Source organism: Haemaphysalis longicornis, unplaced genomic scaffold (genome assembly GCF_048455015.1).
Source record: "Haemaphysalis longicornis isolate Haplotype H1 unplaced genomic scaffold, Haemaphysalis longicornis Haplotype H1 scaffold_9, whole genome shotgun sequence".
Classification (NCBI taxonomy): Eukaryota; Metazoa; Arthropoda; class Arachnida; order Ixodida; family Ixodidae; genus Haemaphysalis; species Haemaphysalis longicornis.
Window position 1 is genome coordinate 117,425,886 of NW_027526460.1, and position 72,089 is coordinate 117,497,974.

Genomic DNA, 72,089 nt, shown 5'->3' on the forward strand with positions numbered 1-72,089 from the left:
ATTTCCGGTAGCTGTAGTCCGGCTGGAGTCCGACGACCGCATCTCGGCTGTCCTCCGGCGGACGTACTTCGGCCGTACACGGGTGGTTTTGGAATGGCCGGAGCCATACGGCTGGAATCTGGCCGTATGACCGTAAGCCGGTCGACTGGCCGACGGACACTGGCCGTTGGACAGCCATGGGAGTACGGCCGTATACGGCCAAAAGGCCCACATTTGGACATGGGCCGAACATGGCTGCCGGAAAACGGCCGGACAGAAAATCACCGGCCAAAGTAAACCGGCCTGTTTTAGGCCGAACAGTCCTGTGCTACCTGGGATTAGGTTACAAACATTTCGCGACTTCACAACAGTTACGCCACATCTCAGCACATAAGCGAGCCAAATAAGGTGGCATGTGCAGCCAAAACCATTACAGAAGCTCGGTAAAGGCCATGTGCGTGAATCCGTAAGTGACAAATGAGGCAAGTACTTTCCCTGGTCACGGATCCCATGTAGATGCATACGCAGCTGTAAAGGGTCATGATGGCTCCGAGAGTGAACGCTATAAAAACAAAAGAACGTGTTTTGTAAAACCGCACAGAAATATGTTCCGAATGATCTCGGTAAGCAGTGCGAAAGTGTGTCACAGTAGCCTAGCACTTGCAAATAAAATCCAGATTACCCATTCTAACAAACCATCATTGATCGAACCGAAACAAAATAAATAAACACAGAGAAATTCGCTGATGGTCCACTTTTGGTTAAATTGAGCATGCTGCTTAATTTGCTGCCAAATGGAGCATGCTGCATGTATACGTTTTTACGCTGGGATATTTATTTTTCTTCTATATCCAAAACAGTAAAAGATCAGATTTTGCGTTGAGGAATGAAGACACCGACTACAGCAATAAATTCCCTTGGTGCGTATCTATTGTTTTCATACCACCATGTTTGCAATTGAATGAGCAATCGTTTCTACAGTTCTTATTCCTCGCTACAAGGTTCACATAAACGTTTATGCATCTGTCCTCAACAAAAAATAGCACAAACTGTAACACGTCTCAACCAACAAATGTTCATTTGGAGTATGTGGTTTCGCTATAGGTCCAAAAAAAATTACACCATTAGAATGAGGTAACAATCCGCACGCTGCTTCTTCACTCCAAACGCCAGATACGCCTTTGGGACTTCATTTTGCGCTCTTTCGCAGCACTTCAGCAGACTAGCAACCCGGAGCAGCATATGCAAAAGTGTACGGGCCAGTTTGCGTTTAGAGAAATAACCTTAATAATTTCCTTTTCAAATCCAAATGAAAATATCTTTGTCAGCCAATTCGTGCGCCGGCCATAGCGAGAATTTGCAATTTATCTATTCCTTTTCACTTCAGCGTAAGTGAATGTACCGCCGTGTTCATAAAACGAGGACACTAAAAACTTAATTTTTTTGTGCTTAACAGAACAGTATCCTTCTTTAAAGCTGTTGTTCCCGATTTTGTTCTTCAGCAAGTTATGATATTTATCAGAAACAGCAAGAAAGTTGCCAACAATCTGTCCTGTTTCTCGTTCATTTTGTCGTGCCGCAAATCATCACGTCACACAGTGTGAAGAACTATCCATTGTCAGCTGGAGGCATTTCCAGCCAGGGAGGTGTAGGTGCCTAGAAAAGGAAGTAGACACAAATCATGCAATTTACCTGGGCGATGGCTGATGGCTGGTGCCGTCATTTAGTTTGCACAATTTGTTAAAATTTTCATCTCTAGTTTACGCAATATAAACGAAGATAAGCAGAAAATTGGGCAACAGCTCATACCTTCACACCAACAACCCCTGAACCGAATGTGCAACTGCAACGAATACTGCCGGCAGCTGTATTAAAAACCTGCTAGTATTGTTGGAGTTACACTTCGTGCCTTAATATCCCGTGTGCTGAGCCAAAGTTTTGCATACAATCGCTTGAGACGTACTTATACCTGTCGAAGTGTTTCAGAGAACTCTTAGGCAGATTTCCCACCCCTGCAGCGTGTATACGTTGTGTCACGTGGTGTCACGAAATGTACGTCGGAAAATTGAACAGAAGAAGTGATTCTTGTTTTCACCCTTTCGAATTTTATAGTGTAGCGGCGTAAGTACTAGGACAATCCCCCTCCGTGAGAATTTACGAGAATCCTGCGCCCGTGCCTAATGCTAGAGATAGTCAGCCATTTTCTTGTTTTTTTCTCGCCTGTGGCCGCTTCTCGCTAGCTAGAAAACTGCTTTCGAAGGACCCAATTGAGTGTTTGGCGTTGACTTTATCGGTTCCAATAATATTAATAATTGGCGCAACAAATTTGTGGTATGCAAAAGGGGATATATATACACAATTGCATTCAATATTGTCTTTTTGCATCAGGTCGTTTGAATTGCTTATGGGTACTAATTAATGGGTCATTCGGGTTTTAATCATAACGACATTTTATTTTGCGGCCCCGTTCTTTTCGATAATAAATTAGTATTTCGAGGGTCCTCACGAATTTCAACGAGTGGGTTAGCCCTTGCCAATCCCCCTTGTGGGTACCTCTCAAAACCTTTTAGGGCGTCATGATAATCATCATCAAATTCAACATCATCATCATCTTATTCTTTATCTTCTCGCCATACGTACACCCTTGCTACCTGGCCTTTACTAGTTAAGTGCTGCGCCAAATAAATAGGTGCATCGCCACACCGCTGTCTACATCTGCGTCTACAAGGACGTAACACTGATGGAAGAGCCTGGCTTTTCTGATGCGTGTACCCCTGTTCGGCGGTAGCACAGAAATGCCGTGTCCCATCGACACCCCGGTCCACCGGAGCAGTCGGCGTCGGCCTCAGTCTCTCTCCTGAATTACCAGCCTTCTTCCCAACCTTCAAGCCCATCAGGTCCCCCAAGTTCCCGTTATGGCTACAGCGCAGGGGACAATTCACCAGCCTCGCGAACCCAATAAATTCCATCGTGATGTCTTCGAGGATGTTCAACATTAGATTGCGGACTTCGAGCGCGTTGCCACTTTTAATGAATGCGACCAAACGCTGAAATTGAAGAAGGTTTTCTTATCGTTGGAAGACAGTGCTCCTACTTGGTACGACAATCATGAGGGCACTTTGACAACCTGGACCGAATTTTGCCAACAGTTGCGGTAAACGTTTCCCAGCACGGATCGTCGTGACCAAGGACTCTGTTTACGAGAGTCTCCCCAACGAAATGTGAACATGTTTGCCGATGACATGGCGCGCCTTTTTTGCCGCGCTGATCCTGCCATGTCTGAAGCAAAGAAACTCTGTTACCTGACGCACCATGCCAAGGAGCAGCTGTTTGCCGGTCTTGTACGAAATCTACCACACACCGTGCAAGAGTTTATTCAGAAGGCCACGACTCCAAAGAGGCTCGCAGGAGCGAAGCCGCCAGTATTGTCGGATGTCCACCAATGCTACCGGAAACGCTGCCAGCTTGACGAGCGACGACTGCACTTTGAGAGAATGGTCAAGTCGGTTTTGCGCGAACAGCTATACAAGTTTGGAATTGCAACTCCACATCCGGTGCCGTCTCTGGCCAGGGTTGTGCGTTAGGTGCTGCACCAAGAATTTTCGCCTCTTGCTCCTTAGCCGCCAGCCCAAGAGGTGCCGGCAAGCTACACAACAACATTGCGTGAGCAGTTCGCAAGTTGGCCGACTGTCTTATCTCGACAGCCAACCCCACCAGTGCAGCCGCGTCCTATGCCAGAATCGGCAGTACCACCTGCACCGGTTCGAAAAACGGATGTGTGGCACACAGCTGACCGGCGGTAACTGTGCTATCACTGCGGTGAACCTGACCACATTCACAGACGCTGCCCATACCACGCTATTGGGCTCCGTGGATTCCCTTCAGGCTGCTCCTTCCTCCAGCCTGTCTTGGCCAGCGGCCTTTTGAAATCGCCGACTACTTCGCCGCACGCAACACGATGTCGCACATTCGTCGATCGCGTTCACCTTCTCCTCTACCGCACTTCTCGCCGACCCGTCGTGAACACCGATATGGGCCCGAAGTCCGGTTTTCCGGCCCACTACGGGGACGCCAGCCAAAGCAACCTCGGGGGCAAGGTTGCTGACAGTGGAAGACCCGAAGACGTTCACGACCGCCGACACAAGGCCACAATGTATCGAAGAGGACCCGATGGGAATAAGGAACCGACAGAGTACGGTCGCAGTCTGTACGCGCAACAACGACGACCTTCAAAGCTGACGAAGTCGCTAGTGCAGAGTTTGGTGTAGCTATCGACGGGCATGACGAGACTGGTTCACTGGACACCGGCGCGGATTACTCCTTCATCAGCCAACAATTTGCCGACCGCACGCCCAAAGTAAAGACATCGTGGGGCAGCCCGCAATTTTGATCATCTGGAGGTCACCTCATGACAGCGGTAGGGAAGTGCACGGCCAGGATTCGGTTAAGGTGCTCTGACTTTGTTTGCACTTTTGTCATTCTTCCACTGTGCTGCAAAGACATAATCTTGGGGATGGACTTTCAGTGTTAATATCAGGCCGTTTTAAAAATTGGTGAGAGTTCGGTTAGCCTATCGGCTAACATGCCTATGGAAGAGCTTGCCGAGCAGTGATGTGTGCCTCTAAGAATCGGCGAAGACGACGTAAGCGTGCCACCGCGGTCCTTCGAGTTTGTCACGATAGCATGCGACGACTCTTGCACAGCCAGTGGTGTTGCTGAGCTGCATGCTCCGCGGCTTGTACACGATGGCTTTGCCATCACAAGAGGCCTCGCGTGCTTATCCTGCACCCGCTGCAATCTTCTGCTAAAGAATTTCAGTTATAAGTGCAGCCACATAGCTGAAGGAACTATGGTAGTTTTCGTTGAAGCTACAGCGAAGCACATAGCGGTTTCCTGCTGCATACTCGCACTGCAACACCGGCAAGCTTCAAACTCATGATAGGTGTCAACCCCAGCCTGTCCTCTGGAAAGTCACGAACGCTCCTTGACGTGCTGGAAGACTACAAATAATGCTTTTTGTAAATGACATGTGTTCACCAGACGCCGCTTAGGAAACACTGGATAATTACAGAAGACGTGACGAGGCCCATTCATGAGAACGCGTGCCATGTGCCCCCCAAGCAGCGCGATGTTATACAACGGAAGGTCCAGAAGCTACTGTAAGACGACGTCATCTTAACCTCCCAGAGCCCCTGGTGTCTACGATCGTTCTCGTCAAAAAGGACGGCACATAACGTTTCTCTGTTGATTACTGCAAGCTAATCAAGGTGACAAAAAAGGACGTCTACCCGTTGCCTCGGGTTGACGACTGTCTGGACAGACGGCGACACGCCCGCTACTTTTCATCTATGAACCTCAAAAGCGGCAATTGGCAGATAGAGTTCGATGAATGCAATCGCGAGGAAACAGCTTTTGTGACACCGTATGGGCTCTATGAATTCAAGCTTTTGCCCTTCGGGTCGTGCTCTGCCCCAGCCACTTTTCAACGACTCATAGACACCGTGCTCTCGGGCCTAAAGTAGCAAACCTGCTTGGTCTACCTGGACGACGTGATCGTATTTTCCACCACGTTAGAAGAACTCGTCGAACAACTCACGTAGGTCCTGGAGGCAATACGATCTTCCGGACTCACGCTGAAACCCAAAAAGTGTCATGATGTGTACAAGCAACTGCTCTTCCTTGGACACGCGGTCAGGAGTGCCGGCGTACGTCCGGATTCCCGCAAGTCTGAACCAGTTGCCGCGTTCCCCACGCCTTTCGACAAGAAAGCTTTCAGATGAGTTTTAGGCTATGCTCCCATGAACGGGGATTAATTGGGAACTCCGCCAACATAGCAGCCCATCTTACTCGGCTTACGCGAGATGATGATGCGTTCCTCTAGAATAAAAAAAACAGGAGGATTTCAACCAGGCACGGCAGCGGCTGCAAGCACCACTAGTCCTAACTCACTTCGACTAAAATGCGGCCACCACACTCCACAACGACACCAGCAACGTTGAACTCGGAGCGCTTCTCCTGCGATGGCAACACGGTGTTGAAAGGGTTATAGCTTACGCCAACCGAACGCTAGCAGCTTCCGAAGATAAATACTCGGTGACCAAAAAGGAGTGGCTGGCCGTCATGTGGGCAGTACTAAAATTTCGACTGCATGTATATGGTCGTTCACTTACAATGGCCAGTGAGCATCACTGACTTTCGTGGCTGATGAGCCTGAAGGACTCGTCTGGACGACTAGCTTGAGGTGCCCATGGCTTGAAGAATGCGACATCACCGTCGTGTACAAGTCTGGCCGAGAGCATGTGGACGCCGACTGTCTCTCACGAGCGCCCGAACTCCCAGAGTCGGCGAATGACTACGACGATGACGACGCATTTCTTGGCGTGCTCGGCGTATTGTCTGTTTCAGGGCGGCAGCAAGCAGACCCGCAGCTGCGGCCAATGGTTGACTTCCTAAAAGAATAAACTACCGCCGTGCCGAGACTGTTCCCAAAAGGAATTTTATCGTTTTGCCTACGTAGTGGCATCCCCTATAAAACGAACTTTTTCTCCTGTGGCAGAAGCTACCTGCTCGTAGTTCCCACAGAACTTCGAAACGAAATTTTGTAGGCTTGTCATGACGGGCCAATTGTCGGTCACCTCGTCTACACACGTTCTCCGGCTAGGATTCAGCAGTCCGAAACTACTGGCCGAAACTCTCTGCGGCCATGCGATAATACGTGCGGGCGTGTCATGAATGCCAACGCCGCTGTTGCGTACGGGAAGGCCGACCCGAGCCGAGCTCCGTCGCCTCCGACATAAGTTTGGTAGCGTGGTTTGAAGCAAGCGGCCAGCCGCTGTTGCAGCCGTGAAGAAGTCCAGAAGCCGTAGGCTAACTTAACTGTTTACTTCATAGCGAGAGGTGAGCCGAAGCCAAAGAACAATGCCCCGACGGGCGAGGTAAGAGTACAAGAGTCGAGCAGTGACAGCAATGATTCACTGCTGAAACAGGAATGGGGTATAGCGCTTGCGGGGGTCGTATTTATACCCAAAAGCGTGAACGGTCAAAACACCGTTCCCTCTAGATTGTGTACACGCCACGAACGTCACAGACACACACAACTCTCTTTCCAGAGTTCGTGACCAGTCGGTAGTAGCGGCGCACGCTGAGTCCGAGAGGGGAGAGAGGAGGTCTCTCCAGGTGGACGCGGGGCTTCTGTGTCCTTGGGGCAGGCCTGGGCCTGGAGGCTTCGCCGCCCAGCCGAGGAGTATTGAAACAAAGCCCAACGACAGGCTCAATTGTAACAGCGCAAAACACCACCACTCCGGCCTGCGGGTCTTCTTCAGCCAGTTAAGATTTCCGAAAAACCCTTTGACGAGGTCGGTGGGAACCTTTTGGGGCCATTTTCGACGTTATCTACCAGAAACAAGTGGAGAATAGTTGCCACTGACTACCTCGCTCGGTGTGCGGAAACGAAAGCACTCCAGTGGGGAACAGCGACCGAGATGCAGTTTTGTAACGTGAGCTACACTGGCCAAGTTTGAGCAGTTTCGCGTGGTTCCTGGAGAGCCGTGCTGCGCAGGCGCGGCACGTGGTGGCCCGGTTCACTTGATGAACATGTGAGGGGTGGCCGGGGGTGGAACCGATGGCTCGTGCGTAGCTGCAACACCTGCGTGCGCCTAAAACCTTCAAAACAGTGGGGTGCTTATTCGTGGAAGAAACCGACTGAGAAATGAGGGAACCAAATAGGGAAAAGGGGACGTCGGGGTCTCGCGGGGTAAAACGGGCGAAACGCAAATACGCTTTGTCAGTGAGGAAGTCCTTACCTCAGTAACTGCACCAGTGGCGATTATTTATGTACAGAGAATGAAAACAGTCAACCATCACTTACCCAGTCCGCGTGTTATCAAACGCACATGGTTACTTAGATTTTTGGAATGCTGGGTTACCACATCAACGTAGAGTGCCGCAGCTTCGGAGTTGATTATTGAAGAAATTGTGCTGCAAAGATGACGCAATAAGAAAAGAAAAACTAGGATGAGGACAAAGCTCTCGACATCGTGTGGTGCACAGCGTGGAATCATTGAGGATACCTCCAGTAAACGCCTGATGGGGAACGTTCTAACAGTATGTACTCCATAAACCGCCGAAAGTGAAGCAACCGCAAGAGCCACGGAGTAGTTATAGGTAGATTGTTGGTGCCTCCTCCTACCTTTGCCATTTCTTCATGATTGGAACAGTGTTGTGAAATGGACCTTAAAAGTAGCTATGCTTGGACCCACGAGCAGTGTATGTTTGTCGTCTATGAGTTCGAAATAGGGCTTCGGTGATTAAGATATAGCGTCTTTCAATGCAGACATACGTAACCGTCGAGCCACCATTTGCGTCAGCTCTCCGCCGTACAACTAATGGGATCTTGTTTCAGGTCTTGACGCGTGTGACGACTGGCGCAAGGAAACTAGTGATAGTCACCGTACTGGTGTTTGTGTCACGTGCAAATTGAGGTGCGTGCGTGTCACGGCACACAACGGCATTCCATTCAGTCGCTCTCCTTGTGGACGCAAAACGTGATCAATGTATGGTCACAAAGGACCGCAATTGTGACCGTTAAACACGCAAAAAGGAACATTTGCAGAAAGAACACTTTTCAGCTCGAAAAGCAGTATGCCTTTGGGGCTAAAACAGATTTCTGCTTGATTTGCTTGGTCGTAACTGTAAATCAGTTTTGACGACAGGGAATATATTTACCTGGTAGCCGCGCTTACGACAGCAGCGAGGAACAGCCCGCTGAAGCCGAGGAACCCAACCAGGTGTTTTTTTACGTAAAAAGGCAAGATCTGCAGAAGAAAAGTTTTACATCAATTGCATTACGCGCCGGTTTTGTTGTTTAAATCCCGCATCAAATCACACATAGCAAACAGTATTCATCGAGAGTTTGGGCAGTTTCGAGTTATCGCAAGTGCCACGGACTTTTATTAAAAACTGGCTTCTGTGAAAGACATTCACTACGGTCAACCTTATACTCCCCTATTGTAATTAGATGAGTGTAATAAGACTACTGGCAATGGCGAGATTTGCAGTGAGGGATGTGTAGCATCAGGTTAAAAAATACAGAATAATAGAGTTTTCTAGAGTTTTCTAGGGTTAATGTGGTGCGTTAAAGAATGGATATAAATCTATATGGCGTTAAGCATGTAAATAACAGCGAGGCTGACAGAAAGCAACACCGGGTGTGAATATCAAAAGGTTCAGCTGTGACTTCTGCATTTGGGCAGAGACAAGGGAATAAACTAGGGAGGTTGTAGTAAATAAGCGTTGCAAAACAATAGAAGGTCCGAAACGCCACTACTGTGATCGAGAACCAAACGTCGGAGCTTAGATCTAGTAAAAAAAATTGTTTACCCATACGACAGTGTAGATTTTCATTGCGACTACACCAATCGAAGCAACACAGAGTCTTTTGTAGTGGAATAAGCCGGACACTTAAGTTCCAAATTCAGCGCGCAACCGAGCATGCTAGGAGGTAAAGAGAGCATTGTTTCATTGAAGCTGCTCAGTTGGCTGGAAGCTGCGAAAGTCGGATCTAGTTTTCAGGGGCAACTTACATTTATCTAAATTCTAGGTTGCCCAACAGGATGTTTTTGAAACAGAGTTACACAGAGGGAAATGTTTTATTAAATGAAAATATGCCCATTGCTTTCCCTATAGTTGTAATGCAGCTTCCTTCAAAAGGAAAAAAAGTCGAGTTTTTTGCGTTGCTCTCAAGACAGGTTCGGTTGAAAAGCATCTCCGTCGCACGATATAGCCTTGCCCACCTTGCACTTTTAAAATGAAACCGTCCCAATTTCTACGAATTCATATTACTGACCAAAACAGGGACACAATCATCACAGGCACTACGAAAATCCAGAAATGACCAATAAAATTCGACATAATCCCAAAATAAAATAACAGTAAACATAGACCCTATGCAACAGGCTTTATTTCTGCAATTTCAAAAATGTAACGAAACGACAACTAGCCTGGTCATGTCTTTTGATGGCTCCGGACAGTAGCGGGTCACATCCACGATACCAAAATACCAAAGCGAGTATCATCCCAAGTTCGACGCAGTAGACGGCGACAAGAAGCAGGGAACCTGATAACACCGTTCTGAAATTAAAAGGCAGAATTCAGATATTCATTATGTTATTTCTGCTTCAATCTTCCATATTCCAACTGCAAATTCCAGTTTATTGCTCACATCGGCAGATTTCTCAAAGCTCTTTTTTATGCCACATAATGGAGATAACGCAGTTTAAAATAAAGAAAGAAGTTTATTTCACGTGAGTGTCCAATATGGGATGTTTTTTATGTCTCTTTGCTCGCTTTTAGCAAATGTTTTTGAGGGAACTCTTCTGTTTTGACTGATCTTTTGAGCAGTAACAAACATAAAGCATTTTATGGTTTGTATTCAATACATACCATGTCATTTTACGGGTGTTTAGACTAAAGCCTCCATAATATTTTTAGAGCTTAGTTACAAAAACAAAATCGGTGTTGAAGGAAAATATAAAAAATGGCGTTATCTCAGCGTCATGCTTATTATAAAGAACATAATAAGAATTTGAAGCTATAGAAAGCCTAAATAGATGTTGTTATGACCTATACCAAAAGTTCTCCCACCTCCCCTCGTGGGAATACCTGTGTAGATGGGACGCATAGGGGGTTTCGTTGTTGTTTCCGTTAGGTTGATTCTCCCATCGCGTGAAACGTGCTGTGAACCCCCTGCAGCGGCTATGACGCAACGTGGAGCGGCTATGACGCAACACAATCCAACACAATCCACTTTATTCCAATCCAATCCAATCAAAGCCAAGCCAAGCCAATCCAATCGAATCCGATCCAATGCCCCTCGCGAGAGAGTGTTCGCTATCGGAGAGGAGAGGGGGTGAGCGGCGGTAGAGCGCAGCTCGCGCGGGGAGGAGAATGGGGGGGGGGGGTGTGGACGGACAACAACGCCGTATGGAGGGGTGGTGGTGGTAACACGCATTTATTTTATGTACAAGGGATACAAAGACGCCATGTTACACTTTAGCGACTTTTGGTGTCTAGGGGAGAGGGATTAGGTAATGGGAGTTGGGGAAAAAGTAGGATACATCAAATGGTACATCCGATTGGGTGTGGAATTAAAGGAAATGGTGAATACCAGAATCCTCGACGAAGTTTCGTAGAGCGACGAGCAGGCGCCGTTCTTCGCTCTGATTGGAACTGCCTGGATAAAGCCAATAATTAAGGCTCGGTGGGATTGCCAATCCTACGGTTTTGAAGGCTTGTTCTCGACAATCGGCAAAACGAGGACAGTCCCACAGGATGTGTTCAATGTCATTATTGGCTGAGCACCGCGAACACTCGGGTTCATCTAGGCTGCCGAATCTTGTGGCTCGAAAGTGTGGGGTTCTCGCCGATCCAGTTCTAATCCTGTGAACGATCGTGTGCCATTTCATGGGCCAATGCTGAGGTATGACTGGACGCTTCACTCCTAGAGACGCTCGTAGTTGCAACTTCCTTTCCACTTTGCGGCGGGTGCAAAAATTCCGAGCTCGAAGTAGGTGAAGGTTCCTCCGCTGTGTTTTCACAGTTCTCATCCGTCTATTCATCCTCAGATGCAGGTGATGGCACTATGGCCGAAGGAAGCTCAGGAGAATGTCCATGCTCGGAAGAGACGGGGTAAGCCTGGGTGATGCCGCTTTTCCCAGTTGATGTGTCCCTTGCGGCTTGTTGCGCAAGTGCGTGAGCCTTGCCATTGCCTGAGATTCCCGCGTGAGACGCTATCCAGAAAAAGGTCACAAGACGTCCGCGGGTCCGCAGCGTGCTGACGCGTTGCCGGCTATTTAAGATGACCTCGGAGGTTTCATCCGGTCGTTTTAGACGGCGTAGGACATTGATCGCGTCTGTAAGAATCACCGATTCTTTGAAACCTTCTTGCGTTTCTAGCCACTGAACAGCTTTCTGAATGGCTATTAGCTCGGCCATCTCAGGTGTCGTGTTGTCGAAAAGGTGTAGCTTACGCTTTTCATAGCATTCTGGACACACGAAGGCAGCACCCGCACGCCCAGTGACTGGGTCAACTGAGCCGTCGGTGAAAATTCTGAGAGCGGTGGTATACTCCTCGTCTAGCCGTTTAAGTGCCAAGGATGCTCGGGTCAGTTTCCGTTGTTCGGCCCTCGAGCCATGGATGCCGGTGTGGTGTCCAGGGATTGGAGCACATGCGGGCACATCTGCTGTCCACGGTACTTGCGGAAACTGCCTTCTGGGCCCTTGCGGTTGCAGTTTGAGATGTTGCTTAATGATGCAACGACCGGCTGGTGTCATAGCTAGGCGATGCTGCTGTGCTAGATGCCTGTCGGAGGTGAGGTCGGCAAGAGTGTTCATGCCAGCCTCCGTGCAGAGGTGCAAGCTAGGAGTCTGGGCTGGAAGGCCAAGGGCTATTTTTATGCCCCGCCTGTTGAAAAGCTCGAGCTTATTAGCTTGGGTCTTGGTAGGGTAGAGGTGCGTTAGGACGTATAGTATCCTAGATTTAAGGAGACCTTGGTGTAGGCGAAGGAGCGTCTTGGTAGAACAACCCCACTCATAACCTGCGCACCGTTTGAGTATGTCGAGAAGTCGTAGGCAAATATCTCTTAGTGCGCTAACTTTACTTTGGTTGCGTAGGTTGGCGTCAACTATGAGGCCCAGAATGCGGGCTGTAAAAACTCTGTGCACACCTTGACCATGAAGGTGGAGTATGATGCACGGGGGTCTCCGCATACGTGTACATACAATGTAAGTTGTTTTTTTCTGATGAAAGTTCAAGACCACGATTTCGAAGAAATTCCACTGTGACGTCAATGCCTTGCTGGATGGTTCGTTGGTGTGTTGCGATATCACCTTTTGTCGTCCAGAGCGTCACGTCATCGGCATAAATGGTAATTCGTAGCCACGGAACCTTGCGAAGCACCTTGGGAAGATCAGCCATCAAGATGTTGAACAGTATAGGGCTTAAGATGGCGCCCTGGGGGACACCTCGCTCGAGCACTCAAGGGCTAGAGAACTCTTCTCCCACCCATACCTTATAGGAAAGTTCCAGCAGAAAGCCCTCCAGAAACCTATTTAGCCTACCACCAAGCCCCCTTTCCCTCAAGAGACGTATTATTGTGGCTGGTGGGGCATTTTCGAACGCTTTTTTAACGTCCATAAGGAGCAAAATGCCGAGACCACCTGGTTGCTTTGCAGCTTCAAGGTCATGGGTGATCATCAACAGGCTGTCGGAAGTTGGTAGGTGTGTCCGAAAACCTGTTTTGACAGGAGGGAATACATAATCCTTCTCTAGTTGCCAATTCAGGCGGCAGGCAACCATGTGCTCGAAAGTTTTTGCTAAAGTGGATGTCAGCGATATAGGGCGAAGGGCCGCAGGACCATTTAGTAATTTGCCGGGCTTGGGAATTGGTTTAACCCATGCTTCTTTCCATGTCAGTGGGACGTCTCCTGTAACCCATATGGGCCGCAGGACCATTTAGTAATTTGCCGGGCTTGGGAATTGGTTTAGCCCTTGCTTCCTTCCATGTCAGTGGGACGTCCCCTGTAGCCCATATGTCACTGTAGTAGTCCAGCAGAGCTTCCTTGCCGTTATGGGGAAGGTTCTTAATGGCGCTGTAGGGTATCCCGTCTGGGCCTGGCGCACTTTTGGCGTTGCAAAGGCGCAGGGCGTCATCTAACTCCGCCAGGGTAAATAGGTTGTCGAGGGGACCTTGATCATCGGGCGGCGTTGGCGGGTAGGGTTCTGCGTGCCTCGTTTTTGAAAAAAAGCTGTCAACTAAAATTTCCCCACGTTCTTGAGCCCATACGTTCATGCTAATTATGAGGGATTGCAAAGCAGTGCGAGAGGGCTTGGCACTAGCCCTTGTATTAATAACATTCCACACTTTTGTGGTAGGGATGGCACGCTTCAGCGTAGTACAGAACTCATGCCATTGCTCCCGTTTCAGGCCTTTTGAATAACGCTGAAATTTCGCGCGAAGCCAGTTGTGCTCTGCTCCCCTAGCCGGGTCTGTAGGATTTGATTTCAATCATTGTTGAGCTCGAAGACAAGCAGCTCGCAGGTTGAGATATCGTAGGTAGGGAACGGGATCTTTAGGACGTAGTTTGATAGCCTTCGTAGCTTTGGCTTTCGCCTCTAGGACCCTATCTGTCACTGTTCCTTGCGGCGATGTGAAGAATTCACGAAATTTGTCCCAATTAGTTACTCTTCGAACAACTTTGTACGTGTTAGTGTAATTCTCTAGAGAAATTATAATGGGATGATGATCACTTTCCATAAGGTTTGGTCCCATAGTCAATGAAGCAGTGGTATCCACGGAAGCCCAGGTGAGATCAGGTGCGGTTTTCTGGTTTCGCTGCGGAACACACCTCGTCGGCGTTCCATCATTCAGCAAAATGAGGTTTGCCCGGTCAGTTACTTCGACAAGATTATTTCCACGTAGCGAAGAATCTGCATAACCCCACTTTGTATGCCTCGCATTAAAGTCACCTCCTATCAGCAACGGGCAAGGTAGAACATCACGGAGAGCTTCAATCCAGTCCATATTGGCGGCTGCACGGAGAGCTTCAATCCAGTCCATATTGGCGGCTGCATCAGAGTCCAATAGAAGCCTCCCCTGTGGCCGTATATAGACTGACACCACAGTGAGGCGCCGTTTTCCAAAGACCACGGTGACAGCAACAACTTCGCGGTCGGGGGAAGCCAGATGAGGCGTGTCCAGTTTGGAAGCGGGCAGTTGTTTTTTAACGAAAACAACGGCTGACCCTTTTGACGAATTGTGCAGTGATGGGCTTGAAAACGAGTTGAATCCTGACAAAGTGCGCTGCTGCTGAAGGTTCGTTTCCTGCGTAAGAAGCACTGAGGCAGAAATTTTACGAAGCCACAAGCTGATCTCAGGAAGTTTCTGCGTTAGTCCACGACTGTTCCACTGGATAATCCTAAGAGGAGAATCCATGTCTGCTTGAGCCATGGGTTAGCGTGGACGCTCGTGCAGACTCTACGATCTGGGGTAGTAAGTCGAAAATGATTGCGCAGAGCGCCTTGATAACGGGGTACTCCTGCAGGATGTCGGTATTGGCCTCGAAGGCGATGCGTGCCTCGTAGAAAGTTCTTGAGCATAGGTTAGACTCGGATGCGTTCTGACTGTGCGAGGTGTCATTGGTCGGTTTGAAGTTGCTTTGTTTTGGTGTTTGCTTGCCCATATTAATGTATTTTACATCTTTAGCAGCGTTGTGGCTTGTGCTACGAAGGTGCTCAGTCTGCTTAGATGTCTGCGACTGTTCCAATGTTGCATGGTTCCCACTTTCACGCATGCAGATGCATACGTTTTCTGAGTAGCCTCCTTAGCTTCTTCTCGGCTAGCGTTGGTATGCGTAGCCCGAAATCTGGCCATGTCGGTTTCACGTCTGCGTGCTGAACAGTGAGGATCCTTGGCCCCGTGGGACCTCTTGCAATTAACGCACCGAGGTTCTTCATGGCAATGTCTGGAGTTGTGTTCACCGCCACAACGTTCGCAACGTTCTCCTCGGCGACAAAGATCCGCCGTGTGGCCAAATGTACGGCACTGACGACACTGTATAGCCCGCGGCTTGTATTCGTGCACCTTGTGGCGCATCGATCCGATCTTTACATCTTCGGGAAGCGATGTTTCTTCGAACACAACTCTCACAGTTTCTGACGAGCGACGTAACCTGCGAGCTGTTGGAACCCGGGCACATTTCGCTCGAAGAGCGTTGACGAGTTCCTCACCTGCTATGTCAGTGTCTACGTATCTCAGCACTCCAACGCAATTATTTTCGTGGTGAGGACGCCGACTGTAGACGGGTACTTATGGAGGGACAAGGCGAGTAAATGAAATGGAGTCGCATCTAAAATATAGTTATCTAAATGTGGTTTTATCTGTCATACCCGAATTTAAAATGTGTGGCGGCCACGTTAGTGTATGGGCGACATGACCGCTGGTACTATTTTTCTTTTTGTCATCGAGAGTATTTGCTATATAGTGTGTTCAATTTAGTAAATATTGATCTGCTTTTATTTGAACTCCTAACAGGTGTGCCACAATACCCGTTTTTTATTTCACTTTATTAAGTGTAATTACTAAATCTCCATGGATCAGTTTCGAGCCCGTACATACGGCTAGGAGTGGCGTTGTGAGCGTCCACCGCCTAGGCGTGAGGTGGCCGCGAGCGTGCCAATGTCACCTCCGCTGTTTCAGTAGTTTTCACGGGCGTGAAAATGTCTTCTTTTATCGGCGTTCTTTTTGTCGTTGCGATTTCTTAGCGTGACGTCGGGATATCCGCGTTTTCACGGAAGTGTGCCAAGCAAAGCTTTATGGTCGGTGACGAGTATTAGATTTGGTGTTATCCTTATCGCAGTACAGAAATAATTGAATATCGGAGGAAAGCGCAGATAATTGTTCTTATGTTTGTGCATCATTAATAAATACCCTCAATTGGCTCAAAAGAAAAATGACCGTACCTTATTTTAAGCCGACCAAGACGCATTACTTTAATAATTACAATGACCGTATTATAGAGATTTGCCGCTAACCTAACCGTAGAAGTGACTCTTTGTGGGGTGCTAAAATCTCTACAACACTTTCAGGATATCTGCTGGATGCTTTGACATAACATTGAAATTTTTCAACTTAGAGGTGGCGGAGGATGTCATTTATCATAGATGTCCTTCTTGCTACCAGTGCTGATTTTAATTTTAGGAACACTTTAGGTGCAGTTTCATGTAAAAAAACTTCAACCCAGACTGGCCTGAGGCCACGAACTTATCTCGCGAAAATTTTAAAAAGTTGGGTCAATAATTTCTACGTTGCGGACGAGACCCAGTAAAAAGGCGAAAGAACTGAAAAGCCGAGCACAATGTAATCTCTCGGATCTCGACAACTCGATTTATCTTCATGCAGATGTAGGTGATTTGTGTAAATTCTTTAAAAAAACATACCTCTGTGCCTCGCCAAGCGTTCGTGATGCCAGGAACCTCTGAGTCACTACTTGGTCCAAAGCGACTCTGTACATGGAAAACGTCGCCGATCCTATTAAAGCCGACCAGATGTTCTCGTCGTGCGTAAGGTCAAAATTGGTGCTTGAAGTAAAAAACAGAAACCTTTTTTTATTAATCATAGAAGTAAGGGCGATACATTTCTTTGGCTTAGTTGACTAAAGTTCAATAACACCTGAGAGCAAGAAACAGACAGTCCTCAGAACGCCACATGTTGACACAAGTTTTCGATGTTTCTTGAGCTCCCAAAGGCCATGTGTTTGGTTTGTCATCGAAATTTAAAAATATATTTGTGATTGCGATGGACGTGCACCTAAAGATAAAGTTAATGTGTAAAAGAAAACCCGATCTCCATGAATGAACTTAACGAAGCGAAATTAAGCAAGCATGGGGCGCCTATTTTTCAAAAATCTCTGAATTAAAAGTTTTAATAAAAATGTTTACATCATTACACAAATCGTTTAGTCAACAGGGCATAAATACGCCGTACTTGAAGTTTTGTCTATGGAAGGGGCAATCGGAACTCGGATCTAAAGCACGGCCCCTGGCTATCAGTTCAACGTCATTGAACTAACCCCCCAAGAAACAGAAGAAGGTGTACGCGTTAATTTAAAAACACACCTCCTGAATCTTCTGGGGCGCTATAGTCTCCTTAAGTGCTTTGAAGGAAAATGCCTAGCAATGTTAAAAAAAAAGATTTTTACACTTCTATCAGTATTGCGTCTTTTTCGTCCAATTTTTTGCGAAGTGGTCATTTGTTGCCTCTTGACAAGATGCAGTTTCTTTCTTTGGTTTCTTTTCTTTATCTTTTGGCGCGACCTGTTTCAACAAATAGGCCAATAACATATGCGCTACAGCTTCCTCAGAGTCAGAGGTCGGGGGGGGGGGGGTAGACGCCTCATTCTACTCACGTGCCGTCATGTTTACGTGTGACGCTGCACGACATGCAGTATAGGCTGTCTAATTCAAAATTAAATTATTCTGTAGTGAAAACGACAGGACATTCCCCAATAACGCCATCGCCATGCACCATGCGGATCATCATCACTGCCATGCTTTAGGGATCCCGCCATTTATCATCATCAGGAGCATCTTTTAATGAAGTGGTTCGGCTGGCTCGGCATCACCCCTAATCGCTTCCTCAGTTTTTAGCTCTCATGAGCACTAATAATCCCCTTTACAATTCGGTGGTGGTGCGGGGTAACGGCGATGTTGGGAATGTCCTGTCGTCTTCGCTACAATTCTAATTTATGGATAATTTGAACTGTACGATTTGGTCTGGCCGAGCTCCAATAGAAGTGTATGTACAATAAAGCCCGTTAATTCAAACGCGAGTAGGTTCCACCCCGGATAATTCAATCTACGCGACACAGCGGCGGCATTTCGTGTTTAAAATTAATTTAGTGGGGTGGTGACGCGTTCGCCTCATACTCTGGGAGTCTCGGGGAGTAAAGTACTATACCAAGTAAACTTTGTTTTTATTTGCTCTTTTTAGAGGGAAAGTTTTCAGCACCGGGAAAACTAGAACAACGTCAATTTTTTGCAGAACGGGGCACTTTAAGCGTTCACATTTAAAAGTAACTTACTTGGCGATGTATAGACTTGTTTCAAAGTCCGTGATGGGTTGCATAGTGCTGTTGGCACTGTTCGAGTCAAGGATGACTTTCGTTATGATACTTGCTGGAGCCAGTAAAATAAAGATAAGCTGCATGCAGTCAGTCCACACGACGCCTCTGAGCCCTCCCTTGTTTTTTTGGGGGGGGGAAAGTAAACAAGATGAACATGCGAATTTCATTTTGAAAGAGTGTCTGGCGTATCACTTTATGACATCCTAAAAGTGAAAAATCGGTTTTCTTTCAATTTTATGGAGGTGTATCCTAAGGAGAAACGCCTTTTCTTTAAATACTGGCGTAGGTAGCTTACAAAATGCGTTGCCTGCACTTGATGCTGGTGTAGGCTGTTTTGTAAGAGGGCTTCACGTGCAGCTTCAACTTTATTTCAGATATCTAGCACGCCATCGCTGAGATGAAGGGGAGAAAAGCCGCAGTACAGCGGCTTGAGGGCGTTCGCTTCCCCTGAACGAGATCAACAGCAAGGGTAACAAGGAGCAAGTAGGAAGAAACAAATCACTAATGCAGTTTCCAGTGTAAAAAAAACAGTTGAATACTTCGACGCCATCCAGCCCAGCGAAAGTGGATGTCCAGTGATGCTGTTGTAAACCACTACACATGCTGATGGGGCAGTGATGCTGTTGTAAACCACTACACATGCTGATGGGGAGGTTATGAAATGCTCGTTGTTATCTCGGAGGGTTTGCCGCTTGAACTCTGCTTCTCTGGCGGGACATTTTGGGTACTGACTTATGCGCTCGGCGTCTTGGGCGAGAATTGCTTGGTCCTGACTAGCCTGACGCATGCACTAGCCCTCAAATGACGTCAACTCCCACCCCCGCCCCTTCGAGATCACCTGCAAACCTAATAATTACCAGAACACACGAGTGCCGGCGCCTTATCATCCATCACGCGGTTATGGCGATTGTTTTTTTTTAACACAAATACTGAGCTCGATGCTGCATGCTTTATTAGCCTGACACATGCGCAGGGTGTCTTGGACGAAAACTCCTGGGTCCTGCCTGGGACTTGTTGCGACAAGATTTTCCAACCAACCAGAGGCTAGCAGCTCTGCTGTAAAACAATTCTCGCATAATACCGCAATTCATCACAAAGGATACTATTGGCAGTACGAGCGGCGAGTTACACTCGAAATAGTATAGACATAAGCCGTGTTCATATTTTAAATCACATGATTAGATAACGCACTAGACAGCATTAAGTAATAGTGCAGTGATAGTATAGTCCTAAAACATTCGAGTTTACGTTAGTTAGTAAATACTACACTACTTTCGCTAATACCGTACCTACTTCCTGTAAGTACTGGGACGTCGAGCTCTTCTCTGGCTTATAATTTAGTGAAAGTATTGAGTACTCACCAGGGCAGCGTAAAACGTTCCGCAAAATCCTATCAGTATATTGCACCATAAAAGGGGAAGGTCAAATGCTACAACAAGAGCGGAAAGAAAATGCGGCTGTCCATAACAGCAGAAAAACACGCCATTTCGCCCTATATTTAAACAAGAAGCGCGCACACACTTAAACACCAAAGTTACTCTCAAATCATTCGCCCTAGCGTAGACTTCTACTGAAACAACAACTCGGCTGTGACATGATTTGTTCTATTTGTATTATTCCCTATGTTCCACTGGAATTGTTAATTGTGCACTTCAAACGTCACTAAAACTGGTGAAAGTGGGTTCTGAGAGAGTTTCCTAAGACTTATATTTCTTTAACTACTTCCCCAAGTCATAATGTTTAAAATATGTCTTATCGCAGAGGCGATACCACCCCGGTTGACCTGACGCTGACCTCACCAAAACTGCAACTCCAAAATATTTTTGATACATTTACCTAATTTCCTATAGCGGTAAGATACGGTATACGCATGCATGACGGGGACGGGCTAGGTTACTGTATGCAAACACAGTGTCTCAACTGTTGTTGAAGGCCAGTATCGTGCCTTACTGGGGCCCCAAAGCATGTTTATATACCACACCGTTTCCACTATCGTTTCCAGCTATACACATTCATTGATAAAGCGTTCGCGACGGTTAATTATCTTCTACTCTTGCTAGACGACAAGAACACCAATAAAACCTCGCAAGCGCTCTCTTCGTGTATTTGTGGCAGCAGTCACTTCAAAATATACAATTCTTACATGTCCTCGAAACGAGCTTTTGAAGCAGCTGCGGCAAACGCAAAAATCTCGCCGTTGCAACTACACGCCCAGCAGCTCCTTGATGCAGGTGATACTCATGACTTTCAAATGCAGACATTTAACGCTACGAGTAGAGCCTAGATGTGGTATGAATGCTAAACGAATTTGCTCTTTTCCATGAGTCTTATTCTGAACTTAGTTGACATGTTTTTTCTATTTTGCACAATTTTTTGCCAGGGATACAATAGCAGAAATCCGACGCATTTTTTAAGAGTTTTAGCTGTACACATACCTGTAAAAATTGTCAGGCTTGCTGCGAAAATCGATAATGCTCCAAGGGTTTGCTGGAAACAAATACTTGCCATTAGTTGTTTTCAGCGCATGTAAGTGATACATGAGTGCCAAAAATATTGTTGGCTGTTTGCTTGTCGGTGCCGTACCAAAATTGCGACTACGTTCTGTTTAGTAGAAAAGGTTTTTTAGTTCGCCTCCACGCTTCTACCTACAGATGACATTTCAACCTGTTTCTCGCAAACAATTTCCTAAACAGAAAAAAAAAAAGTTACAGGAAAGGCAATTTCTGTTTCCGCAAACTCTCTAAATAAAATTTGAGGCTGTACTTTTTCTCGATCTTATGAGACGAGGATCACATACAGCATTAGTGCGTATCCTCTACGACATCATCTCTTACGCGGAAATTGTTTGTATGCATACGTGGAAGTCCCTAGACTACGTTCTCTGGTTACGTGATTTTCTGGAGTGACGCATTGAAGTTTCATACAGAAGGCGTGGCGTAAGACACAAAAAATACAGACAAGGTTTGGGAAGTTCGTGCTTGAGGTATTGTATAAAAAGGAATAACTGGCTGTGATAATTTAGCTTGCGGAAAATACATCAGTTATATTATTCGCAGACGTTTGTCGACTGCCCGAAGAAGCAAGGAGATTGAACAACAGAGAAAACATCATATGCAAGTTACAGTTCGCAATGTATAGTGGGATATACCCTCTCTATTCCCATCTGAGATTCCTACATCCCGCCAGGAGGGCAGGCAATTTTCAATCGCTCGTCGACCCATTCATGAAAAAGGGAGCGCCAAGTGATTACACACTTCAAGGAACAAACCGGGTTTCGACAACGATTGCCTTTCTTACGAAAAAAAAATCAGTCAATCATTCCATTACTGCATTTATACGTCATGCTAAAGCGAAAACATGTTAGAAAACACATGCTGTAGGGCCAGGAGTCATTCAAACTACTAAACTGCAGAAATTGCCCACACATATCCGCAAATCAGCATATCCACCTAAATATCCATACAAAAATGAAAGCCGTTCCAGTCAGTGTGAAAGCCATCGGAAGTGCAGAAGAGTGATTCGCCGTAATGGGCTGTGGCGCCGTTGTCCACTCACCTCTCACCACCCCTCACGGTCTCCCCAGCCATCTCTCATTCCTTTCCTGACAATTTCAAAGACGGCTTGTCCAACGCATTTCAAACTTCCCGCCTTCCCAGTGCTCGAGCGCCCCCTTGCCTGAAACTGTGCCAGCGGGAGTTCTGTTCTTTTTGTGCTCGTTTTTTCTCCCGCACGTGGCGGCGTCGCACGCCACTTTTTCCGCTTACTATAAAAAAAACCAACGCCACGAGCCCTTCTAACTAAGTGAACGCGGGCGCTGCCGGTTAATTACGTATATTTTGCCTGAATTCTACCTGCAGTTTTTTTTTGCGCTAAACAACGGGGAGATGTATGACAAGCGCCAGGGGTTCGAGAGTTTAGAACGCTTATGACTATGTAAATTGCTTTGCTGTTGAAGTCTTTTTTTGCGGTGACGCGTCGACAGCCGCTACGACGTAACGCCGTTGGCTCTACTTGGCGCCAGCAAGCGAGCTACGATGACAAGGCAAGCCCCTAAAGTGCTCTGCACTTAAAAGAATCCTCAGACAGAATAGAGACAAAGTATAACTACAAAAACGCCAGTGCCGGCGTTGTTACTTATGAATACAAGTGGTAAGTAGAAGCATCAACATAACAGAGTGGGAAAAATCAAAGTTCTAAATATCCGTCCCTTCTTTATCCAAACAATCAACAGTTCGTATGCCGACTAAATGCACGCTCTTCAGTAATGCAAATTTTGTTGTTTATGGTCCACCTAACACGAGCACGCAGTTTGCAGTCCAGGTTTGTTAATGTTTATCGACTTGGCTGCGAAAGGTTTCTAATTGAACGGTTGTCGTTTAAACTATACAGGAAGCCAACACAAGGTTGCGCAATTAAGGCAGAGGTCCATGACCTATTTCTAATAAATAGTTCTCGCTTTTGTTTACATACAATGCACTTTGGTGATCTTTCGACTCACGTCATTATAGCGGTAATACCGACATTCTCACAGAGTAAAACGCGCGGTATTTAAAAGAAGAAAGCTTGAATAACACGCCAAACAATCCTCCTAGTAACCAGTACTTATCTATTTTTGCAGAAAGCGTTTCTTGACGAATATTTAATTTGGGCAGTCCAAGGTAACTTGAGCTTTTTTTAAAGAAAAAATTTGCGCTTGTGAACAATAAATTTGTACTCGTGATATTAGGTTCTTTCAATTCTACAGTGGCTTGGTTTATTCAGTGGGGAACTGCGCGAACCAACGGGACGCAAAGATAAAAGAGAACAAACCGAACAAGCGCTATTTCCGCTTGCCATCTTTATGCCCCGTTGCTTCGCACTATTCTCCAATGTGCCTTGGGTAAATGGTACAGTTGGTGCATACACCTTGGTGCATTCTTAAGTTGAGGTGACTTAATTAAAAGAAGAAGTTCTGTAGAGACAAGCTGATAGTCGTAGAGGGTATTCGGTTTGAAGTAAAAAAAAAGTATCAGTCTCTGCTTAGATGCAACCAACAGCCATAACATTTTCCTCGTGATTTTCCAACAGTGTTAACCAACACCAGAACAAGATCTGGCGCACCATAAAAATCTTATCATTCAGATATCCCCCTTTCAAATGCCGGTGGTGACCCGGTTGCTGATTATGAGGGCGCGCAGTTCTCAATAATTATCTTTCTTCAGTACATACACCGAGAGGACGTCACTGTATTGCGTGCAGAGGTTGAATTCTCGAACGACGGGCGTCTTCACAAAATAAAGTGGTGTTGGCATACAAGTGCATGTATTCCTTGGTTTGGAGATCTTGCGGGTGGCCGAGGAACGGAACAAAACACATAGCGTGTGCCCTTGCACGGCGTACTCCTGAGCCTAAAGCGATGCGCGAAGTGACATTGACGCGCAAGGCGACAATCACAGTGAGTGTCCATTTGCGCTTAGTTTCGGGCACAGGGGCATATCATGCAGGGAAAAAGATATGTTTTTTGTACAGTTCCTCGTCCATTCGCAATATCTCCGAAACAAGGAATACCTGCACTTGTATGGCAACACAGCGTCGCTTCATGTTGACGCCCGTCGGTCATTTGAGAATTCAGCCCTGGTTACTCAAATTGTGTTATTACAGACACCGGAATCTTACGTAATAAGTGTATCTCAAAACGTATTTCTCGGGGAGCTCATCCCACCTTATGAGCTCTTTTATCACGGTGCTTGCCATCAGGTTGCCATCAAAATTGGCCAATAGCTAAATGTTGATTATTACCATGGTTTAGACTGTCTGACAAGTGGACGCGATGGCACGGGGGTAGACCAAGTGCACACGACGAATAGCTCTGACTTTGCGGAAGCTCCTCGAGAACTGCTACTAGTCTGATGTGGGTGTAATTTGCGTCAAAAGGAGAAATAACGAAAGAGTAGAAGGACACGCAAAATAGATGTATCATGAAGAAGTCCTTGATAATCGCTAGACTCTCTCACGCCTGCCAAGCACGTAAGTAGGCTTAAAGGAGCCATGAAGAGAAAGTACATCGTTTAATTTGAAAGAACTGGGATTCAGTATTCTAGTCAGCTCTATTTATGCCACAAAATATGTTTTTAACGAAAAAAAAGCAAGAAGTATTTAAAAACTTTCAAATTTTGCACCACAGTGACGTGTTATGAGAAAGAATGACGTCATACGGGCCGACAATAAAACATAATTTTCAATGCGTTAACTGCACGTTAGCATTCAAGTGATGTGGTCAAATGGAACAAAAGGCCCCATTACAGACGTCCACTCATGTGTCCTCGCGACAGGTCAGCTAGGCGGCCGCTAATCGCACAAACAAAGTTCCATGACGTCATAAAAAATTGCGGGAAATTGGCTGGGGGGTCGCGACTGATTCAACGTTTTCTGTAATATCTCTGTTATATGTTCCAAGATTGCGATGATATTGGTATCATTGTTATCGGGTCTAAGCAGTCTTTCTAATAAACCAAACTTGTATTTTGTCTTCATGGCTCGTTTAAAGGGGCACCGAAGTGATTTTTTTCACACCTATGTTCTTGTTGGTGTTCCATTGACGGGTTTATATAAACAGTTTTCGCGGCTCCAACAGTCCCTATCGGCGGCATTTATTTTCAATGGCGGATAGAAGAAATATTACATGCACTGTATGTTGGCAAAGAAACTACTACAGTGGTAACGTAAAAAAGTGCCCTCTATTGTTTAATGTTTTTAGGCAAAGTCGAAGTTTTTAAAATTCAGGCATAACACTTGCGGAAATTCCAATGATTTTTTTTTGGTTAGAAAAACAAAGAATGCGTGCCCGAACATAGTTGTGGATGTTAAAGTGGTCCACGCAAGTTTTCCTTATATTTCACAACATGCTTACCGTTTGAAGTTATCTTTCTTAGCGTATTCCTGATACTTCAAGAATTGGCATTTCGTTCTTCTGCCATGTTGTGGGAGGCAGATTGGGCCAGATAAGCTTCCTAGCACTACTTCTGTTCAACTGGTGTTGCACCATTTAGTGCTAATTAACTAGGCGGGGCGTGCGCAGTTGCTGAACGCGCTCCGACTCTCTGAAGGCGCACAGCGGCAATGCGTTTCGCCCGTACCTTCAGGGCTTCCCTCGATTGCCACTGCCCGAAAACTGTGGTTGACGACGTAACCCCCCCCCCCCCCGGCACGTTGGATTCTGTACAGTTACGCTGGAGCAATGAAGGTTGTGGAGCAAAATCATGAATGCTGGTTGGAGCACGTTACCGTGACAGTACAAGTTTGTTTTAATAAACGCAAAACAAGATCCTTTAAACTAGAGTAGGTAATCACTGGCTCCACATTGCACATCTTCGAAAGCCTTACAGCTTCTCTGTTAGCCGAGACTGCAGGATGACCTATTAGTGCATGATTAAAAAGCGACATCTTTTTTGCGATTCCATGTCTCCTTCGAAACCCGGTGGTGTGCAAGGTGTAAAAGTATTATTTTTAGGATGTTTCCGTGGCGCTCACACAATATAAAATAACTGAAAATACAGTGTACATTTGCCACCTTTGCTACACGACACGTTTTAGCCGTTTGTTCTAACGTGCGTTGGAATATCAATGGTCGATTCTACGATTACGTGTTGTACTGCACAACACTAGGAAAAGAAACAACAAAAATGCGCATAGTGTTTGCCGGTCGGTTTATGCGTAATAACGATTTCACTTGTCTGCTATTTTTCTTAGACCTTCACGCTAACTGTTCTGGAACATTTCTTCATCCATCAAGGTGCCCAGGGCCTTACCGTGAGAAATATGTAGGTTACGCACGCTGTTAATGAAATGGCAGAGTTGAACCGCTTCCGAAGGTACTGTAAAGGTATACGATGCATCAGTAAATAGCGTATTGCCAAAAGGTCATGCAAAAAAACATATAACGACCATGTTTCTTTGATTCAGAGCAAGGCAACCAACAACACATATCTTTTGTAAAAAAAGGAACGGAAATGCAGAAAACCTTTTGCACAAGTTGCTATACAATTGTCAACATCAAAAGATTCTTATCTTTTAGGTGTACAATGTTTTCGTATTAAGAAATATTCAATGCGGTTCTGTAAATGTTCTAATTTAAAACCTGGGTCAAATGCGCAGACACTCCACCAAGATACTACATTTTATCGATAACCGGTTACAGTTTTGAAACTATTACATAATCTCGCTGTGAAGCAGCATGTGGCGAAAGCAATCTACTATCCGCATTTTTTTAGGAATGGTCGTCTATACAACATGTTTGGGTGTGTTCTTTTAATTACTGTTCGTTACACTCCTTTTATACCTCTGAAAAAATAACCGAATATTTTCGAAATTTTTACATGTGCACGCGTTTATTTCGATTATTGGTTTGCTGACTTTACCAACGCAGCAATGTACTAAAAGACAGATGAGACTTACGCGATAGGCCTTTGACGTAATCTCGCAGGGAACAGGTAGCAGGTAAAAGAAAGCTTAGGGTTTTAATATTACATCAATATTAAATTTCCGTATAATGGAAAAGCATCGCATTTTCTCCAGAACCTAGCTGTGCAGAGTACAGCAATATTGCAATTTTAACCACATCCAGTATAGTTTACAAGAAAACCTGCAAAACGTATTCGTTCGCATGCCTGTCATAACATTTTTCGACTCTCTGGAGTATTCAGATCGTAGAGGAGCTCCAAGGCATGATCCTCTTCATCTCAACGTTGCTACAACGGCACAACGAGTATTAGAGTGCAAGTGAGGACCATGTGCGGCATAAGAAGCAAAGCCGATACCAAAAGTATTGATTGATTGGTTGATTGATTGATTGATTGATTGGTTGATCGATCAATTGATTGATTGATTGATTGATTGATTGATTGATTGATTGATTGATTGATTGATTGATTGATTGATTGATTGATTGATTGATTGATTGATTGATTGTGAGGTTTAACGCGCCGACACTACACCGGCGATGAGGCGCTGTATGGCAGAGCTTCGGAATAATTTTGACCACCTGGAATTCTCTACCGTGCGCCGAAATCAGTAACACACTGGTGTTTTTGCTTTTCGCCGCCATCAGAAAAGCGGCAGCCGCGGCCGGGAATCAAACATGCGTAGTCGTGCTCCACAGCACCACGCCTTATCCGCTGAGCCGCTTAGGTGGGTATACAAAATCTGATTGAAGGCACTGTTCAAGCATTTCTTATGCACGCAGCAATGGCCCCACAAGAAAATTGTTTCAACTGTGCGCATTCAAAAGGATAAGCCTGTTTGTTACAGGCCGTCTTTTTTACATGAGGTTGAACAGACCATTTATTTCTTTAACGCCTCTAGAGTGACGTTTTAAACATGCCATCTTGAAGTACTGAAAAGAAAGCCGAACTTTTAAACACTTCTTAAAATTAGATACGTAGCAAACGATAAAATAGCCTGAAATGCAGCACTAACACCACAACTGATATGTATACGCATTCCTTAGACAACCTTTAGCTGACAACAAAATGCGTTTGTCTACTGATGTATGCATTACACTGCATATATAGTTAGGCCATGTATTTGCGCAGTTGCCGAAGGAGATGCGGGGCGGGACACGTCAGAACGCTTCGGCGCCGTGAACCCAAAGTTGGATCCGCCGTTCAATTGTTGCTTGTGGCAGGCGCCGCACTGGCGGCGCGTGGCCAGCACTCAACTGTGGTAGCTCAGACCCAAAGCCAACGCCCTCGGAGAGACAGAGAAATCAACGTTTAATGAAAATGGGCAAATTTGGTGCTAGATGGCAGGGGTACCAGCCCTGTGGGGGCTGGAGATTGTCCGTCAACTGCAGCTGGCGATCGTACGCGCTGGGGCACCGCCGCAGTATCCTTGTGTACCGTTATGCTTGCGCAGCGTTTTAACTTCAGAAGCTAACCAGGAAGCTACCATTCCGTACATCGAGAGCAAACTCTCCCGCCACTCCGGAGTGAGTAGTTTTAACCAACTTGGCGGATGCCTAAAAGTTTGTGTAGCCTCTGGCGAAAGAATAAGAATAAAGGTAGTTCGTAGTTCATCCCGCGGATATAAAGGGTCTTATGTTTTCAGTAGTGCAATGCCATTCCGTAGCAATAAGGTTTAACTGAAGATGGAGGACAGATTTCTCCGGCAGAACAACGTTGCTCCATCTAATTGGCGTCCTTCTCTACTTGACGACTTCCACAAGCTTGACCAACGACAGACCTTCTGACAAACAACTCATGTAGGTCTCCCAATGAAGAAATATAATAAATGGTGTACACTATTTCAAGTGTGGATACAAAACAACCCATCGTGGTGGCTCAATGGCTAAGGAGTTGTGGTGCAGATCCGGACGACGCGGCTTTCATCCTGTTAAGGAGAGCGGCTTTTTGCAATACAAGGAAAAAATGAAAACCAGCTTGTATTGCCCCATCTGCACATGTTGAAGGTCCACAGAAAGCTGAGCAGCCTTCCACTACGACACACCAATGTGTAGCTTTGGTGCGAATACTCGAAAAAGTACCGTCAAAAGTTAAACTATTTCCTCTAAATTTCACTACAGAACCCAGGCCCCAGTTGCGACATGGTAATGTAAAAACGGAACTTCATGACACCATGAGCTCCGTGACATGTACAAATAATGTTTTGAAGTTGACTGTACGGCTCCCAGTGGTGATATTGCACAAATATATCAAGCTTACAACGTCCGTACCTACGCACTAATTAGGCGAAAAAGAAACAAATTATAGATGGCCAATGCGCAGCACCCTCAAGCAACAGTTCGAAGACTTCTTTTTCTGGTGTTTTGTGGCCCTCCATTATATTGATGCGTCGGTTTAAATACTTCATACCAGAGCTATGTGTTCTGAGAGACTTCCGCCTGATTGTTGAGTAGGATTTCGGGCATCAAGATACAACTTTTTACTCTTTCTGTTTCTGAAAAAAAGCAATGAATAGTGCTGCTCCCGCAAACGAGCATGTAGTAATAGCTACCTTATGCATTTCACTCACACGGTCATATGCACAGCACACTCAGAGACTCACCTCGAAAATGGACGTGACACGCATTCCGTACATCACGGGCAAAAATAGGCGACCGGCGACGAGTGCCATGGCGATACAGGTGGGCCCGTGCCATATCAGATGGAATCCATGTGCATAGAGGTGTCCCGTAAATCCCACCACCCCCGTCGATGACACCAGTGTCGCCACCACCGAAGCTGCCAAGGGAATCACGCGCAATGCTCTGCTACCGAGGAACACTTCTACCGGAGTATGGGCCGACCGGGCCATCCGCCGTAGAGAGAAGTAGAGTCCCAGTCCGAAGTTGATGGCCATTAGGACGCCAAACACAACATACTCGATAACGGAAGCCATCTTGTGGTCAAATAACCGCCTTTAAATTGAATACCTGCTCCGCGGATTGCAAAAGCTGTTAAAAGAGGTAAAAAAACTTGTCTTCTTTCGGAGGATTCTACCGGTATAGGCTGACGTACGTTACTTGGATGCTATGGTTCTCGACTGAACTCAACATTCACCCGGCGCGCACTCTTTTGATAATTTGCGGTGTTCGCATACAGGAAAGTGCTCTTTGGCACACCACGGGAGTTGCAGATGCTGCTGATTTGCTTCCTTTTAACTCGTATACAAAAATGCAAAAAAAAACTGAAATCTGCTTTTCTCCTCAATGATGAATTATCAGCAGTCACTTTATTACCAGAACGCGTTAAATTTGAAACCTTGACCCAGCACCTACAGAAAGTCGTATATTTTATACGTTGACAAAACATCCGGCAGAACACCACCCGTAAAATTCTACGCCTACACTCCCTGAAAACAGGTCGGAGTGCATACGCTCTGGTTCCGTTCTCATTTTGCGACGTCGCTGTGCAGCTGCACATTTTTATGTTCGCGCCCACTTGTTTGAGTGAGTGCATTGCGTATGCGTATGAAGTAAAAATCCTGGAACAAGCTTCGGGCAGCAAACTACTATAAACGCGTTTAGTATTATGCCAATCGCGGTGTGTAATCGTACGTCTGTCACTATTACGCCATCCCTTAAGGCAACGACGTTTTCGTCATCATGGCGTATGTGTTAGGCGTGCAACCTGGAAATCGCAACGGCTGATTAGGGGCAAAGTTCTAGTGGTTTTAGATGCAGCGAAGACCTACGTCTTCAATCACCACACGGCAATATTTCTGTTATTTGTGCCGTTTTCAGAGGACTACTTCCATAGGCGAGCACATTTCACAGCCGCCCCTTTAGTGAGACGCTTCAGACTTTGTCGGAAAACTCGGAGCCGCCCTCTGGCTGTTGTTTCCCCGCTTGCCGTTTGTTTTGCAGGGAGCAAGGTCTTGCCAGCGGAGTAAGTGCTGCTCTCGCCAACATTCCGGCACACGGGTCCATGGGCTATGTGTTTCTGAGGGCGGCAATCATGCTGCGACGAACAAAAGTCCCCCCACTCCAAGTTCCTGGAAGAAAGGGGAGGCTGAAAACACTATGCGGGTGTGAGACCGTGGGGTTTCACCGGGAGGGGAAAGCCTAAGAACTACGTTGGCAGGACAGGCGTTCGTGACGCAGCATCCGGTTGTGAGCGCTGTCGTGGGTACCCCATGCGACCAAAGCTGTGAGCTCCGGCCCCTGAAGATATCTCCAGGGAGGGAATACTGCGCGGTAGAAGTTCCCCGGATCTGCGTCGGTAATCAATGGTGCCACGCCGCAGACAACCGACAGCCTGGCGTGAGACAGTCAACCGGAACGCACATAAACCATTCTCCACTTCACCACTTTTCCGCGGACTGTCTCACTCCAATAGTCATCAACCTCCCTTACTTGAACTACACGGACTTGTATTCCTGCCTATTTAAGAGCCCCGTGTGGTGTGCATGCGTTGCTAGAGAACCTTTCTTAGCACTTCACAGAATCCCCCATTCCCGCCTATGGTACGTCTGACTCCCCCTTTCCTCTTACTGTCGCCAAGTAACGTTTTACTTTGTCTTCAGTACGTTATGCGTCGGTTTATTGTGTGTTTCCTGTGTGTTCTGATAGAGTAAATGTTCTTGGTTTTCTAACCGGAATTCTGTGTCCGGACTTTTGCCTCACACCAGCGGCCAATCAGGCGTAGACATGTCGCCAGTTAGCAGGTTCGAACCATGTATTTTGATCCGCACGTAGCGGGGGTTGCCTTTCCCCCTCCCATACAAGGCATTGCCCCATATACCGCCTCCAATCCTTGAGAAAATCCTTTATATAAAACACCGCACTGATACCAGCAGTGCGCCTGTGTCTTCCCGTTATCGTCGTAGTTGATGCTTGTCATTGAGTCTATCTTTTATCTCCCACTGTTACTATGACAGAGGGACTTTCCAAATTGCCTTGGTTTCCCTTAAGTACACGCTATTAAAATGAAAGTGGCCGCTTTGGTAGTTTTCACTCAGTGAGGTCAAAATATCTGTACAGGACTCAAATGGTAGAAATATGTTCTGTCGTTGCTGTCACGATGTTAAACTTTTTTTGCGAAAATTTCTGTGCTAAAACTAGTATTAACGCAAACTAGTATAAACACATTTCTAACACAGGTTCTGGCAGACCTGCGAAGACGAAGAAAAACAGCGTAACAAAAGACAGGACACAGTAAAGAACCAAAGCCAACAGGCGCCTGTGGTTTGTGGTTCTTTACTGTGTCCTGTCTTGTAAGTTTTTTTTTCTTCGTAGTACAATGTACAAACTGGCCTTTCAGAAAATCCTTCTGGGACTCGAATACAAGAGTACAGCTATTATGTCCACCTGCTGCAAGTTAGAGCCGAAAATGAGCAGTGGAGCAGGGGCTGAATGTAGGCCTCGCAATCCATTGGGCACTGGTTGGAATGCCACAACCAAATTTATGGTTCTGCCCTTTTAATTCAAAGAACCTGCCTCACCATTCTTCTACCGACGTCCCCGCACGGGGCACCTTTAGTATTCATGGTGACGGTGAGCAGCGACACCACGGACCCCGAGCTCCCAACATAAGCCGTGTCCAACCGTGGCTAGGTGTTTGAAGGTGAAGGGTAGAAGCCGTAAACGGTGGCCGTCGGAGCCTTGGTCAAGCTCCGGCCGATGGGCTCCCTGCCTGTCTACCAGGCAGGGAGCTCCGGGTCCTCTTTGACTACCAGGGTAAGGTCAAAGGAGAAAGTACCCCCGTCTCCCTGCTTTCCAATGTAACATATGGCATTTTCCAACCCCCCCCCCCCCAAACGTGATCGGCCTCCGAAAAGGGGCCGCACCGAAGTTTCATTTCCACCTCTTCCAACAACTGTCTTTCCAACAACCATAAACAACTATTCCCGTTTTCTGGTAATTGAGTCAACTGACACAGAAAGATCTGTCGCTTCATTGTCTGTCTTCTTGGTATCGAAGTTCCTGACAAGTGTAATTGGTGAGGCGTACAAAGCCAAGAAACAAAGAACTGGGCAACTGCTGGTCGAAGTCACCAAGCAGCAGCAGGCAGAAAAACTCTTGAGCCAGACCCGAATCGGTGATCTTGACATCAGGGTCACGCCCCACCACAGCTTAAACAGCTCCCAGGGGCGTGATCTCCGATCCCAATCCACTGAACGAAACTCAAGCCGACCTGCTGGAGGGCCTTCGAGGTCAGGGCGTAACAGGTGTCAGCCGCATAAACATACGTAGAGAGGATAAACAAATACCTACAAAGCATCTTATCATAACTTTTGACAGGTCGAGCCTTCCAGAATACATCAATGCAGGTTTTGTTCGATGTCCGGTCCGGCCTTACATCCCTAACCCGCAGCGCTGTTTTAAGTGCCAACGGTTTGGGCATGGCACCAACTCCTGCCGCGGCCGCCTTACCTGTGCAAAATGCGGCCATGACCACCCCTCCGAAAACTGCAACACCTAGAGTTTCACCTGTGCCAACTGCCAGGGGCCCCACGCAGCGTAGTCCCGAACTTGTGAGAAATTTAAGCAGAAAAAACAAATAATCAATGTAAAAGTCACTGAGAACATCACATTTCCAGAGGCAAGAAAGAGGTTCGCCTCTTTCCCTCTGGGGAGGTACGCCGACGCAGCTCGCCGGGGGGCGGAGCGGCGTCTGGTGTCCACAGGGACCCAGTTCAGCGAGTCTGACCTGGTCCCGCTCCCGCCCCCCCCCCCTGGGTTGCCCCTGGCAGGCCAACCAGCCTTCGCACCGCTCGCTCACCCAGCAGCGGCTATGGTGGCAACAACGTCTGTTGGGGATGCCGCTGCATCCACTGCTTCCTCTCCACCGGCCCAAAGCACACGCAAGGGCACGGAGATGGAGACGGAGGCAGTCGCAGCGACCCCCTCCCCCACCTCACTGCCTGTGCCACCTGTGGTGCTCCCCACGCCTTCGGCACTGGCAGCGCAGGCAAAGAACACCCGAAAGGGTACCCCGTCAAGGGGGCTCAGTCCACTGGGCACCCCCTTGCCTTCAGATGACGACATGGACGTCGAGCCCTTCCGGCTTTCATCGCAACGGAAGGAACGGGCCTCGACGTCCAGGGCAGTAGAGAAGGCAAAAAAAACCCTCCCAAGAGTGCAAGCCCCGAAAGACCCTACATAAATAATCACACTCCAGTAACTCTAACACATCATAATGGGAAGAGAAAACATAGTTCAGTGGAACTGCAGAGGCCTTCTGAATAATCTTGACGACGTGCATGAGATTCTGCATGCCAACCAGCCAAGTTTAATGTGTGTCCAGGAAACACATCTTAATTCAAAAAACAAAAATTTCTTGAATAGTTACCTGGTATCCAAGAAAGACAGGGATGGCTGCACACACTCTTCTGGCGGTGTGGCCATAATTGCCCGCAAATCCTTAGCATGCCACCCTGTCACCTTGAACATCGCCCTTGAGGCTGTAGCCGTCCGCACAATAATATTTAATAGGTTGATAACAGTATGCTCCATCTACATCTCTCCTGATCTTGCACTTCTGAGCTCTGACTTTGAGGCGCTGGTCGACCAGCTTCCTGAACCATACATCCTAACAGGCGACTTCAATGCACACAATTCTCTTTGGGGCTCTTCTCGCACGGATGCCCGAGGTCGCCTGATAAAGAAGTTTTTAACATCCTCTGGAGCATGCCTTTTCAACAAGAAACAGCCTACATACCATAACATAGGACACAATACATACTCAAATTTTGACTTGGCTATTAATTCGGCAGTTCTCTTTCCATGTATTTAGTGGGGTGTGGGCACTGACCCCTATGGCAGTGACCACTTCCCCACCTCACTTACATATATAGTTAAAGGCCCATGCAGTCCATCTTCCCACAACAGGTTCAACGAAGCAAGAGCTAACTGGAATACATATACTGAGACATCCAAACTACACCACACATCCATAGGACACCTACACGTTGAAGAAGCTACCCAACTGCTCACGGCGCACATACTCGACGCCGCCGAAAAGTCCATTCCCCACGCCTCTGGTACCCCGCGCAACCAGAGGAGGCCGTGGTGGAATGAGGACTGTAGGCGGGCGCGAGAGGCCCAGAACAAGGCGTGGGGTATCCTCCGTCGGTACCCCACGTCGGGTAACCTTATTTTGTTCAAACGGGCCAAGGCGTTAGGAAAACGTGTGCGCCGTGAGGCAAAACGAGAGAGTTGGCACACCTTCCTCACTTCTATCAACTCACACACTGACACACACAAAGTTTGGACACGAATACGAAAACTTAAAGGACAACAGACACACAGCCTGCCCCTGGTTAGTACAACAGGGGACACACTGGAAGACCAGGCTAACACACTTGCACAACACTTCGAACACGTGTCCAGTTCGGCACACTACACAAACACTTTCATGAAACACAAAACATCTGCGGAAAAGGACTCCCTGCGTGATTACAACAAGTAGCACACTTCTTACAATTCTCCTTTTTCAATTCATGAGCTGAAGGCAGCCCTGACAACATGTAAGCCTTCAGCTCCAGGTGCAGACAAAATCACATACACAATGATACAACACCTACACCCAGACACCCTTGAAACACTTCTACATCTATTCAATAACATACCGCTTTCGGGGCACATTCCTCGCTCTTGGAGGGAGGCCATAGTAGTTGCTTTCTTAAAGGAAGGGAAGGACCCTTCTTCTCCCGCCAATTATCGTCCCATTGCCCTGACAAGCTGCCTGTGTAAGCTCCTCGAGAAGATGATAAACAGGCGACTCGTGTACTTCTTCGAGTACAACGGTCTTCTCGAGAGCTGCCAGGCAGGCTTCAGGGCAGGGCGGTGCACTAACGACCAACTCGTCGCGCTCGAGTCCTATATAAAGGATGCTTTCCTCCACAAACAATATTGTATGACGGTATTCTTTGATCTGGAAAAAGCGTACGATACCGCGTGGCGGTATGGCATCCTAAGCGACCTGAAGTCCTTCGGCATGACGGGTAACATGATAAACACACTTGCCAGCTACTTGTCTCAAAGAACCTTTCGTGTGCGAGTTGGAACTGCACTCTCTAGGGTTCATGTGCAGGAAAATGGAGTGCCACAAGGTGGAGTTTTAAGTTGCACCCTTTTTATTGTGAAAATGAATTCCCTTAGGAAGGCGCTGCCACCGTCGATTTCCTGTTCAATCTATGTAGAAGACGTGCAACTCTCCTTTAAATCCTGTAACTTGTGTATCTGTGAGCGCCAGGTCCAGCTTGGTGTTAACAAGCTAGCTGGCTGGGCAGATAGCAATGGTTTTAAATTTATTCCAGGAAATTGCACTTGTGTTCTGTTTTCCAAGAGGCGTGGCATTCAACCGGATCCAGACATTCGACTCCACGGTGTCTCTATTCCTGTCAAAAAGGAGCACAAGTTTTTATGTATAATCTTTGACGAAAAGCTCACATTCATCCCACACATAAAACAACTAAAACATAAGTGCTTAAAAACAATGAATATCCTGAAGGTTCTGTCATACAGCTCTTTTGGTGCTGACAAACAACTTATTTTACGTGTTTTTACCAGCCTAATAGGTTTACGACTAGACTATGGTAGCGTTGTCTATGGGTCAGCCACTAAAACATCCCTGAGATTGCTGTATCCTGTGCTTCATCTAGGGCTCCGCTTGTCGTGTGGCGCCTTCCGAACTAGTCCAGTCGAAAGCCTGTATGTAGAGTGCAACAAATGGAACCTACAATGTCAGCGAGAATACACAGACCTCCTTTATGCTTTTAAAATTTCATCCATGCCTTACCATCCTTTTAAACCAGTTTTGCATGATACCTCCATGACTGAACACATTTTAAATCGACCATCGTTCTCTGCGCCCTTCTCTTACAGAGTTAGAGAGGAAGCGTCAGAGCTTGCCGTCGTCTTTTTAGATACCATCCAAAGTTCTGTAACAGATTTCATAGCACCATGGCATCTCCGCCCTGTGTTATGCGACACATCATTCACACATGTAGAAAAAAACCGAGCTCCCACATGTGCAATTCTGCAGCATTTCTTGTATATGCAGCAGAAGTACCAATGTTCTGAATTTTATACGGACGCCTTTAAAACTTCAACCTCGGTGTCCTGTGCGGCGCATGGGCCCAGCCTTAGTGTCACTAGAACTCTTAACAGTAATACAAGTATCTTTACGGCAGAGGCTTATGGTGTACTTCTGCTTGTTAATCATATCCTTCAAAGCCACATTCCACAATCCATTATATATACATATTCTCTCAGTGTTGTGCGGGCGTTGTCGTCAACAAAGTCTTCAAAAAATCACGTTATAAATTTAATAGTCAAGGGTAATATGTCTGTATATGTCCACAAATTTGAACTAGTCCTTTGCTGGGTCCCTGGCCACTGTGGTATAGCCGGGAACGAAGCAGCGGACCGAATGGCTGCTGCTGCTACACTCTCGAATACAGTAGACATAACCTCATTACCCTACACAGACGTGAAACCACACATCAGACAACAACTTCGCGAAACATGGCAAACACACTGGAGTTAACAGACAGACAACAAGTTACACGTAATAAAACCACACTTGGGACCATACACCACCGACACACGCAATAGATACACTGAAGTCGCCGTGGCCAGATTACGGATAGGGCACACTCACGCAACGCCCTCGCACCTTCTCACTGCATCTCAAAGACCTCTGTGCAGCAGGTGCGGAGAGGCCCTATCCGTGGTGCACATACTAATAACATGCAAGGCACTTCATACAACACGACACAAACACTTCCGAGAATTCTACAGACAACATATCCCACTACATCCATCGCTGTTTCTAGGTGACGAAGCCATTGTTTCTGTGAAACGTGTGTTTGAGTATTTGTCAGATGTTAGGTTTTTAAACCTCATTTCCTATCACGCATAATCAAATCTGGCCCTATAAACCAGCCATGCACATTGTCTCTTTGCGATTTTACTTTTCTTTTTCCTGACTTCACTTAGTGTTTAAGGTTTCACCCCTCATATATGACTATTGTTCTGGCGCTCTTTGCCCCAGTTGGCCTTGCGCCATAAACATCCAACCATCATCATCATCTACCCACGTGGTTCCTAGTCAAATGCCCGTGTGCTTTGCATTTTTGATGCGAAGAAGTATATGTGGGGAAGCCAATTTACTCAGAGACGCTCCGGAGCACTTCCTCGCCACCACCGACCCCTCTTTCACAACTTGTATTCCCCTCGCTACCATCGATGGCCCTTACGCAAGTTGTGCCATTGGCTGACAACGGCGCTAGCGCCGTTATCAGGTGCTCACGGCGAATCAACAGATGCGCGCATGGGCATTAAACAACCGAAAGCCGCCGCTGCCAAGCATACAGCCGCCGCCGTTACCGCGTCAAATTGCACATCTCCCAGAGTTTGGAATTCAACACGGTTGAAGAGCAACTTGGCCGGTTGGAACGCCAGCATGAGTCCACAATTTTTCTTCAGCTTGAAAGGCTTTCCGAACGACACTTTCATTATTGTATATAACGGCGAACTGTGCGCCCATCACCGGTTGGTGGTTTATGTGTCCTCGCTAGCGCTGGTCCTGTGTGGTCTCTGCTTATTGTCCCGTCTTTATCGCACTGCTTAACCATGTTTCACAATCGTCGAGTAACAGCGAATCCCTCCCGTATAAAGATAAACTTGCCCGCTAGTAATGCCGACATGATGCAATATTACTTGTCCAGAGTAACGAGCCTTCAGAGCGGCAGTTTCCACGTTGTCTTTCATTTCTAAGCACACGCACATTACCGGCTGCCGGATTATGCGTGCACGGGTTGGAAGTAGAGGGAGTGGTGGGGGCATGCACTCGCACCTATAGGCTTTACGCCCTTTCTGATGACATGTGTTGTGGTGGCGCGACATATTAACGCGGTTGTTAAACCGTTCAATCTAACCTGTCAGGTGTCCTCAGTGATCGAGCACATTGGGTTTGTGGTTACACAAACAACGCGGGTGCGAAAGAGGCAGCTCTATGTCTGCCTCGAGTAATTAGGCTCGAGTAATTCCAAGTTTATTTCAGTTAATTGGCTAGAAAGTGCGCCTGATCACAAATTACAAGCATACATGTTTTGTTTTGTGAACAGCGTGTACTGCGTCCAGCTTCGCAGGTCATCCTTCTTCACAAAGTGGAAGGGCGCAGCCTTTTGGAGGCCGTCTCTCAGCTAAGCCGCGTCGTCGTCGTAATCGAGTGAACGATGGCACGACCGAATGGTAGAAGAAAGCAGAGTGGAGGGTCGTGAATACCGATTTGTGAAAGAAAGCAAAGGAGAGTGTTGCGAAGTTGTTAAGGGAGGGCAGTTGGCCATGGCGGCAAGAGCGCTCTCCGAAAGTGCGTGGTAGGGGAGGGAAGAGAGGTAGTATGCTCTGTCAGCACGAGCCGCTAGTCTGGGTGAAGCTGGCCAAAACGGGAGAGGGACGTGCACGCAACGGTGGTGTGCGTTCCCTGCCTAATACGCGAGTTGCGGTCTCTTCCTGAGACGCACTTCGCGGCGCCGATACAGAGGCTCATTATCGCTGCCGTCGAGAGAACCCACGCGTGAGTGCTGCCTCAGCGCACGCTGTAGCGCCTAAATATAGCATTAGGGAGTATGGTAATTGCCAGCCGATTTTTTAGTCTAATTCAGTCCCTATTTCTATTGTTTGCACTGACCGCCTGTTTAGTAAGAGCCTCCGTGACTAAGCGTCAGCTTAGGCGCGATTTGAAGTTTTAGGAGAAAACCCACAAAACTATGTTAAGTTTATAGCGCTCCGAACGTCTGAAAAGTTCATACTCTGGGACCTCCGACAGTTCTTACTCTGGGACCTCCTCATGCATTCCACCAATTTGTTCAGCTTAGCTGTACATTTACATTTCAGTAAACTACAACTAAACTTTAACTTACCGGTTCACTGTTTATTCATCCATGTGTAGGGCATGGTTGCATTTTTATATTTTTATTTATAGGGTTGTAGCCCTTTTTTTAAAAAAGAAATACCAGATATAACGGTATTTCATTTACCGTCCCCTGCATGCACACTTGGCAATTTCTGCGATTAGGTTAAACAATGTCTTCTTTGCTGTGATGTGACGCAGTAAGGAACAACGAGAAAAATGTCGAACCTTTACGGCTTTTGTTCGCACTACAAACAACAGCTTAGTTTAAATTCCACATAAACACAATAAAGCGCGATACAACAAAAAGAAATCGACACGAGAAACGTTTTTGAATTTTGAAAAACCCTTAATTATCCCTTTTAGCCCTGCTCCTACAAAAATGTGCGAGGCTCCATTTTAGAGTAGAAAACCGGATATCCCACCAATAAAGCCCATCCCCCACAACAACTTCCATGTCACTGCCTTTCTATTTGTAATAAAACCCCTTGTTTCGTGCAAAAAGACTTCTTATATGCAATGAAACCTTTCGGCAGGGCCGCTTTTCTCATACTAACTTTCAAAAGTCACGCACCCATGAACACAGCTCGGGCTCTTCAGATCACTGTATGTAAAAGAAATAGAAGTAAGAAATAACTTCAGACCCCGACGTTGTGGACAGAGGCAAGAAGCCTCAACGAGGAATAGGATGTGAATATATCTTCTATGAAAAAAAAAAACAAAAGAAAGCAAGAAACGAATTTTGTGCACACACTTAAACAATTGCAAGTACGGAACATAGGTAATAGGTTTAGGTAGTCATGCATTTATATTCGTATTTCTCACCGGAAAATTTTTCAACTCTCTACGCTTCCGCTGCTAATTGGGAAAAAACTGCAATACTTTCTTTTCCCTGCACCAACCAAACAGATACATCTGCGTTCGGCACTGTCTGCATTTAAGCGGCGGAGAAAAGGGGCACAACAAATTCAGGTGTAAACATTTTTCTGCACAACTTACGGCCAATGTTGAAATTACCCACAAAAATCCCATTATTTTGCACAGACATCCGGCACGATCCTGTACAAACAGTAAAGTATAGGATAGAACTCGCACAATAGTTTTTTTTAAATATCGCACGAGTTCAAAAACACCGCTTTTTGTGCGTGACTAGCACTCATCGAACCGCTATTTCAGAAAATACCGTTCGGTTCCTATTTCAACTTTAGAAATGTGCGTTTTTCTGGCATTTGTTGAGTTTCTTGATTAATTTGATTTTTAAGAACACCTCGAAGTGCTACATGGAAGCTACTACATCGAAATGTGGTGGTTCATAATGACACTGTGCCGAATGGCACCAACTTCACCTTCAGAACTGCGACTTCTGATTTAGGTATGCAACTTGTTAAACCAGGTACCATTTTGCGAATGGCGTTTGCTGCTTTATTCAAATTGAAATCGCCTTGTAATGGTGAATTTTTTTAATTCACAAATTTAGGAATCCTAAATAATGGAATGTGGCTGCAAATTCAGTCCGGAATTTTTTTTTTAATTTCAGGACAGAATTAAGCATCCTGAAGGACAAATCCTAAACAATCGAAAGTCTTGAAATTTAGTTTTAAATTTCACCACGGCGCTTCATTGTTCAAGTTAGCTTTTTCTGCGAACATTGTGGTTGTGCAGACACGCCTAATAGGTGAAAAAGTTGCCGCTAACCCTGGGGTACGCTATCAAAAGCGATGTACCACTTAAGTGCAAAATGTAAAGGAAAACCATATTTTCGGCAGAATTCCGACGAGTGAGTAGCTAAGCCTTACGGCCGTTCTGCCATTTTCGCAAATATATATCTAGTTTTACTACGTTAAACTGCCCTGGGTAACTGGGTAGTTAGTTATGCTTGAAGAATAATAAATTGTTTGGTGCATTTTTCTTGTTAATTTGTCATTTGGCATTGAACTCACCGATCCTTAAATTTTCTGTATTGCTTGAAACATGTTCTTGGTATTTAGTCAAGCCCCAACGGCTCTAGGACGCGTCTTGTATAGAATGTAATCTCAAGGACGCATATATTTCTTGGGAAATTGGTTCAGTGATTTTTTCTCGGTGTGGCAACTTTTTTTTTGTCTGGTGTCCGTAATTGTTCCTACAATATTCATTAAGAGCTGGAAGGTGCATAAATTTTACCACACAAAAGTTATTTAGCATGAAAACTAAGGTTCTAAATACCAAATCAGAAAAAAACATTTGTATTTAAACTTGTGTTGTAGTTGCAGTAAGCTTTTTTTTAATACTTTAATACTTTTCTTATTTAAAAGATCACCTATACTGCTGACATTATTACAACACAATTTTGTTTCATTCCGTTTACAAAAGTCGCTTCACATTATTGAAACAGCGACTAATGGTTATGACGAAGAAACCCCGCCAGCGTAAAGCACTGTCTAAGCATTGTCTTGTATTTTAATTATTTGGAGTACTTGAGGAAATAAACAAAAAGTGCATGAAGCCCACCTAGCAATGACCGGACTAATGCGCGAGAAGCCCTGCAAAACTCCAGATCCTAATTGGGCTTCAGCAGCAGCAACTGCCGTAGCAGTGAGTGGAGAAGCTACATTGTTTATATTGAAATAGGCCCGCAATACAGAAAGCACCGATCTGGTTGAATAGCACTTCCAATCCCTGTAAACGTGGTGGTGCTACTTCCTCTAGCTTCTCCTTAACCACCTCCTAGGCTACCTGACGCGTTGGCGCTGTTAGATTGCCGCAGTGTACGGTTTATCCTGATTAGCTCCTTCTGCAGGAAAATTTCCACGCGCTACTTCGTGGGTGGTTAAGGGAGTGATGAGGAGACCGGTGGGTGGGGGGAATGAACTCTAATAACGGCGTACTTCAGGAAACATAACGTATTAGTTTTCCAGCTGATGATGAAGATTTATGCGGTATTCTTGCGCACAGACACCGAGAGCAGTGCAGGTGATAACGAAATCAGGTATTAAAGTACAAAAGTGTTTCAAATACAATTAAATGGTTGGTGCACAGGGCCTGGTTGTATAGTAAATTATTTAAAAGGCAAATAAGGTTACTGTTATATAGGGTCAGGTAAGACTACGCGTGGTATGTAATGAGGTGGAGAAATTTGACCCCTTCAAAATCCTAAAAACACGCCTAAACGGAAATCATGCGGCTCTCGGCTAAGAAGTCTGCACGGTGCAGTGGCATATCTTGTCTCTAAGTTCTGGAAATTGTTTGCGTCGTGTTGTGTCGAGTGCTTTACATTGAATGAGGGTGTGGATCATGGGCGTGACCAGGGTTTTTTGTTTGGAGGGGCTAAACCCACTGCATCGCATGGGATGGGGGAGGGGGCAAGGGGGGTGGAAGCCAAAAAATCGAAGACAAATTGCAATCGTTGCATTTCGTATCTCGTGGGGTTGGGTGTGGGGGGGGGGATAACGTGGATATAACAAAGAAAGCGTGTTCCTGTTTTTTAGTTTTTAGGAACTAAGCCATTTTAAAGTTATTTGGAAAATGTTTATTACCGCTGCTAGATCCCAACAAGAAACCATAATGGCAACATTTTATTAAACACAACCATCATAGGCACACGTTTTCACCCAATTGTTTTGGACCAATCAGATAACCACGCAAAATAAATGACGGGAGGCGAAAACATTTACCATGCCTCTCTAAACAAAGCAAAGAGAAGCGCGATGGGAAAAATTATGTAGAATATTCGCTGAAAGTGCGTGCAACCTATCTTCAAACCTTCGAACACCCAACTCGCAAACCGAAAACGAACCCACGCAACGATTTATCGCGCTTTATGTAAACGCTTCTACAAACGATCTAAATGTATACCGATATGTAGTTTATGGGATAAATATATACTATTGCACCCCTTCTTCATGATGGATGCGTGAATTGCTCATCTAGAACATCGTCATTTTTCGGCGATCGTCAAGTACCCGTTTTCAGACAATGGAAGCCCGGTTTCCCTACCTCGCCGCGTGTACAGAGGCCTTTATCAGAATTTTTCGGCTTCCCGTAGACCACTATGGGAAAACGCATTAGTTTTCTTACAGAAACCCATCGGTTCGACTGAGAAATGTTTTTCTTTAAAAAGGCTATTTAAAAAAAACCATTCTCAGAGTAACAAATGTATAAATATAAGCCGAATGCATCAACAGGTGCGCGCATCACGAAGAGTTATGAGACGGGACTGACGGTTCTCCGACACAATCGACCGAAGCCACGTTTTCACACGCCGAATCACGTCAAGTGAACACTCGATCGGGATAACGTGTCCTTGCCGGAAATATTGCAGCTGTTTGCAGGGCACGACTGTTATCGCAATGCATCTCCTGAGCTGATGCCAGAAAATCCGCACGGTATTTATTAAAGTCCGTATTGTTCAACGATTGACGCTAAAGATCACCTTCGCAGTCGAACTTGTCGAAATGGTTGTACAGTCGAGCTAACATATAACAACCCCACTTAAGACAAACTTTCGCTTATAACGAAGAAAATGCGCGTGACCATCAAAATATACGTTATTTCAATGGCATAAAATGCCACGTACAACGAAAGCCTTTCAGCTTTGCCGATCGGTTACAGCGAACGGCCGGCTCCACGACGTGGGTAGAAATGACATCCTCTTCCCAGCTCTTTCGGAGCAAGTCGCTTTCCCGAAACTCGTCGCTGGCAACACGGGCAAATCGGGATTTTCCTGATTCCTTCCGAGGCATTGGCAGCTACATCGCTTCAAAGTACGCACGGCATTGTTTTTAAGTTAGTTGCCGGTGAGGCAGCATCCGCAAGAGTTCCAGATGTTGCAGCGTGGCTTAAAAAAAACGGAGAAGTTATTTTAAGTTATGCGGAGCGCGGCGTCTACAACGCAGATGAAACTGCGGTATTTTACCAGATGTTGCCAGATAATACGCACCCTATGAAAGGCGACACATGCACTGGCGGGAAGCATAGCAATGGCGGCGTCACAGCTCTTGTGTGCACTAACATGGATGCCAGCGACTGCCGTGTGCCCTTCGTCATCGGAATGTCGAAAAAGCCGCGTTGCTTGAGGAGCTATGTGCCCGTGGGCTACAGGAACAACGGTAAGGCTTTCGTGATGCGCTCTTTATTCGCGGATTAGCTGAGCGAGTTCGACCGTGACTTGCAAAGAGAAGGCAGGCGCGTGCTGCTCGGGATGGATAACAGCTCTGCGCACCACGTGCAAACTTCCCTGACGGCAGTGACCCTGCTTTTCCTGCCACCCAATACCACTTCGAAAGTGCAGCCGCTTGATTTGGGAATAATACGTGCCTTTAAGGCATCGTATAGGCCCCGCGTTGTGGAAAGCTTGGTCATTGCTGTTTACCGCTCGGCAGCCAACATGCCGCTTCGAGGTTCGCTGTATTCAGCTTTAGAGATAATGGAGGCTGCCTGGTCGGAGATGACAGCCACTTGCGTGCGGAATTGTTTCCGCAAGGGCGAATTCGTCGACACGCAACCTGAAGTCGAGCCTGAGGATTCTGATGGTTAGTCCGGCGTGTATTTGTGGCAGGGAGTCATCGACTCCGACATGGTGACTACGACCTCGTCTGGGACGATTTCGTTTGTGCCGATGAAGATGCTGACACCGCCGATTCACAGACGAGGGTATTGTAATGACGCGATGCGGAGAGAGTAAGAGAGAGAGAGTGCAAACTTCTTTATTTGTAATGCAAACGCGACGCGGCCTCACGTCGTGCCAGCCGGCCACTCGGCTTCCGTCACCTACTCATGCCTTACCCCCGGGTGGTGGTGACACTTTTGGGCGTTGAAGCTCGAGGGCCTCCGACACTTGCTGTACGGCCATGTGTTGGGGGCTCGGGCTCGCGCCACGGCTCGTGAGCTCGCACACCGCCCGGTCCGCCTCCTCGTTGCGGTTCTCGCCCGTGCTTAACGGGCCGGCGTGCGCCGGCAACCACTTAATAGTCACCGCTGATTGTCTGGGGAGTAGGGCCCCGCAGAACCTCACAACACTGAGAGAGACCCTATTCGTCGCGTAGTGCGAGATCGCCTGTCTCGCGTCACTGATCACTGTGGTGCACTCTGGGCTCTCAAGGGCTAATGCGATCGCCATCTCTTCGGCCTGGTGCGTGCTCTTGGCCCTGACGCTGCCCTTCGTGTACAGCGCCCCGGAGGTGACTGCTACCACCGCCGCGGCGTACGTGTTGGGCCGGTCCGGGTACTGGGCTACGTCCATGTAGTATGCTCCGGTGTCCGTCGCGTGTGTCGCCATGATTGCCTTGGCTCTGGTGAGCCGTCGTTCCTGATTGTGCTCAGGATGCATGTGCCGGGAGGTGGGTGGCACGTTGAGGTTGCGGAGCAGGTCCCGCGGGAGCGAGGCTCGCTCCGCGCCGTCCTGCGTTTTTTGTCCCTGGTGCCCGAGCCGCTGTAGGATCGCGCGTCCCCCTCTCGTTTGCCTTAGTCTCGTTAGCTGTGCCGTGCGCTGGGCCTCGGAAATCTAGTCGAGAGTGTTGTGAACACCCAGCTGGAAGAGCTTGTCCGTGCTGGTGTGCGCTTATGGCCCGAGTGCCACCTTATACGCCTTGCGGATGATGGCGTCGAGCTTCTTGCGCTCCGCCACCTTCCAGTCGTGGAAAGCCGCTACATAGGCTACGTGGCTGACTGCAAATGACTGGACGAGCCGGAGCAGATTTGCTTCCTTCATCCCCGCATACCTGGTGGACACCCTCCGGATGAGTGTAGTGGCCGTTTCCATCTTAGTTTCCAGCTTCCTGTTTGCGAGGCCGTTGTGCCTGAGCGCGTCTATGTGGAGGCCGAGAACCCTCAGGGTCTTAACGTGTGGGATGGCCGTCCCGTCCCACGTTCTCAGGGTGATGTACGGGGTTGTATCCTTGCACCTTCCGTTGAGTGGCAGAATTAGGAGCTCCGACTTTGCAGCCGAGCAGATCAGCCCGGTTCCCTGCCACTGGTTCTCGATAACGTCGATCGCCTGCTGCAGTGCGGCCTCAATGTGGCCGTCACTGCCCCCGTCATCCACAAGGTGATGTTGTCGGCGTAGATCGTGTGCTTGACGTCCGCGAGGCCGGCGAGCCTGTTATTCACCCCGATCATCACCATGTTTAACAGAATAGGTGATATCACCGACCCCTGCGGCGTCCCGACACTGCCCAGCGTCTTGATAGGTAGCTGTATATCCCCGACGTTGATTGCCGTCGTGCGCTCGGTGAGGAAGTCCCTGATATATGCGAACGCTCTCTGCCCCATGCGGAGGCGGGACACTTGCTCGAGGATAGCTGCATGGTTGACGCGATCAAATGTACTTTGTAAATCTAGGCCAAGGACCGCTCGTTTGTCTAGAGAGTGGGTCACTTGGTCGATCACCTCCTGATTAAGCAACAACAAGGCGTCCTGAGTGCTAAGCTTAGCCTTGAAGCCCAGGATCGTATCGGGGTAGAGTCGTTCGTCCTCGCGGGACGACTGCCATCGGTTGAGAAGCACATGCTCTAGCACCTTTCTCACGCACGACGTAAGCGATATCGGACGGAAGTTGTCGATGTGAGGGGGCTTACCCGGTTTGGGTAAGAGCACCGTCCTCGCCTCCTTCCATCGCTTGGGTAGCTTTCCATTGCGCCAGCACTCGTTGTAGTACCGTGTGAGAGCCGAGAGGGCCGCGTCGTTCAGGTTGCGGAGCGCCTTGTTCGTCGTTCTGTCGGGGCCTGCCGCCGATCTGGAGTTGATTATCTGGAGCACCGCCCTGACTTCCCCCTTCTCGATGTCGCCGTCGAGCCGGGCGTTGACCGCTCCAGTGTAGCTCAGAAGGGGCTCCAGGGGCGTGGACGGTAAGTACTTCTCGTTCAGGCGTCGGCGAACCTCCGCCGCGCCGAGTTCCTGCTGGGTCTTGTGTAGGATGCGGGCCAGGACGTGCTGTTTCGTTCCCTTGGTCGTGGTCTCGCCGAGCAAGTGGTGGAGTAGCTGCCAGGTGCGACTCTTGTGCGTCTGCCCGTCGGCCTCTTGGCAGACCGCGTGCCACTGCTGGCGGAACAGGACGGCGCAGTGTTTCTCTATTTAGCACTTTTTAGCCTGCGGCTATAAGCGCGCCTGTAGGCTACATAGAGGACCCTAACTTGTTTACGCTAAGGGCCTCGGCGAAGATGAGGCAGCTGTTCTAAATAAGCTGGAGATCAACCTAATAAAGTCTTCATTGCAGAAACAAACAGGCATCACGCACTTTTTTGCGAAAAAATAAATTGTGTTTTGACATTTTTTACTATGGTCCATTTACTACAAACTTCGGGATAAAACAAACGGAGGCCACGTGACGCTCAGGTTCGTTTCAAGCGGGCTCGACTGCACAGCAACAGCTTGGTAATCGGAACCACTTAGGGGACGCCATCTGGGTTCGAACTAAAGTCCAAATTAGTTAAAGTGAACAACAACAACATTACAGTGCAACTGGAAAGCCGTGGGCCATGTCAACACTTTGATACTTGAGAAATCCAGTGATTGCGGGGTGCCTTCTGCTCGTAAAGGAGACAGTCTGCACTTTTTGCTCTAACAAATAAATGTAGCAAAGACCTTGTAACTGGAGATAAGACGTCGGGAATTTGACCCGGACGTGACTATGGAGCGGACATCAACCGTGCGATGCTATCCGGTCCTGCTTGTTGTGACAGGCAACGACAGGTTCTGCACTTCCACGTGTCCATCCTGCAGATCACACTCACCATCCTACTCGTGTTCTCATCGAAAGAGTTCACCAAGAATGCATCTTCAATAACACCCATCATGTGGGATTTACGTTGGTTTGCCCTATGTTGCCTTTGTCATGCTGTGCAGTTTCGTGTGTAGGCGGAAGGTGCGTTTCTCCTTCCGCGTGCCAGGGCGCCGGCGTGGTGGCGCATAGTTCCAATTAACATTGGGGGAGCATACTCGGGTACGAGGTAATGGGATTTTTAGGCCGCAGCCCTTTGGCGCCCGTTCCTGGGCTGAGCGGCGTCGCCATCGTCGTTGTAACCGAGTGAACGATGGCAAGACCAAAGAGTGAAAGAAAGCAAAGGGCGAGACGGTCGGTATATTCTGAGAGGAGAGCGGTTCGCCCTGGTGGCTTAGCGAGACGCTTCTGCCGCCTGCACACCCGACGCTCTCTCACACCGAAGTACGCCTATGTTGCTTAGTGCAAACTTACACCCTTCCTTGCCTGTCCCGCCTGCACCGCATGTACCTCGGTTTGTACCCTTCACCCCACTGCCCCGCTTGTGGGGTGGTCCAAACCATGGATCACCTGCTCTGGCAATGCCCCCACAACTCATTCTCCCCATATCGAGATGGTGAGCACTGGGTGAGGGCGTTGGGCAGCTCGGATTCGGCGGTGCAAGATGCCATTGTTGCCCGCGCTGCCAAAGTCACCGGGGACCTTCCTCCCTCGGTCACCACCCCTCCCCAGAACTAGCCCTTGCGGCAACAAAAGTTGTGTCTCTCTCTCTCTCTCTCTCTCTCCGAAAAAGTACGGGGATACAGTATGCTGAGCCCGCACGAGACGCTCGCGACGCTTGACGAAAACATGAGGGGAGCGTGCGCGTGACAATGATGTGCGTTTCTTTCCTAAGAGGCAGTTCGTGGTCCCTCCCTGAGACGCACTTCGCACCGCCGACGCAGAGGCTCATCGTCGCTTCCGCCGAGAGAACCCACGAGTGAGTGCTGCCTCAGCGCACTGCAGCATTCATGAGTGAGTGCTGAACTGCAGGAGAGGCAACCGGTCGTATTCTTCGTCTGCCGCAGCAGCTAAACGAGCTGCCCGAGCGGAGGCCGAGAACCGCTGACGCCAGAACCCAGAGTGAGTTCTGAACAATGAGCGAGGCAATCGGTGCTTGTGCTTCGTCAGCCGCTGCAAATAAAAGTTTTTTTGTAACCATAGATATATGTCGGTCTGAAATCCCTCGCGCAAACATATTTTGCATTGTGAAAATAGCGCTGCGCGCAAATCTTGCCTTAGCGACTATCGTGATAGCCAGCCAATTTTTTTAGTCATAGACGTCAAAGGAAACTTAACCGGACCCCTTGGAAAACTTCGAATTATTCATGAAATAGATTTCTTCAAGTTCTTATTAAGGAGTGTTCACATTATTTTTTAACTGGCTCGCAAAGCTTCGATTTCAAATCTTGCTCGTTCTCTCGATGCGTTTAGGTGAAGCAATAAAAATAACGCAATTGCGGGAAGCTTTACAGATTTTTCTTCTAGTTATGATAACTGAGAATTCAAGTAACGGATGAAGATGCTACGAGTATTGTTCCGGAGTTCCCGATTGTTTGGCGGTACACTTTTGGCGCGCCATGATTCGCCGCCAATCGAGTTCTGTACCAAGCTGTGTTCCTGTATCCTCGGTCTGTAAATGTTGAATGGTAAAGAATTCTTGCACATTTGCCCTGTGGTCGCTAATTGTTTCCATCTGGAGACGGAGTTTGCTGCGGCAATTCTAAACGGTCCACTTAAATTGTCAGTTATCTAACAAAGTCCGCGGAACAGAATAAAGTAAGATGGTGCTTACTGCAATTTTGTACTCATACATTCTTCATAAGTAGAACTTGCTCTGTCTGGCTAAACATAACCAGACCTCTTAAAATCGTTTTTTCTCTCTCTGTTCCGGCGTGACCGCAACACGCGCCCATTTATTACGCAATATTACCAGCAAAAACACTGCTTCCGATGAAGCTAACCTGAATATGTTTTACCAAGTATACAATCAGAACAAACTCCCTCAATAATGTATCCAATCATCATGTATATCGCACGCTAATGGGTCATTTTCATGGACCATGTTAACGCCACGGAACAAGGACACATCTCTTTAAAAACACAAAAAGATATCCAACAAATCGATAATGAATCAGCTTTAATTGGTATATTGCCCGTAAAGATGGCGTAACAAAGGTTTTGAACGCGAAATTCTTAAGTGTGACTAGTGTATTCGATGTAGTTTACCTGCAAGGGATGATTTGAGTGTTAAGTGATATGGAGACGGCCATGAGGTGGTCGAGGCTTCTCAAGTGCGGCAGCTGTGCTACAAATAACTTTGTATTCAAGATCATCGACCAGCTCGAAAAGTGTTCGTTTTTATGAAACAATGCGCTTTATTAAAATCAACGTTGGAGTTAACTCTAAAGAAGCATCTGAAGTTCATTTTTGGTTTACAAAAAGCCGCAATGGACGACCTTGTCTGAAACAGCTCGCAATGCTCGAACGAACGCAAGCTCACTTTGGCTCATGGAGGCTGCGACGTGCCCTAACCGGATATTATTCAGTTCTGTCTAGCCTAAGAGGTATACATTGTGGCAAAGACTGACAGACCGCAGCCAAAAGTCGTAAATGACGAAGTGTTGTACGCATTTGGTATGTGCAAAGTTGTACTTCATGAGTGCGGTTAAAACAAGAGGCAGAAGTTTGGGGAATAGGACCGTTAGCTTTTGGGGAACAGTGTTTTAAGTAGCCTGATAATATACGGCACGCTTATCCGGCTAGGCAAACAGAAAATCCAGAGATTTCATTACTCCTCAGGTGCAACACTATGCATCTGGGAGAGAAAAAAACAGGTTGCAGAGGAATTACAAGTAAGGGAACAAGATTGGCTGGTGTTTTTATAACGTCGCTACACTTTCGCATCTACCAACATAGGTAAGCGGAAGCCACGTGTCGGAGGGAGTGAAAAAAACATTCTCGCTCAGCTGGGTGCAGGCGCAGCGCGATACCGCATGAATCACAGTTCATGCGACACGACGGGAAGTGCACCGTCAACGTCCTTCGCCGGCACCGTGCTGCGTGGGTCATCCCCTTCTCCCGAGTGAAACTGCATTTAGTTTTTTATAATCAGGATGCTAGCGCGCGTGACCCATCGACCGTAATACAGAAAAACCTTGCTCCACACACTGCCCTAATATCGCCACGTCCAATGATAATGTTTTCGTCTATGTTTGTACCAAGGCAGAGAGATGAGCTAGGGGACTTTCGATCATCCGTCTCACGCTCGTAATGTACTGACAGAAAAACGACAGAGTGTGTTTTTCAGGTATGGCTTTACGAGGAGGAGCCTTCCGTAAACGTCTGCAGACAGCCTTAGATCGACAATCGAAGGACGCTGCTGACTGACTGACTGACTGACTGACTGACTGACTGACTGACTGACTGACTGACTGACTGACTGGCTGATGGACTGACCAAGCAAACATTGGACAACTCACGGACCCACAGATGTAATATTGCATCTGCCCTGTTTAAATAGAAGAACCGCGGACAAAGAATAAAGTACATTCGTGGCCAGGTGTAAACGATCAAGGATTATGTGTTCCAACATAAATCTTTAGTCTATAAAAACGCTTCACGGAGTATTCAGTAATGCACAGAACCTGGAACTGTCTTTTAAATATACAGTTCAACCTTGTTTCGGTAATATTCACTCCAAGAAATATAATTCTCTCAGTATATTAACTAACTAAGTATCACAGGTAGCCCTTTTTTATTACGAATGAATCCTCCAAACATGCTGTACAGAAAGGTCTTTAATCCACGCAATCATCCCCATTACACCAGGTAATGGCTAGTTCTACATATTAGCTCTTTTGTTGCGCTATTGAAATGGCGGGCACGCACAGTTACGTTTACAAGTTTTTTTGCCTTTATTACATGGGTGCAGCTCAGTCAAAAACGAAGTGCCATCATCCAGTAAATAGAGGCTGCTCGGAGTCTCTCATTGTGCATAGATTTACGTACATGAGTTGTCCATCAAAAACAAAGGGTTTCCAGTACAGACTTTGGCTTGTGGAAACGTTGAAAGGCAAATTGGAGTTAAATGTTGTGTCGATGCGAGCTCGTTGGTACTTCATCATTTGAAGGGATTAGGCGCCAGGCACAATTTTGTTTGCGATAGAATTCGCGGTGGCATAAAAATAACTTATTTACAAATATACATGGCCCCCGTCTCTCGAAAGAAGACAAGAAGGGAGCGGTGGTGGGGTCCCCAGAGCCACCGCTGAAGGTCGGGGGGTCTTCCAGGATGGAGGCCTATGCCTCTCAGGTGTCGCTTTCTGGCTGAGGCCAGTGAAGGACACCCCCATATGAGATGGTCCGGGTCAGCTTGTGCGGCCGGAGCTGTGCAGAAGGGGCAGGTGTCGTCAAACGGGGGGGCATGGTAGCGTGGTGGCCACGCCCGGGTCACAGCAGGTGAAAGCGCCACTCCAACGCGAAATCTTCACAGCAAAACCCGTTCCAAGGGAGCAAGTCTACTGGGGAGGTCCGTTCCACACGGGGAGATGAGGGCACGTGTGGAGCGTGTGGTCCTTCCGTTGGAGAAAGTTTTCTATCCGACCGGTTAACATTGGCAGCGGCCGAGGAATATACGTCGGGTGACAAGCCATATCCACCGCAATGTGAGCGGGGAGCGTATTCCGCCTAACCCACACCAGCCTGAGAGGGCAGGGGTAAGTGTCTAGTAGTGTGTGGATGTCCCTTGAAATGGTACACTTGTTCGATACTTGGCGTAAATCCCGTATCGCCGCGGTGGAGTCCGTATAAAGCTGTAGGATGGAACCCACGGGGGCGCGCTGTAGGGCCGGCGTTAGTGCCTGAAGTCCATCCCGGATGGCTGTGAGCTCCGCCAGTAGAGAGGGCAGGGTGCGGATGGTTTGGTAGAGGCAAGTTTCAGAGGCGCAGGATAAACGGGACACTGTATCACCGTATATAAAACGCTATCCTGGGCACCAGCATCCACGAAGGCCTCTATCGCCTCGTACTGGGTCGCAGCCGTCAGTAGTGGTCCTCTCGCACATGCTTTTTCAGTAGTTCGAGTGTGCAGTCTAGTCAGTGGTCGGTTGTCGGTCACCTGGTATTACCGTCAAGGCGGCCTGGTTACAGGGCGATCTGGTGAAGCAGGTAGGGAACAGCCCATGTAGCTAGCCAAGGCCGCTGCTTCCGCAACAAACATACGTTTGTGTATGCGGGCTGAGCAACGTTATTCGACGAGTTCGTCAAGCGTGTTCAGCTGAGCCTCAGCTTGGAGCGATGGTATCGGGGTCATTGCAGGAAGGCAGGTGATGGTACGCATAGCGGCTCTGTTGATAGCCTCAAGTCGGGCCCACTCCGCCTGAGTCATATACTGGAATTGGGCCTGATAAACCAGCCGAGGCTGCAGTACTGACCTCACCAGGAGGCGAGCCATCTTAGAGCAGGAACCACCAGACTTCTGTGAGATGCGTCGAATCAGGTGAAGCATCTGTCCTGCTTTTTGTCGGGCAGATGGAAGCCACATGGCAGCCGACGCAGACGCAGAGATTTCCAAACCTAGCACGCGAAGAGATGCGGCGGTGCGTACGGTTTGGCCGGAAAGTTGCAGTATGAGGGGGGAATTCGGTAGTTTGCGACGGCCCCAAGCACTGGCAACAGGCAGAACGGCTGTTTTGCCCACTGAAAGTGTCAGTCCAGCGTATTGACACCATGTCTGCGTATCTCTCAAGGCCTGTTGAAGGCACACGTTTTGGCGATGCAGGTATGGGTGAACTGTCCATACCGTTATGTCGTCCGCGTAGACGAGGAAATGCAGGTCCGGTATGGAGCTTAGATGCCAGGCAAGCGGCAACATCATAATAATAAACAGTAGGGGTGAAATAACTGACCCCTGAGGTACTCTGCGAACTGGTGTGAAGTGGCCGTAGCTTGCCCCGCCGATTCGTACAGAGAAGGATCTTCCAGTAAGAAAGGTCTCGATGAAAGCGCACACCTTGTCTGGTGGACAAAGACTTCGGAGAGTTTCCAGGATTGCCCCGTGGCTGACGTTGTCGTAGGCCTTGTGGATGTCCCTAGCAAGGACTGTCCGCACTTTGTGTGAACGACCTCCCAGTAGCACCATTGAGGACAAATAGCCCAGCCCATCCTCTGTACCCAGACGAGGTCTAAACGCGATCTGGGCTGGGTGGTACCATTGGAAGGTGTCCAACCACCATTGAAGGCGGGCTGCCAGCATGCGCTCCCATTGGAGGAAGGAAAACTAACAGGAAAAAGGTACCTCTTTCCTGTCAGTTTTCCTACCTGCAGGTGTGCCTGGTGCTCAATCTGTTCTCATGGGAAATGGGAGTTTGATTTTTTACTGCTATAAAGGAATTACGAAATGGTTGCGTTCAGTCTCAAACTTCTCAGGAGTTTGTATTTTTTGGCAAATGGGACATGTACACGCCTTTTGCAAGGTTTCTGGCTTTAGTTCAAGGTATCGTTTCATTTTTGGAAGCTATTCCTTGCACTTTGGCTCTACATTGTCGGGTGTGCTGCTTGTGGGTACAGCCAGCTGAATACATCATGAAGGAAGAAAAAATGCTTCTCTGTGAAATATTCCCACATACAAACAGGCTCCCTCTAACATCCATCTTACGGGGTGGTCAAGCCCTTACAGGGCATTTATGCTACCCTGCCTGAGTAAAATTCCCCACAACGTGTAGAACAAAGCGGTAACTGTTCTTTCTTTCCCAACGTACACTACAACAATTCTGTCGGAATTCTGCTCATAATGAACAATGCACTTCCCTTGATATGACGCTAAGCGCCACGCCGGGGCACGGTTACTGAGGCGAAGCTAGTTTTTGCGTAGCTTTCCTGTGTGCAAAAAAATTCGAAGCCACAGAAAATTGGGTAGAGCGTCTTCAAAGCGTATGGAGCGAAGTGTACGGTTAAAAACCAGGCCAGTGGCTAAGCTTTTTTTACCCTCCCATTGCCTTTCCTGTCAATTTTAATGACTTCATTATTGTCACTTGTTTTCCGTGTATTCAGATACCGTATTCACTAGTGTGTTGTTCACTTAAACAAACATTTTTAATTTCGCTGGTCAAATTTTATTTCTACATTTAGCTTGCATAGGGTTGTAGTAAATTCGAAATCACAGGGAAACGACGAGCGAGAATGAAGTTAGCAGGAGCGAACAGGCCGTACTTTTTACTAACTTATAAGGATGGTATGGTTGGACCCAGTGGGAAAGGGAAGCAGGCAATGAAGTTTTGAGTTATTTTGGAGGTCATTATAGAGTTTCTATCGACTGAATCACTTGTGACACCCGTAAAAATGTCAGAGGCCAGTTTGTGGCGTAGACCAGGGGTAAATGTCTTTCGAGTAAAAAGAGAAGTGTGTGATTGTATTGATGTATTTTTCTTTCGAATGAGCGCCGTTAGCTTTCAATAGAAACAATGATCGCTCCTACATTTCACTTAAATAGGCGTCATCACTACGTCATATGCTAAAAAGTTTCCCTTGTCATACTCGTTCACCCAGTGAATTGGTTCGTGCTTATAACTTTTCGCTCGCATACCTGCCGCAGTGGCTAAGGCGTTGCGCTGCCCAGGACGAGGTTTCGGGTTCGATTCCAGACCGCGAAGGCCACTTGTCTGATGGAGGCGAAAAGCAAAAACGCCCGTGTGTACGAGATTTCGGGGCACATTAAAGATCTCCAGGTGGTCAAAATCAATCCGGAGCCCTTCTTTATGGCGTGTCTTATCGCCTGCGTTGCGTCGACGCGTTAAACCCTTGGATCAATGAAATCAATCAATGTTCGCTCGCAGGCGACTCTCAAAAGTTGCTTTAATGCTTAATTCTCATTCTTGCCTTCTTCGCGAAAGAATAACCAGACATACATGCACAGCTGGTGTCTCACACAAGAAAAGAAAATCACGCTTCCGAATTTGGGGGAGTGCTTTGCGTGCGATAGTGCTTCATCACGCCAGACACCAAGCATTCAATTGCGTTGTATGCTGTCTTGCCTACCAAGTGGCGTTCCCTCCTCTGGAGCGTTACGACTAGCATTTACCAGGGTAGAACCAGAGGGACCTTCATGCGTGAGCGCATAGGCCACTTCATAAAAATTCACATCCTTGTTTTACACAGGCACCGCTCGCTGAGCCAGCAGCGGTTGTGGTGGCAACCTCTTCCGTCGGGACCGGTGCCGCTCCCGTCCCTGCTTCCCCATCCTTCAGTGCGTTGGAGGGTGCCATGGACACCACGGGCTCCGCACCGGCTCCCACTGCCACTGCACCGCCGTGCCACTTCTGGTGCCTCTGATACCTGCGGCGGTGGCGGGTCAAACGAAGGGCCCTCGAAGGGGGGCCAAGTCCGGGGGGCCTGGTTCGACGGATACACCCAGGACATCGGACGACGAGATGGACGTCGTGCCATTCTTGCCTGCAACGCAGTGCAAGTATCGGCCTCCGACGTCAAAGCCTACAGAAAGGCCCAGAAAACCCAATCCAAGAGTCACAGCCCCGAAATACGACACATAAACATACACACTCCAGTAGCTCTCACACTAAATAATGGGAAGAGAAAACATAGTTCAATGGAGCTGCAGAGGCCTTCTGAATAATCTTGACGACGTGCATGAGATTCTGCATGCCAATCAGCCAAGTTTAATGTGTGTCCAGAAAACACATCTGAATTCGAAGCACACAAATTTTTTTGAATAGTTACCTGGTATACAGAAAGGACAGGGTTGGCTGCACACACTCTTCTGGCAGTGTGGCCGTAATCGCCCGCAAATCCTTAGCATGCCACCCTGTCACCTTGAACACCGTCATTGAGGCTGTAGCAATACGCATAATAATATTTAATAGGTTGGTAACGGTATGCTCCATATACATTCCTCCTGATGTTACACTTTTCAGCTCTGACTTCGAGGCGCTGGTTGACCAGCTGCCCGAACCGTACATTCTAACAGGCGACCTTAATGCTCACAATTCTCTTTGGGGCTCTTCTTGTACGAATGCCCGGTGTCGCCTGATAGAGAGGTTTCCTACATCCTCTGGAGCATGCCTTTTCAGCAATAAACAGCCTACATATCATAACATAGGACACAACACATACTCATCTCTTGACTTGGCAATTGGCTCCGCAGTTCTCTTTCCTCTTCTCGAGTGGGGTGTGGGAACTGACCCATATGGCAGTGGCCACTTCCCCACCTCACTTACATATATAGGTAAAGGCCCAAGCAGTTCATATTCCCATAATAGGTTCAATGAAGCACGAGCTAACTGGAATACATTTACAGAGACATCCAAACTACACCACACATCCATGGGACACCTACACGTTGAAGAAGCTACCCAACTGATCACGGCGCACATCCTCGACGGCGCCGAAAAGTCCATTACCCACGCCTCTGGTGCCCCGCGCAACAAGCGGAGGCCTTGGTGGAATGAGGACTCTAGGCGGGCGTGAGAGGCCCAGAACAAGGCGTGGGGTATCCTCCGTCGGTACCCCGAGTCGGGAAACCTCCTCTTGTTCAAACGGGCCAAGGCGTTATGAAAACGTGTGTGCCGTGAGGCAAAACGAGAGAGTTGGCGTTCCTTCATAACATCAATAAACTCCTGCACAGACACACGGAAAGTATGAACGAGAATACGCAAACTCAAAGGACAACAAACCCACAGCCTGCCTCTGGTCAGCACAACAGGGGACACACTCGAAGACTAGGCTGACACACTCGCAACACTTCCAACACGTGTCCAGTTCAGCACACTACACAAACACTTTCATGAAACACAAACTTGTGGCCGAAAAGATGCCCTTACATGACACTGACAGGTAAGCCACTTCTTGTAACTCCGAGTTAACACTGAATGAGCTGAGAGATGCTCTGAGCACATGTAAACCCTCAGCTCCAGGCCCAGACAACATTACATATACAATGATACAGAACTTACACACAGACACTCTTGTAACACTTCTTCACCTTTTCAACAAGATATGGCTTTCAGGGCACATTCCAAAGTCTTGGAGGGATGCCATAGTTGTAGCATGTAGCATTCTTGAAAGAAGGGAAGGACCCTTCTTCTCCCGCTAGCTATCGACCCACTGCCCTGACCAGCTGCCTGTGCAAGCTTCTCGAGAAGATGATAAACCGGAGGCTTGAGTACTTTTTGGAGTACAACGGTCTTCTCGAGAGCTGCCAGGCAGGCTTCAGGGCGGGGAGATCCACAAACGATCAACTTGTGGCACTAGAGTCATACATTAAGGATGCCTTCATTCACAAATAGTTCTGTTTAAGTGTGTTTTTCGACCTCGAAAAGGCCTATGACACCGCTTGGCGTGTTGGGATCCTTACGGACCTCAAATCATTCGGTGTTTCTGGTAATATGTTTAACACCCTTGCTAGTTATTTGTCGGAGAGAACCTTTCGCGTCAGAGTTGGTTCTGCACTGTCAAAGGTATACGTGCAAGAAAATGGCGTGCCGCAAGGCGGAGTTCTAAGCTGCACTCTCTTCATAGTAAAGATGAACTCCCTTGGGAAGGCACTGCCGCCTACAGTTTCTTACTCCATGTATGTAGATGACGTGCAGATATCTTTTAAATCATGGAATATGTCAATATGCGAACGGCAAGTCCAGCTTGGCGTCAAGAAACTTGCCAGCTGGGCAGACAAGAATGGTTTTAAATTGAATCCTGTAAAAAGCTCCTGCGTTGTGTTCTCTAGAAAGCGCGGTGTCCATAATGACCCAGACATTCATCTCAATAGCGTGTCGCTTCCTGTGAACAAGGAGCACAAGTTTTTAGGTGTTGTGTTTCATCACAAACTCACATTCATTCCACATATCAAGAAACTTAGGCATAAATGTATGAAAACGATGAATATCCTTAAGGTTCTCTCCCACCAATCCTTTGGGGCTGACAAACAACTCCTACTACGGCTCTATATTGCTTTGGTTGGTTCTCGTTTAGACTATGGCAGTGTGGTATATGGGTCGGCGACTAAAACAGCGTTGCAAATGCTTGAGCCAGTGCTACACTTGGGGCTACGGCTTGCGTCGGGTGATTTTCGCACTAGCCCTGTCGAGAGTCTGTATGTCGAATGTAATAAGTGGAGCCTTGAGAACCAGCGAACCTACATGGACTTAGTTTATGCTTTTAAAATTTCATCGCTGAAGAACCATCCTTTTTATCCTGTCTTTAACGATACATCCACATCTGTGCTTTTTGTAAATCGCCCGTCCGCTCCTCTGCCCTTTTCACTTCGAGTGAGAGAGCGAGCCTCGGATCTCAGCGCTTCGTTTTTAGATGTGTACAGGTCATCCTTTTTAAACAGTTTACCACTTTGGCAAGTTCGCCCTGTGTCCTGTGACCTTTCTTTTACAAAACTTGACAAACATCGGGTACCGCGAGCTGCAATACTGCAGCACTTTCTTTGCAGTTTGAATACCCGCGTGCAGAATTCTACAGTGACGCTTCTAAAACCTCCACTATGGTGTCGTGCGCTGCTTATGGTCCAAATTTCAATGCAGCCAGAACCATGAGCGTGCACACAACAATTTTTTCAGCAGAAGCGTAGGGAATTTTACTGATAGTACGACACATTCTTGAAAATCAAATTCCCAATTCCATCATCTATACAGATTCTTTGAGTGTTGTTCGCGCACTGTCATCGCACAAGCCCTTCAAAAACCACATATTTAATCTTGCATTCAACACTATTATGGCCGTGTATGCACAAAAGCATGAGCTGCTCCTCTGCTGGGTTCCAGGACACGCAGGGATCGCTGGGAACGAGTTGTCAGACGAGAGGGCCGCTGCAGCTGCACTCAGGAACACTGTAGACATTACAACGATACCCTACACAGATCTAAAGCCACACATAAGACACCACCTGTGCAGAACAATGCAAACACACTGGGATGAACAGACAGACAACAAACGACAAGTAAAAAAGCCAAACTTGGGACGGTACACAGCTGACTCACACAACAGACACATGGAAGTCGCCTTGGGTAGGCTGCGGCTAGGGCACACCCATGCAACGCACCCATATCTGCTGACGGGATCTTCTAGACCCCAGTGCAGGAGGTGCGGAGAGGCCCTATCCGTGGTGCACATACTAATCACATGCAAGGCATTTCACACAACACGACACAAACACTTCAGAGAAGTTTACAGACAACATATCCCACTACATCCATCGCTGTTTCTAGGTGACGATGCCATAGTTTCCGTGAAACGTGTGTTTGGGTATTTGTCAGACATTAAGTTTTTAAACCTCATTTCCTATCACGCATAATCAAATCTGGCCCTATACACCAGCCGTCACCATTGCCGTTATTTGATTTTATCGCTGTTCTGACTTTAGTTGCCACTATTTTCTTTTAGGTACTGTTGTTTGGCGCTCTTTGCCCCAGCTGGCCATGCGCAAAAAAACTCCAACCATCATCATCATCAACTTTCGTATCATTCATGCGTTCTATTCATTCTGGTGATTTTTATACACCATCAAACTCTGTGAATATGCCCCATCGCATTCATCTCTGTGAATATGCCCCATGGTAATTGCTTTTCAAAGGGAAGCTCTAGGGTCTTCTCTAATGACGTTGTACGCCAATACGCCCTGCAAAAATGTCAGCTTTCTCTGACGATGAAGAGGAATGATCGTGGGTGAAGAGAATAAAAAAAAAACGATTCCCGTGGCCATAGTCGATCCTGGGCCCCACCTTACAAAGCCAGCGTCTCTCCGATTGCTCTATTGTCATTCGATTGCTCCATTGTCATTGTCATGGCCACTGAAGGGGACTACACCGTTAACTCTGATGTTGAGTTCTCGATCCCTCAAAAGAAGAAAGTTCTAGGCGTGTCGAAACCGTAGGTATCATCGTCCGGGTGCCATAACACGCCTACAACTTTCTTCTTTTGAGGGATCGTGAACTCAACATCAGAGTTAACGGTGTGGTCCACTTTAGTAGCGGTCTTCAGTTGCGCTTGATTAGTCGTCCATTTTCTTATGTGCATGCCTGCTTTGCTAATGACTTTGGCTGCATTGTCACATAACAACAAGTCATTCTCGGTAGAGTCGGTGCCTGTCACAAAATCGTCAACGTAAAATTGATCTTTCATGGCCTTTGTAAGTTCATCATGCAGACCTGTCGAAGTTTCAAAATAGTAGTGCAGCGTGGCGCTCAGTAAAAAGAGACTTGAGGTAGCACCAAAGAGAACACGGTTCATTCTCCAGACAAGTTGTTTCGCCAAGGTCTGTCCAGGAGTCGGCGGGTGTTCATACCAAAAGTACTGAAGTGCGTCACGGTCGTTCTCCGAAAACAAAATTTGCAAGAATGCGTTCTCTATGTCGGCTGTTACGGTGACTCTGTACATCCTGAACTTAGAAGCAGGGAAAGTACCGATGGATTCAGGTTCGGACCAGGGTGTAACACGTATTCAGTGACAGTTTTCCAGGTGAACTAGATGACGCGTCAAAGACAATTTGATTCTTGGTTGTTTCCCTGTCGTTGCGGATGACTGCTCGGTGCGGCAGGCAGTAGACTGGACCGGCTGCTTCTTGTGTCGTTGCTGGTTCGGCGAAGTTGTTCTCAACATATTCGCGTATTGTCGCATCGTACCGAATGAGAAGCTCTTCGTTTTTCTGCAGACGTCGCGCGAGCTTGGCTAGCCGATCGTTCGCTTCCTTTAAATTGCAATCAAGATCCGGAGCGTTATCCTTCAAGGGAAGACAATCTTCGCACTTTTCATCCTTTCTCCTTATTTTTTTTTAATTCAGTGAGAACTGGATCCTCGACAGATTCTTCATCCTTGTGGTTAAGGATACCCATGTGCTCAACCACCCAAACGGCTTGCAGCTGTTGAAACAGTTTTTCGTTGTCGTCACTGAAATTCTGGGCCAATATCTTCATGACGCTAGTGGAAAACGTTGCTCGGGTAGTCTCCGTGCTTTTTATCGGGCCTGTAGGGTACACCCGAATGACGTCTCAGCGGCAGTTAAGCCATTTGTAAGCCGCCGAATTTTTCCAGTTGTGACTTTCCAGTAATAGTCGTATCCTATAAGTACCTGAATAGTGTCATCTGTTGGAGCATCAGCATCATCGGCGAGGCGAAGATCCCGAACGTCCTCTCTCACGCAAGAAGTAGGAACTGAGAGCGGAGTTCCACTGCATATTGTTGGTACCTCGAGGGCTTCGTTTAGAATGGCCTCGGTGTCGTGACGGCTAGTAATCCACAGTTCCACGCGTCGTAGAGTCTGCTTAGATGGGGCCATCGCTCGGAACGTTTGCACATTCAGAGTCTCCTTTCCGGCTTCCTTGCAGCTAAGGTTCTTGGCTGTGTCTTCCGTGACGAACGTTCGTTGACTACCACCGTCCAGAAGGCAGCGGACAAGTCGCGGCTGAGTGGAGCCACGTGCCCAAACTTTATCTGTTTGTAGAAGAATAGTATCTAGGGCTTCAGTCACAGCACTGGTGACGTGAATTCCTTTCATGACGAACTGCCTCTGAGTGACAATTGCCCAAGAAGAAGCGTATTTGGAGTCGCACAGGAACGTGAAGTGTCGGCCTTGGAAGTTCTGACAACGCAGAAATGTCGGGTTTCGTCAATCCTTGGCTCGGTGAAATGTTTTGCAACACTTAAAGCATCGGCCGCTTCACTTGAGTATATTCTTCTTTTCCTCAAGGGTTAACGTTTTATCACAAGCAGTAAAGGAGTGTTCTTCAGAACTGCAGAAATAACATGGTTTTTTGTCCGATCCGAAAGTGGTGGTAAAGGTGGTCTCTGAAGGTACATAGTGGCGTCGCGATTTGTCGTGGAGTTTTTTGTAGACTGTTGACCAGTCCGATGCGATTTCTATGGCCTCCTCCCTGCTGCGAACGTCTTTCTTCAGGAAGTCTAAAAGCGCTGAAAATGTGCTATGAGTGTCAGCTTCCTCAGGATACTGTTGACAGTACCGAAGTACGAGCTCTTGAGGTAGCCGCTTCTCGATAGCCACCCTGAGCAGAGCACTGTACTGCTCCTGCTTCACCCCTAGTGCTTCAAGGCTCCTGACGTTCTTTACCACTTCGCCGTAAAGATGTCGCAGTGCCCCAAAGTTTTGCGCTGAATCAACAGCCTGCAGTTGTAGGAGGCTAGTCATGTGGTCGTTGATGGCAAGGTCCTTCCGTCCAAAGCGTTCCTCAAATAGATCTATTGCTATGTGGTAGTTGCTTCCTGTCAGGGAAAGTCCACTGATCGTATCTTTCGCCGTACCAACAAGGTAGCGTTTGAGATATTTCAACTTGTCAATGGTTGACAGCTGCGAGTGCCGGTGTATGGTTGCCTCATACTGGTCCCAAAACGAACGACAGCCTTGAATGGTTTCGTCAAATTTGCCTAGTTCCAGTCGAGGGAGCTTGATAGACGCGCTTGAGCGAACACGAACTGCGCTTAATGGCTCTACGTTGTTCATTGGGCCGTTTGATGCTTGTGGGCGCTGAATTTCTTCGATTCTTCGGGAGAGCTTGGATTTTGCCACACATATGGAAACGTAATACCCTTCCGTAGCTTCCCACTCTTGTTCTAAATTCTGCTCATCAATGGTGTCTTCAATTTGTTTGTCTATATCTCGAAGTGCTGATTCTTTCATCACGAGAACATTCAAAAGGTCCTGCAGCTCACCGTTAGACTCAGTCTGGGAGTCCAACAAAGCGTTGCTGTCACTAATGGTCTTCGTCACGCCATCTCCAAGGGTGGCCCGCTTGCGCTTGTGTCGATCCATTCTGTGGACGCCTTAGGCGTGCAATCGACTCCGCTTAATCAGGTAAGGCGTAGCACACCACTGCGTTGAGACGGAGGCGGCGTGAGGCGCAAAGGCAGCTAGAAGCGTTGGGTGGGGACGAAACACATTGTAGAAGCGCCGTTTGTTGCGTCAGTTGTGCAGGCTGCTTCTTCGGTGGTCTTCAGGAGAGGTTTCGTCGAGTCTTCCCGGGTTTCGGCACCAATCTTTTGCGAAAAGACCAGCGTCCAGAACCCGTCGAACAATCCCATCGAACATGAGGTGTTTATTGACACATACCCCAAAAGCATAGAAGAAGTTTGTGCGTGCGTTCAGACTAATTTGGTAGGTACCACTCTCTGCGTAGGTACGTGCCTGATTTGAAGCTACGAACCAGAATACATTTTCTAACACTTGTCATACACTTCTCGTCATACACTTCTAACGCCAAGTTAAGCCTACACAGTGTACACCCTAGAGTGGCTGTGGGTATTCCAAAAAAATTATGCGCACCTCCGAAGTAGCACATACTTGCAGTTTGGGATTGGCCAATCAAAGAATCCATCGCGGGAAAGCTTCGCGTTCAACTAGCGTCACCGGTAGGCGGAGGGTGCATGGTTTTGCAATACGCCTTTGATATTTAATACGGTCGCTTTTACCACATCTCCACAACGTACCAGTGTACGACTGGTTAATGAGTGTACACTCAACGGCTAAAACTCTTAAAATAGTTGTACTTTAATGGTACTCAATTGATTTGTGTAGTTTGTGAAGCCTCCGGCTAATTCAGAGCGAATCATTAGCATCTTTACTATACCAATCAATACCAAATTTACTGGAACACCAAATGAAACGCATAGCATAGAAATGACAATCAGTTTACCTAACCACAGTCACTTTTCAGACCTAGAAAAATCCGTTACACGGCTGCGCATCGCTGCACTATTGTAAGCTAATGCCCTAGCGTTACACCCTAGGCATTCTTTTTATACCTGTAGAGTCGACGTTGTTATATTGTAAACCTGTTCATATAACATCGATATCTTTAGCGTAGTTTTTATGAAAAATTCACCCGCATTTCCCCGAAGGGGAGCAGGGGAAGTGCGAATGCACGGGTGATGCGAAGGAACTCTTCTTGGCCAATCGCCCTAAGTAGGTATGTGGTGGGGTCGCTTTCGCACTTAAAAACTCTTCTTGGCCAATCGCCCTAAGTGGGTATGTGGTGCGGACGGACGGACGGCGGTGGACGCGTGATTCAGGGTCGCTTAAGATAGTACTGCTTGTGGAATTAAAAGCTATTTAATTCCACACTAGCCTGGTCAGAGTTTCAATGACTTGTGGGCTTGGCGCCTCGTGATCCCGATGTATGCTATAGGATTCAACCAGGGCTTCAATCCCATCTCGGTGAGGTATATTTGTGTACAGAGAAGTTACATCTATAGTTACAAGGAATGCGCCATCAGGGATTTTTATGTTGTTAATTTCTCGTAGGAAATGGTTAGTATCACGAAGATATGCCGAATGGGTAGCGAAGGAACTCTTTTTGGCCAATCGCCCTAAGTGGGTATGTGGTGCGGATGGACGGACGGCGGTGGACGCGTGATTCAGGGTCGCTTAAGAAGTGCATTCGCACTTAATAAAAATGAAGAGCCCAGCCACCAGGCTGACGCGGACCAGAAGTTTTCTGCTCTTTATTAGTATATGTGAAAGGTGTTCAGAAATATTACTCGAAACTCCGCCATATAGTAGTCGAAACAGGAAGTCATCGGCGCAAAATTGGGCTGACACATGTAATAATGTGCCGCCTACTAGGAATATTCTCGGCCCCACTTCGCGAAAACCACATCTGCCAAAATTTTTGTTTGTTCCATATCGTCAGCTTTATAAAGCCGAAATAACTTCTGGGGCACTGACCTGAGACGCGTATATTTTTGGGTATACGTCATACCGTACGCACCACGCTTAGATAATTCCGTGATAAGCATACCTTGTTAAAAAATGTTTTTTCCCAACCTAAGCTATTATAAAACACCGTTGACGTCCATTGAGATTAACAGCTCTGCCCCCACAGCTGCGAACGCTCGTTTGTCCTCCGCACGTGTTTCACCCGAGGACAGGTGAACTGCGGGCCTTATACAAAGGACGAGTACAGAATCGGTATTCAGGTCCACTTTGGGTCAGAAAAACTGAACAGCTTGTTAGCAACTCTTCAGAGACATGGTATATTTCTTGGGAAATTCCTTCGTCGTCTTTTTATAGGGGTTACTTGTAGGAGCTGCTCTGGCAAAATGCGAGTACGCTGACGTTTTGAAGGTATATATTTTTTTACGTTTTTCACTTAAGCATTTCCCGTTATACGGAATCAATAATTTTATTGTAGTTAAATATCAAGTTTTTCTGCATCGGAATAAGCTGTGGGATTCCTTTCGCTGTGTAATATACGAGATAGCTACGTCAAACCCTCCCCAATTACAGGAGTTTGATTAGCTAAGCACCGAATTGCCAATTAACCAAAAATGTACCGTCGGGAGCCTGTCATCTCTAGCCGCAAACCAAATGCCAAACCTGCCTCGCACTGTGTTTCTTAATACATACGCGAAAGGATTATTAGCAAACGCTGAACCCTTGGATTTTTTAGAAGTGATGGGCTGATGTTTAGCCGAGAGCTACGCTCTGAGCTCTGTCTTCTCTCGGTAGCGGCCGCCTGAATTTTAAACGCTAAACTAACTTCGTGGTAGGCCTAAATAAGCGTCGAAAATACCAACTAAGTGCACTGGCTAGGACAATGACACCAGAGGCTAGAAGGTCGCGACTAATATCCGAATTCTCGAGTAACAAAAGCTTGCTAAAACAATCACTCGGCCCTAAAACAGGGACAAAGAAGAAAGACGTAATACACAAGAGAGTGCCGAACTTCCAACTATACTTTATTGAAAAAAGACGCTGCTTATATACACAAAACTAAAATACTAAAAGCATTATGACGTCAAAATGCATCACATTTTAAAAAGGCCACTTCTTTATCTGACAGCGACATGGACGCAGGGCTCACGCAGCTATTCCTTGCCAGTCTGATAAAATGAGCTTCAAGAACTTCTCGCTCACGCTTGTCTCTTGCTCTCCGCAAAACAATTTGCCCTATCTAGCAGGGGGCTACACTTTCATCGTTCGCAGTGCTCAGAAAGATGGCCACCAGAATTGTTGCAACAGTTTCGCTCCCTCACCCTCTCATTAAAACACCTTCCCGTTTGGCGTATGTACACTTTTTTGCAGCTCAGAAAAATTTCGTAAACTACAACCATGCGGGAGTTTGTGTAGCGAACAGCGTGGTTTTGTTTCAATGGGTTCTGGTTTTTTCTTCTGGTTTTTACTCACCAAAAGGCAAACTTTTGACGGCTTTTCGGGGCGCTAAAAACGATATTTCCACCGTACTTTTGCGCCATTTTCTTTCATTATGGGAGACTTTGTGTAGATACGGTATGACGTGCACCTTTTTCCTTATCGGCCTCTCTTGTTCATCACGGCTATCTTTTCGTCTCATCTTTAGGAGAAAAGCTTCAAACACGCTCGAAATCAGGAAAGAAGGAAACCGCGCCGGGCTTAACCTCAAAATATGGTCGTGGAAACTAGCCTCCACTTAGTGAACGAACAATTTTTTCAAGGCTTCCTGAATACACGTCATCGCCACACCCCTTTTTCCTAGTTTTTAGTGCGCACTATTGAAGGGAAGCTGTATTTGTGCCCTTGGACTGTACTGCCAGCAAACATGCATGTCTCCTCTGAACGAAAGCTGCAAATCCAGGAAGCGGATTTCATTAGCACTTGGCAGCTTACATGTAAATTTGTGAGCTTTCGACGCCTGACTTAAGGTATTAATCACATCTTTTTACTATCAAATTATGCTGCGCTATTACCCGATTCACCACCACTAGATAGTCATCGACAAACCAACAAATGTAAGGTCAAGCATATTATCTAAAGACATGCTCACCCGCTTATCAAAGGCACTCGAAAACAGGTCGGACAAGATGGGGGCAAGAGAAGAACCAATGCAAGTTCCTCTACATTGATCATAGTGTTTGTCCTCAGAATTAACCACCGTGGAATGCAGATGAAAGTTCAAAAGTTCCAAGAAATTGCGCTGTTCACTCCCGTCACGCCACTGAACCTTAATTCACCATAATCCTCAAGTTTTGGCCGCAGGACACTGAACAGTTTATCGTGAAGAATGTTGTAGTAAAGGTCTCCCACGTCCAGTAAAAAGGCATACACCCAACTCCACGTACCTTCTTCCAACTTCTGAATGACCTCGGCAGAGCAGCGGACGAGAAAAGGATTATCTAGTGCATCTGTTGCAGGTGACCTGGCAGGTAGCGCCCCACTTGAGACTGCCAGATGTTTTTTTCCAAAAAAATAACGCGGAAAGGGCAATCAGGCTTATGCGTTTTGCCGGTGAAAAACCATTCTAAATGCCCCGCTTCTGCCTTTCTCATGGCCTTTCTAAGTGAATCCATATTTAGGTCGGCGAGTAATTTCAGCGGCTTGGATTTCTCTTTCTTCGGATCAAACGCACTGCCTTGAAATTCTTTTGAATAGCGCCTAGAGGTTTCTCACGAAAGTGGCCGTCTGGAAGAATCACAAAGCCGCATTCTTTAACCGCTTGCACAATGGAAAGGTCGTTCTGCCGAAGAGCACAGATCACCTTTTTAAAAGGTGGGTTCTCCACGGGCTTCGTGCTCATGGTGTGAAGTAAGGTGTCGACAGCATCTCTTGTGGCCCTCTCGAGCTCTTGGTCTTCGGCATGTTCGCCCACGCGCCGAACAATGGCAAGAAGCTCGTGCTTCTTGAGGGCAGGCTCGAAGCTGTACTTCGGAACTTTTTGAAGTATCTGGGTGGCGCCGTCTGGAAGGCTTGCGTTTCCCAATAAGGTAACACTCCTGGGCTCATCGTTGCACCGCTTTCTTTTCGGAAGGCCAAGTCTTCTACGCTGCCACAGAAACTCGCAGACTTAATCAGCAATTTTCCTGTGTTCGTAGACGGCTCGTGCGGCTCTGTGTTGTTCTAAACCTTTGTGGGAATAAACCCACAGCCAGTCGTTGTACCTAGGTAATTTTCTCCGCTTCTCCGCCTTAAAATCTTGTAGCTTCTTTCGTGGCCCCACGAGGGCTCCCAAACTTCAAAGAAAACGTGAACTTCAGGTGCGACAATTCCTTGCTTCTGGTAGTATGAAAGGATCCCAGACTGACAGGAGGTAACTGCGATGAGGTTTACACACGTGATGACAGGTGATGGCTTGACTTCGAATGACTTGCGTTAGTACTGCGTCCAAATCTATGCCAGAAAAAGAAGTGGCCTTTTTAGGTATGTGATGCATTTTGACGTCCTAATGCTTTAAGTATTAGAGTTTTGTGTATATAAGCAGCGTTTTTTTTCAATAAAACGTAGTTGGAAGTTCGGCACTGTGTTGTGTATTACGTGTTTCCTCTTAGTCCCTGTTTTAGCACAGAGTAATTGATTTAGCATAGTGTACCAACTCGCTCACATCAAGCTTTTGTTACTTCAGATTTCATATACACTGGGCTCTTTCCTGTCGTTCCAAGTCAAGCAATCCCATGTCATCACGTGTGTGAACCTCATCGCAGTTACCTCCTGCGTGGAAAAAAGCCTGTCCAGTGAAACGGCGCTGAAGACCGCCTATGGGGTGCGTTTAGAGTTTTCGAATAGTCATAACTGCGTTGTATAGCCTACAAACTGCAATAAAACTTTCCCAGGTGAACTGAGCCGAATTTTTGTTGTCGTTACTCTTAGAGGAACGTCACGAATAACTTGTTACTACGGAACAGATCCTTCATTTACTTTCTAAGCGTGCTACCGGCCGAAGAATGTCATGAGATTTTCCATATTTATCGGTACCCATTTCACTGTACGGCACGGTGTGTCTCCATAGTTAATCAACGATAGAGGAAGCATGCTGCTTTCTCACCTTATTCAAGCCCTGTTTATTAAGTTCGAAGGTACTTATGGTACCAGGACCGCCAACCGCCCGTTGACACACGGCCTAACGCAATCATTCAACCGCACTCTTGGTGACGTCTGGCAATGCCTGTATTTCAGACCATTATATGATAAGATTATTCCACACATTACCTACCCATATACCCCTCAACTAAAGTGACAACAGGTTGCGCACCTTTTGCAAGTCTGCAGCCATGGTGCGCCTGGACACCATGTTAGCGCGCTGGGCAGGGGTCACCGATGCGTGGACCTGTATGAGACATCGGCGCAAAAAGCTGAATGATGCGGAAGGGAACAATACCCATGAGCAACAGCAGGTTTCAGCAGAAGAGCGCACAAAAAGCAGCTAGCCAATGTAAAAAGCTGAGTGATCCCTTAGGGCTACAACACGTATCATGTGCTGTGGAACAAGCGTACGGCCAGTAAGCCGTACGTGCACCAGGCTGCAAATAAGAAAAATGGCCTGGTGCGGAAGTAGCGAGAAGTGCCCGCAACCAAGACAGGGAAAGGGAGCTAAACAAGTATCCTCAAAATGGTGCTGCTTTGCGCCTGCTCGTAGGACATCTCAAAAATCAATAGCGCTAACACAACAAGGACGAACGAAAGGACATGACCAGCCACCCTGCTTGTCCTTGTTGTACCAGCTTGTCATTCGCTCGTCCTTGCCTGTGTTAGCACAATCATTATTTTCCAATGTCCTCAAAAGACGGCATAGAGGGGCGGCATATGCTCGGTTTACGAGTCCACCAACGCCAAGACATCGTGTCCATCGATAGAGCTCGAAGCCACAAGGTGTCTAACACACGATCTGGAAATGCATTCTTCATGAGCTAAACAGTTTTTTGGCCGTGGACCATGCTCATTCATTGTTGCGCGAAGATGGATGTTGTGAAAGACGTAATTCCGCTTCTCACGTGCCCCTACTACCATCATCAGTAGTAGGTACGAATGAAGGCATCATTGGCAATAATTTCGGCAACTCGTTCCTTTATCAACATTTCCATCTCGTTCGAGTACTCTTTCACCTAAAGGCTGAATAGAGAGACAGAAAAACTTTAGGGCGATTACATAGCCCTGAAATCCAATATTCTAGAAAACTTCACCTCCTAATAAAGGACAAAGTGTAGGCGTAGGAAGAAAAATTTTCTTGGTGGAAGCTGTCATGAGATGGGACTTGATAATGCGGGCGCAGTGATCCGGAGAGGACACAGGATGGAGAGTTGAAGAGCATACGCCAAAGATAGGTACTTGCAAAAGTAACTCGTGCGAAACGCAGTGGAAGCTTCGGAAGTAGAAGGCAGCAGAAAATAAACAAATGGTAATACGCCGCCTCACGTCCTGGCTCCCACTCGCGCGCCGGGAATAGAACACGTGCGAAATGTCAATGCTCCAAACGCAAGCTGGGCAATTTTTTTCAAAAATAACATTTGAATAGCAATACTAAAGGGAAAGTTATAAAATATGCACAGACCAATTGTGCTGTCTACATGGGTGAAATGAACGGCCGATATGATCAAGCTATTCGCTTCGTCTGTTTAAACTTCAGACGAGCCCGTCTCGTAGCATT

General features: G+C 47.2%; 2 protein-coding genes and 1 long non-coding RNA gene across 3 annotated transcripts; all 3 read right to left on the minus strand.

The window, feature by feature from the left end:
* Positions 1-472: 472 nt before the first annotated feature.
* Positions 473-8,816, minus strand: LOC144151695 (uncharacterized). Its single transcript, XR_013318941.1, has 3 exons — positions 8,704-8,816; positions 7,847-7,956; positions 473-541 (listed from the first exon to the last, which is right to left on the minus strand). It is a non-coding gene; the product is annotated as an uncharacterized LOC144151695 (long non-coding RNA).
* A 692-nt stretch (positions 8,817-9,508) lies between these two features.
* LOC144153381 (sodium/iodide cotransporter-like) lies at positions 9,509-30,179 on the minus strand. The gene is made up of 8 exons (XM_077685035.1): positions 29,698-30,179; positions 26,445-26,510; positions 21,093-21,144; positions 20,019-20,086; positions 18,616-18,773; positions 16,973-17,113; positions 9,978-10,107; positions 9,509-9,523 (listed from the first exon to the last, which is right to left on the minus strand). The coding sequence occupies exons 1-8, from the start codon at positions 30,028-30,030 to the stop codon at positions 9,509-9,511; spliced, it is 963 nt and encodes a 320-aa protein (XP_077541161.1). The 5' UTR covers positions 30,031-30,179.
* A 33,224-nt stretch (positions 30,180-63,403) lies between these two features.
* On the minus strand, positions 63,404-64,510 carry LOC144153382 (uncharacterized). The gene has a single exon (XM_077685036.1). The coding sequence runs from the start codon at positions 64,508-64,510 to the stop codon at positions 63,404-63,406; it is 1,107 nt and encodes a 368-aa protein (XP_077541162.1).
* Between the last annotated feature and the right edge of the window lie 7,579 nt (positions 64,511-72,089).

Coding starts and splice junctions, on each gene's coding strand:
- LOC144153381 (XM_077685035.1), bottom strand. CDS start 30,030: ATGGCTTCCGTTATCGAGTATGTTGTGTTTGGCGTCCTAATGGCCATC. Junction 18,774..20,018: donor GAACGTTTTACGCTGCCCTG/GTGAGTACTCAA, acceptor CAAAAAAACAAG/GGAGGGCTCAGAGGCGTCGT. Junction 17,114..18,615: donor ACAAGTCTATACATCGCCAA/GTAAGTTACTTT, acceptor TTTTACTTCAAG/CACCAATTTTGACCTTACGC.
- LOC144153382 (XM_077685036.1), bottom strand. CDS start 64,510: ATGGATCGACACAAGCGCAAGCGGGCCACCCTTGGAGATGGCGTGACG.